The sequence below is a fragment of the Pezoporus flaviventris genome, unplaced genomic scaffold, assembly GCF_033815535.1.
Source record: "Pezoporus flaviventris isolate CSIRO_AGI_PZ_B2104156 unplaced genomic scaffold, CSIRO_AGI_Pfla_v1 ptg000036l, whole genome shotgun sequence".
In the NCBI taxonomy this organism is placed as follows: Eukaryota; Metazoa; Chordata; class Aves; order Psittaciformes; family Psittacidae; genus Pezoporus; species Pezoporus flaviventris.
In genome coordinates, this window is record NW_026892584.1 from 27111392 (window position 1) to 27183480 (window position 72089).

Genomic DNA, 72089 nt, shown 5'->3' on the forward strand with positions numbered 1-72089 from the left:
TGGCTTTCTCATGAAATTGTACAAACTGGAATATGAACGCAAAGGAAAGGAGAACTCTTACCAGCAGCCTGGTATGACTCTCTCCTATGTCTTGGGGGATTCTGAGCCAAAACCACAGCTGTTCTTGGCTATCAGAGCTGATGGTATCCCAGAGCAATGGGGTTTCCAGCACAGAAGGTCACCTCGGAGTCAGAGGGTGCAGGTGAGGTCACAGAAGTGTAGTAGTGGCACAACGGGGCAGGGCAGTGTGACTGCAGGCTCAATAGGGCTTTCTCATGACACCCGGCAAGCAGGGAATGGGATTTTCAGCACTATAAATCAAGAACACAGATCTTATAAGTGGCACTGTTCCTCCTGGAGATGTTTTAATCATAGCCAAGTGGCTATGCTTTTGTATGTAGGTGTAAAGAACTTACAGGTCTAGGAGATGGCTGTGAACTCTTCATTTACAGGAGAGGAAAAGCAAATGGACCTGCCGCTCACTGGTGGTGACATGGAAAATGAGCCTGAGAAGAATGAAGGTATGGTGTTTAGTTACTAGAAAACTCACTTGAGAAATAGTCAGAAATGGACAAATTAAAATCACCAGCACCCACGAGGGGCTGCTGTTGCAGCAGGCTGATCACCAGGTGGGAAGCTTTCCCTTCCCCAGGCCAGGCAGCAATGAAGAGAAAGGTGGCAAACAGGGATCCAGGATGCCAGTGCCCAGAGATGGGAGCTGCCACCTGGGAGCAGCTTCAAGAAATCAAAATGCACCAGAAGAGGGCTTGCCAGCACCAGATTTCAGGCAATAAAGGAGTTTCCAGACCCATCACTTTCCATTGCATTGGTTTTAATACCAATAATTGCTTTTCAGATTTCTGCTTGAATGACAATATTATTATCTGTACCAGTGCCAATTTCTACAGCATCACAGGTGTGCAGGGACCACTCCTGGATCTGCCTCAGAAGGCTCAGTCTGCACACTGCAGGAGGCCTGGCTGACATACTGAACACAGGACAGCCATGTTATCAGGGGATGATTCAGTCTGGATGGGTTTTGTTTAGCATAGGTAGTCTGTTCCCCAGAACAGGAAGTTTAAAAACTCTGTTGCACTAAAGTAATGCAAGTAAACCCATTATTTGAACAAATAAAGTCTGGCAGAAGGGAAAGGTCTTAATGAAGGATCTGCAGCTGCATGGCTGTACGAAATAGAGTGATGTGGATGCCAGATGACCAGCATTTCCCTCACATAGGACTGAATGAACAGCCAAACTGCAAGCTCCATGTCACACATCAATGCTAAGTTACACCGAAGAAGAGTACAAAATTACAGGTCCATAGCTTGGAGCTCTAAAGGGAAATAAGGAGTAAGGGAAAAAGGTAAAACAGTGATAGGGAATGAAAATTAAGACTTAGAGTAGGAAAAAAATATGTATTGTGCTATTAGCCAGAAATTATTTTGGCAAAATTACTTTTTTTTTTAAATGCATTTATTCCTCTTAAAAAGGAATTTTCCAAATTCTCCTCTCTAGCTATAAAATAAATTATGACCTGTAGGCAAGAGAAGCTGTATCACTTCCAGTTGGTCTGGTTACACTCAGTCCCAATATACAATTAGCATTCAAATGCTTTCTCTTCTGCCATGCTTGAAGAGTGCTACAAAGCATTCCCAGTCTGATCACAAAGTCAGCCAGCAATGTCCTGCCTGTTCTTGGGGAAGTGTGAGTCAGTTCAAGAGAGCAAGGAGGACCTGGCAAGGTTTGGCTTGTAGGCTTATGAGGAAATGGGATAGAGAGGGGAAATTTGCTTTGCTGGAAGGCTCAGAAATTGAGAAAGGGGAGAAAGGCAGCTCATGAGGGAAAGAAGACCTAGTGTGAGAGAGCTGTGAGTCCCCCACACATGGGCTGCAGAATCTGGGGAGGGCTCTGTCCAAAAGGTGCCAAGTCATGGCCAGTCTGCAGATCTGCAGCCCCAGAGTGAGCCCATCCCTACACTAGGGCCGGCACCACAGGCATACAATGCACAGGGAGCAGTGAGCACGAAGCAGGGCTGGGGAAGGAATGCATCCGCAGCGTGTTGAAGAGGGGCACAGGCTTCAGTGACAGCAGTGAAGTGGGAGATCTATCACATTCAGAGAGTCACACCTCTGGCAAAATGAATCTGTTTGGTTTCATGGCAGACCAGAATGAAGTGACATCTGAAATCAGTGAGTCTCCAGAGTCTGTGTCCCTGGGTGACGCCTCAGCAGAGAAGGCCACAGAAGGCTCTGACACCGACCTAGAGGTTGAAGGTGAATGTTTTCTGACCCTCTGCCTTCACTAACCGTTCTCTTTCCCTACAGTCAGAGCTGTACCTCCCTGCAGAACTGGTATGTATCTGAAATGGAGACCAAGGACACAACCCTGCCAGGGTCCTGAAAACCACATGTAATCAGGCAACTGATAAAGATCAAAGGGAATGAATTTCCCTCTAAGAGCTCTCCCTTTGCTGTCAAGCATCTTCCTTCAGTTGCTTTTTATACACCAGGGCTATTCCTTTGTTCCTTTTTCTCTCCTCTGGTCCTTAACTAACATGACCAGCCTAGCCCACTCCTGGGCAGCAGGAGCAGCTAACTGAAACTAGGGATGGGACTGAAACTCTGTGTGTTCCTGATGGAACACTGCATAGCAATTGAGGTCTGTGTACCATAGGTTTGCCACAACTGGCTCAGACTTTCCTGGTGACTCTCCTTTTATCTTCTGCCTCACAAAGTCACTCCTTTAGCTAAACAAGTCTTGCACTCATTTTTGTAACAGTAAGATTTGCCCATAATTTAGGATGAGAACTTCTTAGCTTGTTATAAATGGAAGGAAAATCAAAACCTGTAAGAATGCAAGAACAATACCGTTTTGTTAGAGGCCTCAGACTGAACTGGAAAATGGCTTTGATGAGAGGGGAATTTGTCTTGAGGTCAGACCACTGAATGCACATAACAACATGGAGAAATATGAGCTCTAAGTACGGGGGTTGATGAAGGAATTCTAAATGACAGGTTTTTGTGGAAATACAGCTGCCAGCTGGACTGATATGTCTCACTGCAGCTGTGTCAACAACACCCAATGGCCAAGATGCAAATGCTAGGATTCTTTCTGCTGGTTGTGAGCCAAAATGTTCTGAGCTGCCCTGGCTCTGATGGCAACATCAGCTGTGTGCTTCAGTTAAGAGCAGGAAAAAAAAAAAGATAAAAATGTTTTTGCCTGATGTCAAGGATTCTCAATTACACCAAGAAAGGTTTAGTCACATTGCAGACTGGTGAGAAGCTGCAGCAAGTCGCTGGATGCCAAGTGGAGAAGCAAGTAGGATACATTAACTCTTGGAGGTCTGGAATAAAGGGATTGGGAGAACCAGGGGAAAATGATCCTTTAAGAGTAAAACCCTACTGTTGTTGCATAGTCTTACTTAATTCTACTGAGTACTTAATTACTTAATAAGTAATTCAGTTACTTATTTTCTTTAAAAGAAGGCACCACTCATCAAATACTTTTTCTCCATAGATCCTCAGAAAGCCTTTGTGGGTACTACAGGCACACAGCTGTACTTGGAAGCATGCAAGCTGATGGAGGTGGTGCCTGTCTCGTACTTTATTCAGAACATGGCCAAGTCTTATATAAACCTGAACCACTACGGTTTAGGACCCAAAGGTGTCAAAGCCATTGCTATTTCTCTCATGGTAAGTAGTCATCAAGAGTGAGCCCACTGTTCTCAAGAACAATAGGCATTTTAGGCCTCTCTCAGGCCTGGAAGCCATCACTGAGTACACACTGTGGGAGAAAAAGTCATGTATCTTCCCCACAGGAGCTCTGAGCATCCCTAATATTTCTAATCCCCTGCACAGGAAAGTCTTGTGTGGCAACTGCTGGCCTTTGCTGGAGTTAGTTACTCCCGAAAGCAAACTACTGCTTTTCCATGGGACACAAGTCCCCAGTGCTCCTAACCCCTACAGGGCTAGAGGTAGGGCTGTAGGGACTGGTATCCCCCACTATGGGTTCTGCTACACTCACCAATGGACAAGTCCAAGATGCCTGAATTGGAGCTTGGATCTGAACCTGGGTCTTCAGGCTGGCAAAAAGCAATGGAAAGTCCTACCCACTCAAAACTTCTCCAGGAAAGCATCTTTTTTGTATGTCAATTCCTACTGCCATATCTCTGTCACATCCCCTCATCACTGTCCTGCCCAGGGCCTGCAATGCTTTCTGAGGTTTGGAGGAAATGTCCAGTGCCTGTTGAACTAAAAGAACTATCCCCTTCCTTAACTTTTCAGCAATTTTGTGTGTGTCTTTGTTTACTTTTGTGTTTTCCCAGTCCAGTGAAACTGTCACCCATCTAGAGTTGGAAGACAACTGCATGCTGGCAGAAGGAGCCATATGCATTGCAGAGATGCTATGAGAGAATTCCACTCTTCAAGAACTGGTACCCAATCTGACATAGTTTGAGTCCAAAATTATTGCTCACTAAGTTCAATCATCTGAAAGAAAACAGATTAATTTCTTTACAATTTTAACCAAATGACCTTTGTTCTCATGCAAAAACATTCACATTCTGAACGTTTTATGATATTTTATGCTGCTCTATTTTTAAAAAGTACAAGTTTCTGAAAAGCAGGAGTATGCATGTGATGACAGCCTAGTGAGTCTGGAACTGTTCTCTTCATTAGCAGACGTGACAATAATTACCATAATGACCATAGTTCAGGCTTAGCCAACAGAAAGTATGTTTTGGTCAGGAACTTTCATTCTCCAATATGACATGGGAAACTTTTCTAACTAGATTAAGGGAATAATGCAAAACTTTCAGATATGAACTGGTAGGAATGTTCCTTCGATCTGAAACAGGGGTATACAAAATGCATTTTGATAGACCATGGAATATGTGTTACACTGGAAGAAAAATTATTGGCCACACGCCTCTTGGTTCACTGAAGACAAAGATGCATGTGTAAACCGATGGCTCTAGGGCTTTATTCCTGTTAGGAAGCATGCAGGATTAAACACACCTATAACACACATGTTAATTACTGGCTGCCTGGCATTTCCCATATGTTTGTCTTCTTCACTTGATATCTTGGGCAATAAGACAATAAAGATCACTCATTCTTTGGACTCATCCTTCTTATCTTCCTTTCTTCCCTTCCAGAATATCTCAAATAACCACCTAGACACAGCAGGAGCTAAAGCCATTGCCAATTTGCTTTTGGACAATGTGTCCTTCTTCCACACTATTCTGCTCTCAGGTAGGCTGTATGTACCCAAAAAGTGATGGCAGGGAAAGTGAAATAACATCTTTTAATTCCAGTCTCTCATCTTACAAATATCAGTCAGACTATGGGCAAAATCAATATCTCAGCTATTACTCTGATGGAAACACAGAGTAATAATGGAAGTTTAGATTTATAGTGATGTGAATAAATGGCCTGCTCAACCTCCAGCACCTCTGAAAAGAAACTAAGATAATTGCTGGAATGTCTCCCACAACTTGGTATTATTCTACTCTATGTAATGAAGTGGAATAGTGACAAACTTCTGTATTGGGTCTGGCTGCAATGGAGTTCATTTTTCCCATAGCATCCCTCATAGTGCTGTGCTTTGTACTGGTAGCGAGAAGGGTGTGGGTAACACACCAGTGTTTTGGCTACTGCTGAGAAATGCTTGCACAGGATCAAGGCTCTCTCCAGCATTCCACCCATCTCACCCCGTGGGCTGGGGGTGGGCAGATGTTGGGAGGGGACACAACCAGGACATCTGACCCAAGCTGACCAAAGTTATATTCCATACCATATGATATCTGCTCAGCAATAAAAGCTAAGAGAATGGAGGAGGAAGGGGGGCATTTGTTATTATGATGTTTGCTTCTGGAACAACCACTACATGTACTGAAGCCCTAATTCCTGGGAAGTAGCCGGACATCACCTGCTAAATAGGAAGTAGAGAATAAATTTTTTGTTTTCCTTTGCTTCCACACATGGCCTTTGCTTTTGCTTTATAAACTGCCTTTATCTTGACCTATGAGTTCTTTTCCATTTCACTTTCTCCCCCTTCCTCCCAATCCTGCTGAGGAGGGAAGTGATAGAGCGACTTAGTGGGCACCTGGCGTTCAGACAAGGTCAACCCATTACAACTCCTTACAGCCCGACATGGGCTATGATTAACTGGAGGGTCCACCTAAAAGCAAAGTTTCCTGCAGACCCTGGCACAGCACCAAGGGATAGATCAGAACAATGCTAACATACTTTTCTTCCCCAGGAAACAACTTTGGAGAGGAGAGTGCACTGTACTTTTCTGAGGCATTAATGGTGAGTTACCTGAAATCCAAGGTCATGTGCAGCCTTGGCTGTGTAACAGATTCTCCTCATCTTGAAGCTGCTACTTACCTGGCATGATTTCACTTGGCAGTGCCCACATGATTTCCTGGCATAATTCTGCTAAGTGCTTCATGCTTACTTCAGAAATGAGAGAAGCTGGGAGGACACAGAGCAGGATAAACTATGTTAACATTTTCTCAGGAACGCTGTGTGAGTCCAGCTGAGAAACAAATCATCAGGACTCTGTAACACAAGAACAAAACAACACCTGGGTGGCAAAAATAATTCAAGAAGCATAAGAAACACAACTTCATCTCAGTTTGCAATTCTCCAGTAGAAATAAGATGCTTGATTAGGTCCTGTCTGAAAGCCTCTGCATGATTTGGCACCACCATAAGCTGCCCTGAAGCAAAGCCTTGACTTGTATCAGAAAGTACTCTTGGTCAGGATCCAATGATGCAAGTGAAACAGGCAGAACAGAATTGCAGGGCGTGTTGCAGGCCAGACATGAGCTGTGTGAAGAAAGTTCGCACAACACAAAGTCCCATTGCTTTTGCTGCTTTGGGAAGAGAATCACTGTGATGTTATATGCCTGACAAAGGTTTGATTTGAGGCACAGTGCCGTGCTGATTATCTCCCATGCACTGAAGATTTCAGTGTGTCTGATATCCCTCTGTTTCATCCTTATGTGAAAGTCTTGGGGTGGTATCTGGTTGCAGCTGGCTGGAAGATCTCACTGTCTCTGCACATTTGTCTCTCTGCAGAAAAATTTCCAAGTAAAGGAGCTGGACCTCAGCCACAATGAGTTCTCTGAGAAGGGAGGACAGCTCCTGGGACAGATGCTCGGTAATTTATTACTCCTGGAGTACAGGCACTGGGGCACTTGCTGGTGTCAGCACAGCACATTTATTTCTTTCTCCAGCAAACATGCCCCATGACATCTGGGTAGTACAAAAGACAGGGTGCCCAGATTTAAAGCTTCCTGCCTGCTCCAGAGTCTCACTCTCATCACCACAGGTGACTCTAGCAACTATGACTAATATATCAGAACACAAATGCAGGATGAGGAACTACTAACAGAAGAGTCTGTGCCTGAGAGAAGGGAGCTGAAAGAGAAGCCCCTCAGGGAGTACAAAGCAGAAAACTGCATTTTACTAAAATCAAATAGGATCAGAACTGTTGTTGTTTTAACCTTTTGATTACAAAGTTTAGGAGTTATTTCCATTTTTCTTAAATAGCCCAAACTCTAATGGTCTGAGCCATTGCACAGCAAACAGTAAGAGAAACAGATTAGTAAGAAATAAAATTAATCTGCCTAATTCATCTGTTCAGGCAAAGTGAGATACAGAGTGTGCTAGTAGCCCTAGAAAGGGAAAGCGAACAAAACAGTTACAGTCTTTCAGTAATCTCAGGTGATATTAGTGCACTGGGAAAGATTTGCATGAACATCTGATGCTCTTCTTCACTCAGTATGTCCAACACGTCTGCCACCATGACCTCAAGAGTATACTATGAGCATCCATCTCATTCCTTGAGCATCTGGGTACAGATAACCTTCAGTTTAATTAAATAATTCCTTCTTCTGCTTCAGTACTTCCCCTGATATGTACTTCTTTCTAATTACAGTCCATGTCTTTAAAAGATGGATCAATTAAAACTGCAGTGAGGACAAGGCACTCTGTCCCCTGGCTTGGACAAGCCTGCAGGCGACACAGAGATCAGTACTAAAACTTGCAACTGTCCTAATCCAGAAAAAAGCCACTCCAAAATTAAAGGTGTTAAAGCTCTTCTCTCCTTCCAGCTCACTTGAGGCAGGAACAGCAGAGATTACTGCAGAATCTGCTACTTTTCTGTTTTGTTTCTCAAAAGAGTATTTTTAAGTCAGCTAAACTCACCATCTGCCTCCATACAACCTCCCATCCATGGAAAATCTGGATGAGAAATTCTCTTTGAGAAGAAAAAGCAAGTGTTGGTGGCAAGTCCTACCCTTCCCAGTGTCACAGTAGACACAAATGAATTCACACATACCCTTCTCTAAGTAGAACTTACATTGTGAGGTGTGCTATGCATGTGAATTTGCACTGGCACATACACAGCTGAGCATAGCTATCATATGAAGCTGAAGTCCCCTCTTCTGCTAATCAAACATATGCAGAGTGAGTCTTGATATTTTAGCTGTGGCAAGGAGAATCCAGCATTTTTCTTGAGTAGGAAAAACAGATAGTGTCTATTAATATAAGAAATCCTCCCTCTATCTTCCTCCTTCACAACTTATTCTTCGATTAAGCCAGAAAAAAAAAAACGTATTCCCTTTCTGCTGCTGATCAACAGCCCATTCTCTGTTCTTTGGGTGCTGTGGACAGCAAAGACTCTGTAGGTACATGTTCCTGCAGTCAATGAAGGTGTGATTTAAACCCAGACGGTAACTCAGCACCACACAGCTGCTCACTCACATCCCTTCCTCCCCCACAGCATGGGATAGGGAGGAGAATCGAAAGAATGTAAATCCCATGGGTTGAGATAAGAACAGTACAATAACTAAAGTACAATATAAAACTCATACTAGTACTACTACTAATAATAATGATAATGGAAATAGCAAGGGGAGAGAGTACAAAAACCAAAAGGGGAAAGGGAAAAAGCAAACAATAAACAACAGGGATGCACTATACAGAAAATTAACTCTATCCCAGATGAAACCAGGACAGAAAGCTGTTGCTGAGCCCCCAGCAAATTTTCTTTTAGTCCCTAAGTGATTCAGCAGCTGTGTCGAGACCACTCTTCACAAGCTAACATCTCAGTTTCTCTCTCTTCTAGGCAGCAACTCAAAACTGGAGATTCTGGACCTGAGCTGGAATTACTTGAGAAGGAAGGGGGCAGTAGCACTGGGAAAAGGTCTCAGGGTAGGAATGCCCCTTCACAGTGATTATTACCAGGAACTGGTTGAAACACTGGTTGGGCACTTGCATCCCTGAAGTCTGAGCAGGATTCAGTAGCTCTAGCAAGGCTCTTCCTACTGAACATGGCAGTCAGCTCCACAAGTAAGACTAAGCCAGTCAGTAGGGCTGGTGACTTACGTACTGGATGGACACCCTGCTGACATTGCAGAAACGCTGGATCCACTGGGAGCTGTCTGGGTGTGACTTGAGGGTGCTCATGTCTCCGCCAAGCAAGAAAGGGTAGAGTGATACGGAAGATGGGCATGCAGTACCTAAGATCCCTCTTCTCTCCTTGAAGGGCAATGGTGCACTGAAAATACTCAACCTCTCTTGGAATGGCATTGGCAACGAGGGAGCAAATGCCCTAGCAGATGTTCTCAAAGTCAGTGACGTGCTGGTTCACCTGGACATCAGCAACAATCAGATCAACAATGAGGGAGCCAAGAAGCTCTGCAGGACCCTTGAAGCCAATAAAAAACTCAGAATCCTGAAGGTAAAATAAAGCTCAGACAGAGCTCAAGGAATAAGCAGAGAGAGTAGAAAGATCTGAGACAGGAGGGACAGAAGACAGAGGTGACTGAGCTAGAACTGGAAGAAATGAGTATTGCTCTGGGTTGAATGTGAGCAGAGCAGAAGGAAATACTATCTCATTTATTTCTTCTCAGGCAACTAAACTGCACTGTTTCCTCAAAAAATCCCCCATAACCCCACACCCATTATCACCCCTAAGTGTTTGACATGTCTAGTCTCAGTCAAGTGAGAACCTAGGCATTCAACATGTCTACCAGAAAACCTGATCTGCATTCAGATCATGCATATGTACAGTAAATGTAGTTGTGAAAGTACATATGTACATGTAACATGAATTTCAACCTAAGGCAAAGGTTCACACTGAAGTTTGTAGGTGGGCAAGAGTGTGCCTTTCTCAGTGTGTTCTTTGCTAAAAATTTATTCAAACACAGGATAAACTGTCATTGCTATGTCAGAGCAATGCCATCGCACTACCTAAAGGAGAGGAGTACTATCAAGTCCTGGAAAAGCAAAGCCAAAACTGCCTTCTAGTAAGCTATGGATAAATGATCATCAAAAGGCAAAACTGAATGAGCACTCAAGATGGCTTCAGAGATTAAGGTCTTCTCAAGCTAAGGTAATTCTCCAGAAATTCAGTTTAGAAAAGTCAGCTTGCTTATGATTCTCACCTAGATTTAATTCCACCATCTTGAGAGCATGCAAATGACAGTATGCATGTTTAAAGCTGTAGGCCTGTCTTTGGACACCCCTGTCGTTGTAATTCACTGCAAACACACCAGTCTTTGGGACTGCTGGTTTAGATTATGTAAATAAATGTCTCTGTCTGCTTTGCTCTTAACCTGGCTTGAGGCAGGGTCACTAGCTCACACCAAGGCATTACTCTCTCTATGTAGCTGCACAGATTGGCTTAGGAGCTAACAACACAAAGGACATAAAGAAGGACATGTCCTCAGCTAGCCAGTGTTACTCAAGAAGGTTTTCTTTCAAATAGCGGGATTGGGGACTGCACATGAAGTCCAAGGCAGGTGAGAGGTGATGTTCACACACCAAGAGATGCCCATGGCAATGCCAACCCCGTAACACCAGATAGCTAGACCTTATAGGCCAGATGCAGCTTATCAGCTTGGGTTTTGATCTGCTGTGCTGCCAAAAGGAGCCAAGGTATGGGAATGTCCTGAGAGGCATACCCTCATCCAGAGGGACCCTACTAGCAAGCACATATTCAAATGCAGCCCACTGCCTCAGCCTCTCCCCTCATACGACTAAACATCACATACCCCTGTGTGACAGAAGTAAGAGACCTGATATGTGGAACTTTGCACAAGGAGACAGAAGCACGGGGAAGTTGCACTCCAAAGTTTTGTGGGACAGATATGAGTTGGTGAGATAACAGACAAACCCATCTAAGAGGACCACAGTTATGCTACAGCCCTGCTGAAGAATAGGAAGAAGGGGTCATCCTTGAGGTTACAGCATGCCTTCTGCCACGCAGAAGCTTTCATTAGTAATATGTCTGAATCTCTGTCCCTTCTTCCACAGATGGCTGGTAATACCCTGACCATGGAAGGTGCTACTGCGCTAGTCTTATTTATCAGAAAGAACTCCAAATCCATCATGGAGGAGATCAACATTTCAGTAAGAGCTTATGTGCTGGAAAGCCTCCAAGACTATACATTCTTAGGAACTGGGTGGATCACAGACCTGCCCCCTTCCAAAACTGTTTGGAGACTTGCTGTTCGTTTCATTTAGACACAGCTATTAAAAAAAAAGGGGCTAATATTTGACAGCCCTTCTAGGGAGCCATGTGGAAATTACAGGGCTTTGGTACAGCTCTGGAAAGAGGTGCTTATTGTATCACCACATTTCACTGCCTTCTGTTTTGCAATAGTAGAACAAGGAATGAATTCCCACTGGAGGATGAGTTCTCTTCATCCCCTGATCTGTTTCCCCCCCAGGGTAGCCTAACATGCTAGATACTGTGAAGTGCTTTGATACCCTGTCAGTATGTATGAGGAATAGAAGAAAATGGATGCTTCAAGGCATTGAAAGCAAAGCAATTTTATTAAAAGAAATAAAGCAAACACCAAAAAAAACCCGAATTGAAACAAAACAAAACAAACCCAAACACATTAAAAGGCAGGTGTGGAAAAAAAAAAAAGTAAAAAAGTCAAAGAGGCCAAATCTTAATATACTATTCCATTGCAAGTCAGGAACACGACATGTACTGTTGTAACCTCAAGTGCTGCTTCTAAAATGGGATACCCAGAAATGCTTCTGAGCTCCTAAGTGAGAATGAGAGTTGCACTGCAGACCAACACTGGGGAGAGACCTGGGCACACCTCAGGCCACTCCTGGCCCTCCCATCCATTCATTGGTGCCTCATGGGAGCAGTTACAGAAGGTACTGGGGGCTTCAGGACCCTCCATCCACCTTTGAGAACACCGTGACTAAAGGAAAGAGCGTTTGCACAAAGATTGGGTTTAGGACTCACAACATAAATAATACATTAACGCTTGAAACAAGCTAAAAAAAACAAGTTCATGGGCAGTTTTGATGACTCACATAATGGGTTGTTTCTTTGTCCTGTAGTAACTGCATTAAAGAAAGAAACCAAAGCAGAATCCATAATATTCATCTGTGATCCTTCCTGAGAGTATCGAGAGCCTTCAACAGAGATCATCTGAAGAACAGGCGTCCCTCTAGGGCAGACAATATTTCCTGCATAAATTAAGATCAAAGGGAATTACTTGCCAAGTCTGCAAGGAGGCAGGCCTCATTCTGCAAAGGAAAAATAAAACAGGCTGTGTGCGGGTATAGGACTTCATTGCAGTATACGTGGTTATGCTAGTTTTACTACTAATAACATCAACAGTTCATGAAGAGTAACAGATTTTAGCTAAATTCTGATAAATTAATTACTGAAATGCATTTATTTAAAAGGAGACAAATTTGAGAAATTTTGAGGCAAGGAGTTAATTAACATTAGGAATCTCCAATCCAAACTAAATCTCACTATGAATTTCAGCTTTTTAGGGTTATAAGATGCTCTCTTCACCATACCCTTCAAAAAGTCTAGATTACCTGGCATTTCACAAGATAAATGGTCAATGGCATAAATTTGCAATGACATTTCAGTATCCCAATCAAATGCTTCTAAGCAAATGCTTAATCTGTCTGACAGACTTCATTTCACCTCTAATGTAGGCAGTCTTGCATTTCAATTCAGAGCATTTGCAAATATACAGCTCCAAAGATCTTATGATGTCTTAAACCTTTAAGAAATTAGTAAAGGTTTTAATATTTTATAGGAAACTTAAGTGAAGACAAACAAAAGCCTCTTCTGCACCTTTCCCAGTGCTAAATGCTTATTTTGACTTTTAAGGAATGAATAATTCTGTATTAGTACAGTGTGTCTGTAAGAGGAATTTGAAACAAGGATCATATCTAGAAAACCTTGCATGGGTTTGACAGCACTAGCAAAGGCAACACAATAGAAAACCACATTTTTTACAGCAGTTTATTGCTTCTAACAACATTTCTAAGCATGACTGTCCCCCACATAATCTACTCTCTATAGGTTTCAACTTGCAGATGCTATCAAACATTTTATAGAAGCCAGAACAGCCAGCACATGCCCATCTTCACCATCACAGTACAAAAGAGAAAGTTGTCTCTTTTCAGCTGCCCACAGGCTGTTTTTCTGGCCTGTGGCCTGGCTGTGTCAAACATGCTGGAATGCACAAGCTGGCTCCCCCCTGGTGCCACCCAACCCCAGCACGGGTTGTTAGGCCACAGTGCTTTGGCTGTGCTGCTTCTAAGGCCATGCTGGCAGTCCATTGGCTTTCTCATGGGGTCAAGCCCAGGCTGGCAAGCCTTGGGGAGAGCTGGCAGCTAGCAGGGCCATCTTGGGCTCTCTTAGGCTGCGTTCCCAGGACTAGGATACTCTGCTAGTGCGCACAGTGCAAGGATGTCTGAATGGCTCCTTCAGAGAGTCACTGCATAAAGCTGTTGGTGCTGAATGAAAGCTAGTAAAGCCAGCCAGACCCAGATTCATTTAAGACTGTCTTTGAGTAGTAACAATCAAGAGCTCACTGCACAGTAGATCATCAGCTTCTAGATAGATCTTAAGAACCGTGGATCTTTAGCTCCTAAAAAGAAGCTGTAAGAATGCATTGGGAGACTTTGTAAATAAACTTTGGGAAAAATAATAACAGCGCTTGATGCCTTGAGAACCTCCTGCAATGACAGAAAACAGAAGCTTTCATGAATTTCCTGAGCTTGAAATTTCCACCAATTAAGTATATAACTAATACAATACAGGAAAAATTCCTCTGTCATAAGGAGTATGAACTGACCATAATCATGTTTTTAAAAGATAAGGCAAAGGCAAATTTATCAGAACTGAAATTTAGAAGAATAAATTACACTGACATCAATAATATTTGCATTGATAGCTTACTTTGTAATATCCCATAACCCTAAATCAGGACACTGTGCTGCTGGCCATTCTGGAAGTGCTAAACCAGAAAACTCACAGTGGAAGTTCTGAAATGCTGAGCTGTCACTACCCCGCTTGAAATTCTTTGGGAAAAAAACAAACTTCAGGTCTTGTACTGCTGATGGGAGCTTCCTATTAGGGTTACAAAATGAAACAGAGCTTTACCAAAAGTTGTTCTTATCTGGAGACACTCGGACCCTTCCCAGATAGGTGCACCTTTCTTCTCTGGACTATAAAGCTACATTGCTGGAGGTACTAATCCTTCTAACGATTGGATGGTTGGGGTCATCTTAACCAAATGGAGAAGAGATCTATCTAGAACTGTCTCAGAGATAAACATGAATCACTTGAATCACCTAATATGTAGACATTTACCTGATCAACATCTACCTAACATTAAGCTAATTTCTACATAAATCGGTAGACCCTTTTCTGTCTCAGACATGGGAAAAGAGAAAGAAGAACTCTAATTTATGGCCAGACCTTCACAGTATCACAGTATCACAGTATGCTAGAGATTGGAAGGGACCTCAAAAGATCATCTAGTCCAATCCCCCTGCCGGAGCAGGAACACCTAGATAATGTTACACAGGAATGTGTCCAGGCGGGTTTTGAATGTCTCCAGGGAAGGAGACTCCACAACCTCCCTGGGCAGCCTGTTCCAGTGTTCCGTCACCCTCACTGAGAAGAAGTTTCTTCTCAAGTTTAAGTGGAACCTCTTGTGTTCCAGTTTGTACCCATTACCCCTTGTCCTATCATTGTTTGCCACTGAGTAGAGCCTGGCTCCATCCTCGTGACACTCCCCCTTTATATATTTATAGACACTAATAAGGTCACCCCTCAGTCTCCTCTTCTCTAAACTATAGAGACCCAGCTCCCTCAGTCTTTCCTCATAAGGGAGATGCTCCACTCCCTTAATCATCTTCGTTGCCCTGCGCTGGACTCTCTCCAGCAGGTCCCTGTCCTTCTTGAACTGAGGGGCCCAGAACTGGACACAGTATTCCAGATGGGGTCTCACCAGGGCAGAGTAGAGGGGAAGGAGGACCTCTCTCGACCTACTAACCACCCCCCTTCAAATACACCCCAGGATGCCATTGGCCTTCTTGGCCACAAGGGCACAGTGTTGGCTCATGGTCATCCTGTCGTCCACTAGGACCCCCAGGTCCCTCTCCCCTACACTGCTCTCTAACAGGTCGTTCCCCAACCTATACTGGAACCTGGGGTTGTTCCTGCCCAGATGCAGGACTCTACACTTTCCCTTGTTATATTTCAACAAGTTATTCCCTGCCCAACTCTCCAGCCTGTCCAGGTCTCGCTGGATGGCAGCACAGCCTTCTGGCGTGTCAGCCACTCCTCCCAGCTTAGTGTCATCAGCAAACTTGCTGATAGTACACTCAATTCCCTCGTCTAAATCATTGATGAATATATTAAATAATACTGGTCCCAGTACTGACCCTTGAGGCACTCCACTAGTTACAGGCCTCCAACTAGACTCCGCCCCATAGACCACAACTCTCTGGCTTCTCTCCTTCAGCCAGTTCGCAGTCCACCTCACTACCTGATCATCCAGACCACACTTCCTCATTTTAGCTGTGAGGATGCTGTGGGAGACTGTGTCAAATGCTTTGCTGAAGTCAAGGTAGACCACATCCACTGCTCTGCCATCATCCATCCACCGTGTTATTTCCTCATAAAAGGCTAAGAGATTGGTCAAGCATGATTTCCCCCTGGTGAAGCCATGTTGACTGCCCCTCATAACCTTCTTATCCTTGATATGCCTTAAGATGGCACCAAGGATAAGGTGTTCCATCACTTTCCCAGGGATGGAGGTGAGGCTGACCGGTCTATAGTTACCCGGGTCCTCCTTCTTGCCCTTTTTGAAGACTGGAGTGACATTTGCTTTCCTCCAGTCCTCAGGCACCTCTCCCATTTGCCAAGACTTGGTAAAGATGATGGAGAGTGGTCTAGCAACAGCTTCCGCTAGTTCCCTCAGCACCCGTGGGTGCATCCCATCTGGACCCATGGATTTATGGATGTCCAGATTGCTCAACTGGTCTCTAACCCATTCCTCATCGACTAAGGCAAACCGCTCCGTTGACCTGACTTCATCTAAGGTCTCAGGGGTACAGGGCTCTTCAGGACTGCCTGCAGCAGAGTAGACAGAGACAAAGAAGGCATTCAGTAACTCTGCCATCTCTGTATCTTCTGTCATCAGGGCACCCATCCCGTTCATCAGTGGGCGTACATTGCCTCTGGTGTTAGTTTTGTCTGCCATGTATTTGCAAAAGCTCTTTTTGCTGTCCTTGACCCTTCTCGCCAGGTTTAATTCTAAGGAGGCCTTAGTCATCCTAGCTGCCTTCCTACATCCTCTAGCAGCAGCATTATATTCCTCCCAAGTGGCCAGCCCCTCCTTCCATGACCTGCAAACTCTCCTCTTCCACTTGAGCATAACCAGCAATTCCCTATTTAGCCACGCAGGTCTCCTGGCCCTCTTCCTACGTGTCGGGATGCTCTGATCTTGAGCTCGGAAAAAGCAATCCTTGAATGCCAATCAACTATCTTGGGCCCCTTTACCTTCAAACAGCCTTGCCCATGGGATTTCCCCTAGCCTTCATGGGATTCCTGCAAGTGAAGAGTGGAAATAGGATAAGGTACCACCCTTAGGAGAGAATGATTAACGTTGAGATTAGATGGATTTCCTGAATGCAAACAAGTCTTTGTTGTTCTTTGGGTGTCCACACTGACTGCACTTTCCTTCCTCCTATGTACCAGAATGTGTTGGTGAACAAAACTTTCATCAGATTGCTGGATTTGATGTATCAAATACGTCCTGAACTAAATGTCATCTATGGAGAGGTCGAAGGCTGTATCATCACAGCAGCATCCAAATCCCATGAAAATTATTCAGGTGGGCTACTGAATGTGGGTCCATAGCTCCTCTGTTCACAGTACACATGATCCAAGCACTTGGAGGGATGGAGGTTGCAAGTGGCAAGCTTTCTTCCAAGCGGGAAATTCAGCCAAGTTCACTCAAAAAAGTATATTCACAAAGACTGCCACAGTATCCACATATCCCAGTCCACACAAACCTATTAAGCAAACCCTTTGATTTTCAGGAGAATCTAATGCCTTGGGACCTGATACCACTGGGGGGAAAAAAAAGAATCTGAATAGATGTTTGCTTGCTCTGTAAAAAAACCTGATTGGTCCAAATGATCTAAATGAATGTCTACCCTCATCACAAGCTCACCATAATAGCTGACTTTCCTAGAACTCTTCACTGACAGTTGTGCTTTAGCATCAAAATTAATGTGCTTCATATAAGTAGGAAATGGCATTACAAGCAAATAGTGTCCTAAACAGAAATTACTTAGCTTTTCAAAGTCTGTAATTTCTATGGATAGCAGCAGATGGTGCTGTCCTCCTTGGCGGAAGGTAACACAAGCACTTGAGCACTGCGAGTCGAATAACACTTTTGCACTACCAGCTTCACTGTATTTCTTAGCAGCTGTGCAGATTTTCAGCTAATTGAATGAGACTTTGCTATAGATATGGATTTGGACGAGCTTAAGTAAAATCTTGGGCTACTGGCTCACATCAGACAGTACTGCTGTGCTTCACAGCTAGTGATGCTCACTGTAGCATGCTCTGAAGTTTTTAACAGCCGTTATGGCTGTGTCCTCATTCAAACAGACAGGAATTCAGAGAAGAGCAACTAAACTAAACTGATTGCCATGATTTCTCAAATATGATGGACAGTGGCTTAGCAACTTCATTCGTCAGCTCCTGACGGATGGATTTCATCAGGTCCCATGGACTTGTGCATGTTCAGGTTCTTAAGATGGTCTCGAACCAGATCCTCTCCTACAGTGGGCGCAAGGTCTTCATTCTCACAGTCCCTGTGTCTGCCTTCCAAGACTTGGGTGGTGCGGTCAGAGCCTTTGCCAGGGAAGACTGAGGCAAAGAAGTCATTCAGAACCTCAGCTTTCTCCAAATCCTGTGTAGCCAGTTCTCCCGAGAGCTTCCTGAGGGGACCTATGTTGTCCATAGTCTGTTTTTTTATTTGCTATGTACCTATAGAATCCCTTCCTGTTATCTTTAACATCCCTAGCCAAGTTTAATTCTAACTGGGCCTTAGCTTTACTAACCTGGTCCCTAGCTTCCCGAACAACATCCCTGTATTCTTCCCAGGTCGCCTGTCCTTGCTTTCACTTTTTATAAGCCTCCTTTTTCATTTGAATTTTCCTCAGGAGCTCCTTATCCATCCAAGGAGGTCTCCTGGCCCTCCTGCTGCACTTCCTTCTAGTTGGGATGCAACACTCCTGAGCTTGTAGCAGGAGATCCTTGAATATCAACCAAGAGTCTTGGGCCTCCCCTGCCCTCTAGGGCTATATCGCATGGAACCTTACTAAGAAGGTTCCTGAAGAGGCCAAAGTTGCTCTTTTGAAGTCCAGGGCAGTGAGCTTGCTGCATGCTCTTCTCACTGTCCTGAGGATCTCAAATTCAACCATCTTTGTGATCACTGCATCAAGGCTGCCCTGGAGCTTCACATTTCCAACAAGCCCTTCCCTGTTGGTGAGCACGAGGTCAAGCATGGCACCTCTCCTTGTCAGCTCCTCTGTTACTTGCAGAAGGAAGTTGTCTTCCACATAATCGAGGAACCTCCTGGATTGCTTGTGCTGGGCCGTACCATCATTCCAACAGATGTCAGGGTGGTTGAAGTCACCCATGAGAACAAGGGCCTGTGAGCGTGAGGCTTTTCCTATCTGTCTGTAGAGTGCTTAAACAAACCTGAACAAAAGGATTTTGTTCTGACAATAGAGTGGCTGCACAAGGAGTGAAGGACTCGTATATCTCAGTGGCAGGATGAGTAAAGGCAAGGTGACAGATGGAAGAATAAGGGGAGAGTGGAAGCAGGTATTTGCAGCTGCTTCTTGGTTATGCCCATGTTTTATCCTTGCTTCTCTTAGAACTACTTGAAAGAACACAACCTACCACTTTGGGACTTTTTTGGGAAGATTGAAGAGGAAGGAAACATGAAGATCCCTGTGGCTGCCTTCCGGAGAGCAATGATGCAGGTATGTCTCTGAAAGCACTGCCAGAATGCTCTTCTGGAACAGCATGACTCTAGGGACACCTCTCTGCTGCAGCCTTGCTGCTGACATTGTTCAGGCTAAAAGGCTAAATTCAACCACCATAAAAGTAGAGTCCTGAATGAGAGCAACAGAAATGCTGTGACACCAAATAAATACTGCAGATGGCATCAGTGATAATGGATCAACTTCAGAATATCATAGAGCCCCACTGTTTTTACAGGACATACAGGATCTTGATAGATACTTAGTCTTACTGCTATGGGAAAGTGAAAAAGAGGCACCTAAACCCTTCAGTCTATGCACTGAGGAGATAGTTCTCTTCCTATTAAAACCACCAATGTACTTGGGGTGAGTAGCAATAGTCAGCCAGCCATGATGCTCTTTTACAAGAAATGGAGAACAAAAAAAAAATCCAGTTTTAATCCTAAAAGAGTGAAACCGCCTCACCACCACCACTCTGGAATTTTTCCATTCCTTCCTCCATGAATCAAGCTATCTGATCACTATTAAAAGATGGCCAGGCCCCATCCTGATATGGAGGATTTTTCTGCTTAGAAATACTCAGGTTTGCTAACATTTCTCCTCTTAGCATCCAAGCATCCCAATGGATTGCATCCAAATTGGGGAAATAGTGAACAAGCTAGACCGGAATCGGACAGGGGTTGTGGACTACAGGTGAGTGAGTGACTCCACTTACTGTCCTACTTGTCTTTCAATTTGGTTTAGCACCAAATAAACACAACCTTATTCACATTAGGAGGTGCAGGGATATATGTTTTGGGCCAGTAGATGGTAGACGAAAAAATACCTTGTGAGCTTAGAAGCTCTGTTGAGCCAAACTAGAAGTCAGTCTTATTCTGTTTGATAAACTTGCTGTGAGAGTTCAGGGATCTCAGAGCTAAATGGTGTTTTCATTCATTCTTATAACCCTTTGAGGGAAGAATCAGCTCAACTGTCCTCCCTGGAAGCCAGGGTTAAGATCTGCAAAGACAGCACATGTGCGTTCAGACTTTTTCCTCCAACCTCAGGGACTTCTGGGTTTTTTCCTTCTCTCTGATCCTTCTTCTTAGGAGACCTAGTTTTCCCTGGAAACCCACCTTCAAGCTACAGAACTTTTCATTCTCTTGAAAGTGCCTCTTCTTTAGTGCCTGTAGCAATCACGTCCAAGTTCTGAGAGCCTGAGCAGTCAGCAGCAAACTCCTCAGAGGTTGTCAGTTGCTGCAGGCTAAATTGCTTGTCATTGGACTGAAATTCCCCCTGGATTTTCAGTCAGTTCTGACATGTGACTCATCAGCTGAAAGTCCTATTCATCGTGCCCAAATATTCCTATCCCTCAGCACGTACTGATGGGTTTAAATATACGCTGTAGTCTAGTTTTAACGCTAGAAGCAATAGGTCAGTTTTGTAAATCTCTCCCCCTCTTAGCCTCCTAATGTTTTCAAAAAGAAGCAAGTTACTTTGTTAGGTCCAATCTTTATTCCTTCACATATACTGGTGCCATACTAAAAGCATCCATGCTCAAATGCTAGAGCAGCCTTAGCCTGGTTAATCTTGAATCAGAGGTTACATGGAGTTCCCAAGTACTTTAGGCACAGATTACAGAACTGTGGTTAAGTAGTAAGCAGATTATGAACTGTTGAAACTGAATGGCTAGCAAATACTTCATTTGGTGCCATTAATATGCTGAGTTGACACGTGAGGAAAAAAATAGAGATATCTACTCCATATCTAGCTTCATAATGCATTTTAGGACTGTAACATGTTTCGTAGTGGTAATACTCACCTTGTAGACAAAAATCAAAAGAGTTGTGACTTTTGCTGTCCTTACTGTTCCCACTCAGGCTGTTCCCTCAAGGGCCCCTCAGCAACTTAAGATACCTGACAGGGAAGGTTAATTTTACTAGACTAACACTTGTTCACCTCCTTTTCAATCAGTCACTTCAAAGAGCAGAAGCCTGTGGAAGGGGAATAGAAGAAAGAGCTGTAAGAGTGAAGCCAGGAGGCAGGTCAGGCAATGAAATATTGTATGAGAAACACTGGAAAAAAGCTCAGAGTCACCCTGTGCTTGGGGATGCCTAACACTGTGGAATTCTGATAGTCCAAGTTATTGCATGTAGAAATAAAGTTTAGGTTCTAATACATAGCAAGTGCCTAGTCAGTCTGGTCCTTTTGGTTAAGATTGGTCCTTTGGACCTCGTTACCAAATATGTCTTGCTCTGTATGCTGACAATGCTGAATCTGTTGGCAAAGATGGAAACAAAACGTGGGAACTGGGAAATTAAGACATTCATGTATTGTTGTTATCCCCTTTTGAGGGACAGCACATGGACAAAGACTGAAGCAAGTGCCCTGTAGACACCCCCTACCAGACTCAGCGTTCTGATACAGGGACCTTTGCAAGAGGAGAAAAAATTAATTAATTAATGGGAAACTACAGCTCATGTTGCTTGAAAAGTTATGGGTAAGAGGAATTTTATTTAATATCTCCATTGGAAAAAATTATGCTAGAAGGATGGAAGCCATAAAAGATTTTAAATAGCTTAGATACTGAACAGCTTTTTTAAAAACAGCATTAAAAATAAAGGTCTCTATTTCAACAACTCCTAAGAAGGAATGAAAGGTTTGCATAAATTCATAGTTATAAATAAACAGAATTTAGAAAATGCAAATATGGACAAGCAGATCCACAGCTAGTACATTTTGCCGTGTGAGCAACTGCCAACATAGACTATATACCAAGAACCTTTGAGAACTCGAAAATGTTGGCCACTTTGGGAAGACCAGCCATCTGTGGAAAGGAAAAGAAGAAGGTTGTTACCATTTGGTAAGTCTCTCTTTCCCAGCGGAATTCCCACATGGAAAAAAAAAGAAACCTTTGAATTAGAGTTCAGGTGACTCCAGTGGCCCATCAGAAAGTCAGCATGGCTGTTGACATGATAGCATTGGTATGATTGCTCAGTAGTCATGTTAGTAGGCTTCAACTCATTAAGCCAGCAGGTCTACATCCTCTAATGCTTGGGCCTCTTCCAGACTTTACTTGTGACTGTGGTCAGTGCCCCTTCACCCATGGAATATGTGGGGTTTGAGATGAAGAATCAGAGCAGCAGAGAGCATCTGAGCTGTGGGTACTTTGCAAATGCAGGGGTATTTTGCTGTGGGGTTTTCTGTTCCTTTCTTAATCCTTACACGTAATTTTAGGAATTTTAGCGTTTCTTGACTGTTCCTCATAGAAGCGCATACCAAACCTTTTCTGCTGAGCGCCATGCCCATCACCTTGAAATTCGAGCTCATTTACTCCTAGGAGGGACATGCTTTTAACTCCAGCGCTACTCCGACCACCGTGCGGTGCCATGGCCGGCCGCTAGGTGTCAGGCCAGCACCGGTAGTGGCGGGAGAGCGCGCCGGCCCCGCCCCGCCCCGCCCCTGAGGGGTCAGACCCCCTGTTGACCAAGTGCTGGCCAGGCACCGGCAATGTCCGTCTCTCCCCGTCAGCCAAATGGATCCCGTTTTACATCTTCTTTCTCATCTTAACAGGCATACAGTGGAAATACCAACATGTGCAGGCTGGGCACTGAGGCCGGGGAGATGGGAATAACGAATTACTTTATATTTACACCAAAAAAAAAAAAATTAGAGGCTTTTGGAGTTTGGTTTTTTCTTTGCTTGACTGGCAACTAGTGTTACTGACAGAGAGAGATTTACAGCTCACATATGTTCCTCAAAAATGAGACTCTTGTCTTAGCAGCAGGCAGATGCTCTATGGTCAGTTAAGCTGGATCAGAGATGAGAAGTTTCTCACTTGTTTCCAGACTGGAAAACATGGAAGGGAGAACAGTGGGACCCCGGGCACCTGACGGAAGAGCACGAAGGTCGTGCTTTGCTGTCATTGCACTGCTGTGTGTGTTCTGCAGGCAAGGGTGCACTTTTGAAGCGGAGAAGTAGCTCTGTTAAACATCTTTGTCATGTCTTCCCACAGTGCGTTGGGTTTATGTTGCATATGTTACACATGCATCTTTATCTCATGCCGAGTGCTGTTGTGCATTAGTCATGCATTACTATTCCGCTTAGGTTTGCACAGAATCAGCTACCCAACTAAACTGATCTGTCCAATTTTCACCCTTAAAATTCTAGATTAGCTACAGTCATCAAAAATCTTCTGAGAGAAAACAACATAATCAAATAGAGATGGGTACCAGCTGTGGCAGGTGAGGGTTTTATTTATTTGAGTGCACTGAAACCCCAGACTCACCAATGACATGGCAGCCAGATTGCACCTGCAAACCAGGAAAAATCTACAGGGAGATTGGATGGTTTCTTCCAGCTGAAGAGTTTGAGCCCAAATTTCCACTCCAGAAGGGCTTGATGAATAAAAATTATCTACTTTGCCAAATACGAAATGAAGGGACTGCATCTCTGGGAGGGAACCAGATGCAGCCGTACTGTGGAGCCTGGTGCAGCTAAAACACTAGCAAAAAGCTGGGGGTGTTAGTGAAAATTTGAATTCTCCAAATTCACATGCAAGCAGCGTGGTGGAGGGGTGTAGCTGCAGTTTGTGTTGTTGCAGAGTTTCTCTGAGCACCACTCTCAGATCAATAAAGCTTTTTTAAGCTTGGTGGCAGCATTTGTCCCCTCGCTGGGAATTCAGGGATGAACTGTGGTAGATACTGAGCAGGGGCAGTCGGGGAGTGGAACATGAATTACTCTGCTGATCCTGCACCTGTGAAATGGTGCAGAAGGAAACAGTTTGGCCAGCATAAATTAAGGCAGCTCTGAGACTCATCTAACATACCTCAGGAATCCAGCCTGCCAGCACAAAATTAGACAGTGCAGAAAGCTGGTTAAACATAATCTCTGTATCTTCCACGGCTTGTGAGAGTGACACAGCCAAGTGACATTGTCAGATCTCCTCAATATTACAAAGAAAATAACACTCTTTAAGTAACATGTTTTGCAAGCACAGCATGCACACCAGAGTATTTAATGTGTCAGCTAGTTCAGACAAACCTTTGGATCTCTTACAGGGGAAATCATCTTTCTGTTGTGGATCTCATCCAGCAGAATGAGACCCAATTCAGACTGATTTCCTAGGCACTACTGCAACACTTAGCACAACATACCATTACATAAAAAAGACATCGTTAGTCAGAATCTCTGGAAATCTCAGAGCAAGTATAAAGACTAACATTATATGCCAAACCATCTCTGCTTGTTCATGTTGAAGATCTTTGATCTGTCTAGCTGAACTGGCCTAAAGGTTTTTGGCTTTACTTTCAAAGGAGAAATCTCATGGGCTGCCGAAGTGGGTACACTGATACTAATCTTCATCTTTCAAACTTACTATCAGTAGTTCTTTGTTCCAGTGGCCTCCCATCCATATATAATGAGTATATCAAAAGGTGTTCAGTGTATATCAGTGGACATACACCTTATGCCAAGGGATACCCTGCAGCTATGCATGAAACCCAGCATCATGGGACTGGGAGCATGCCAAGCACAATGTATTGAGATGCTTAAGTCCCCTGTCCATTCATGCACTGAGTAAAACCTCACCTGGATCTGTCACATCAACGTTGAAAAATCTATAGAAATGACTGAGTGAAAGTTTGCAAGGACAAAATGTAACTTTTTTAGCATGATGCAGCAGATTTGGGTCAATTGACTGATGCTGATGGCTTTAACAAGATACTGAAAAGGTATGGACATCTCAGTTCTCAAACATGTTATAATTGTTTTCTTCTCATGTGGGTGACTCCTTATCTATCCACAATACTGAAGCTATTTCATAGTTTCTTAATGCAGAGAGCTCAGCTAAAGGATTGCATTTTGAATTTGGCTAGAAGAATACAATCAACACAGAGTTCATTCCTTGCCATCCTCTTTCTTGCAGGCTGCTGAGATGGCAGCCAGACACACACTACAGGCTGGATAGACTGCTTGGGTGCCCTTCTCTGTTCCAGACACTTCATGAGGACCTTGTTTCCTCTACTGACATGCTATTAGCTGTCACAGGCTTACGGGAAGGGGGTATCTAGTCATGCCACAGAAGGACCAGGAAATAATGTCCAGCCATATAACTCTATTCACAGGATCCTCCTCCCAGGAAATTAAGTATGTGCATTCCCTGATGGTCTATGTTTGCATTTGGGGTCGTAGGATAAAGCAGTTACATGATGGAGCAGGTATCTAGGATATGGTCCTCCATAACGGACTGAGACCAGATCCTGTCATGATCTCCCAAGCCATTTCATAAGTCCTCTTTGCCAGTGGTTTCTCTGTATATCTTTGTGGAGTTGATATGGGAGCCAGTCACAGTGGGTACACGTGCTGAGGAGCCCAAGAAGGGCAGTTAGAATCCGCTGCACAACAGCCTTACCGCTGTTGTGCAACTCACAGCGTGGCTACCAGCCTCCCCTCGAGTCACCGCTCACTGGCTTACCTCAGCGTTCAAGTGTCTATGGAGGACCTACGCCTTAGCAGCAGCTGCAAGAAACTTGCCTCTCCGCCCTACAGCGACCCCTTTGCTTGCCCTTCCTCCCTTCCCACCGAGCAGAGGGCGCTCCGCTCTCACAAGTGGCTCCTCCCCACGTTCCTGGGATGGAGCTTCGCCAGTGGAAGGGAAAACTGCGCACACACACATACACACAGACAAGGAGACAAAAACCCCAAGCACAAAACTAAGAAGGGCCTGCGCGCTGGGAAGAGGCTAGTGGAGACCCCCGAGGACCCAGCCGGGCGCCGCACGGCTCCGGAGGGCACCGGCTCGCCCCGGGCCCGGTGCCACGGTATCGTGCGGCGCAGTGGAAAAGCCACAATGCGAGCTGCTCTCTAGGGGGGGTGGAGACAGACACAGGCGGAGCCAGGGCTCGAATTCTTGAACCTTTCACATCCTTTCTGTAATTTGAAACATACTTGTTCCCATTCCAGAACCCTTGTTGGTTTTGTTGGTTTTTTTTTAATTCCTTCCTTGAGGCTGTGGAAATACGCTCAGAAGAAAAGGGGGGGGGGGGGAGGGGAAGGAAAAAGCGAGCCCACTACTTTATCAGAGGCTCCAAAACAAAACAGAGAAATGTGAGAGCGCAGCCCTCCCCAGCACAACTGCTTGCGAACTCAGATTTCCCTTCAGAGGGGTCATGGCTGCTGCAGTCACGGGTTTGGAACGCAGCTGGTCCTGCCTGCAACAAGGCAAAAAAATCCTCCTCTTCTCCAAATGGCATTTACCTCCTTTCACTTCACAAGCTCTTGGTGTTCAGTGCAGAGGAAGCCATCTGCAGAAAGCTCAGGATGTTGGTTTGTGCCGTTACAGACCCTGGGCAGAGGCCAGTTCCCACTCCCCACTCCTAAACCCTTCCAGCCACCCTTCCAGCTGGCCTGGAGGGTGAATAGACACCTCTCCTGTACAGTCCCACACCTACAAGCACTCCCAATTTACCTCCTTCCACAAGGCTGTCAGGTAGACAGTTCCCATGTTTAGTGTGGGATGTACTCACATGGGAGAGGAAAACTGGCTGATGTTCACTCTGAAAGATTCTGAATGTCCCTGACCACCCCAAAAAGCACACAGCAGCATGGATCCTGCTTGCATCAGCTAGGCCATCGCTGCCAGCTCCTTTCCCCCTGAGTAAACCACAGCAGGTGACTGTGCTGGTGCAGCAGGAATTTTTGTTTGCTGTGTAAGGAAGTAACAATTACCAGTGACACTGAATGCCACCGCGGGTCAGGAGTGACATGAAGCTCTTGGGTTGCATACAAGCAGTTGCAGTGCAGCTGCCTTGCCAGTGCTGGAGCAGGGCTGCCAAGTTGTCAGGAGCAGCACCAATCCCTCTCCCATGCACTCAGGGACTCACACCCTGCTCTTTCAAACCAGAAAAACGAGGAGGAGGAGAGAAGCTTTTATATTTCATTGCCATTATCATAGGTCTCAACTGTGTTAATGTGGTATCATGCTGTTTACATCTGTATGTATACAGATGGGTGTGAGCAACCCTTAACGAAGGCGTGTGGTTTTCCAGGAGAGAGTCAAGTGGGCACATGTTTATCACCTGAAGCAGTTGGATGACTGCCCCATCAGAGTCACCTCTGTGCATGGGGAAGAAGTCATCTAGAGGGAAGGGCAGTCCATTGGCACAGGGTATATGCCTTACATGCTATACTCCTCCCATCACAGCCATTGCTCTGCACAGCTGGGTCAAGGTGTGGAGCTTGCAGAGATCTGTTTGCTCAGGTGTATAGCTAGAGGAGGAGCAGGAGCAGGACTCTCTGGAAGACAGAGATGGAGCGGATACACTTGGAAGAGACAGTGTGACATTTTGGGTTTCCCCATAGAGAGTCATGTGGTTCAGGCTCGTGCCCTGTGTAGGCCGGCAGCTAGATTAAGCCCACCAGGGAACTCCTCTCCTTAACCCAGCTCCTGGCACTACAAGTCACCATGCTGATACTTTTCAGATTGGCAGGAAACACCACAAAGCCCATGTGTGCTTAAATATTTCATATCACACAGCACATGTTATTCTGGCTGCCTGCAACACTGCAGCATTTGGGCTCCCTCCCTCCAAGGAGATAAAGCTTCCTGATAGCTTAGCTGTGCTTAGCCAGACACCCTCAAGACAGTCTTTGTCTCTGAAGCTGGACATGTGGAGCTTACAGCACCTGAATGTTACCCCCAGGTGGGAGCCATCCTGCCCAGGGTAACCCCAGCACCTCTCTGTGCCCAACCTTTGCCCTCAGCCCGAATCCATGCTTTTCAACCAATACAACTCTAGCATGCTTACCACATTTCTACTACTTTCTGCAAATAAGCCTTAGCTACAAAGAACAAATCATGCTCTGCTGATTTTTTCTTAGGCAACTTAGTTCCTAAAGGGTTATTAGTGCTCTATTCAGGCCCATATTGGCATTCCCCACCCTTCTCTAGATTGTCATGCAAGCCTGGTTGGAGTTGCTATTAAATATGAGACAAGACCTCAGTTAAACATGTATTAAGTTAGTGACTTCTGGGGTGTTACCAGCTTTCTAGAGATACTACATGTGACTCACTGAACTAGATGACAGACTGAGTAATAAGTTATTTCACCTGGTCCTATTTATCACAGCAGGTTTATCCTGCCTTTTTTACAGGGATCCCTGTCTCACAGGTACTGAGCAGGCCAAATGAAATCTATTCCTATGTGCATTGCTCTCTACACTTTTTGTTTTTACTCTATTCCAGTCCCACATACTTAATTTATGCCCTGGTTAACTGAAACAAAGCAGTAAGGAACCCTCTGATTCAAAGATTTCTGGAGGAAGACACCTAGACTTTTTGGGGTCATTGTTCAATGGATAAACTCTGCAGATGGGACTCCCATCAGAATCCAAATGGTGTGTTAAAAAGTGATGGAGAAAAATCAGCACTTGCCAGTTTTCCAGAAAACAAGATGCCCTGGAGTATGCTCTTCCTCCCTGGCTCCTTCCCTGTACCCATCACAGCTCCTAGGCACCATCTGTGGACTTCTACAGAGCTCATGATCTAAAGCAAGCAGCATGCCAAAGGTAAGTGGGCCATAGCTTTAGCCAGCGGCTTGTCACTGTTGTAATATTGGGCACCTCTAAAGGGATATTAAGTCCTTCAAAGGCAGCTGAAAATTCTTGCAGAGGGAAATCTCTGAGATACTAGCCAAGGGAGGCATCCTACTCATGTGGCCATACTGCAGAGACAGGTGGCATTTGGGCCACAAGCCAAGAGGTGCGTAGCTGTTCAAACTGGGGACCTTCCTATTTTCAAGACTGAAGGAAAGCAAGAGAAGCTCTTAGCTGTCTTTGCCCCTGTATCAGATTCTGGTCTTACGGGATGTGGTTGGGATAGATATGCCAATAGCTGCAGGCAGATAGAAACCTGTTTTATGAATTCCAGCTTGTAACCCATTGCTCTTTACATACTAAGCTGGTTATTCATTGCTAAAGTGAGTTTGAGGAAGGGACTAGGACAGCAAGAGGGAACTGCTGACGGAGAGAGGCAGCAAAGAAGAGAAGACTAACACAACTGGGAGAGAGCTGAGGCTCCCCCTGCTGACAGAACTTTGCAGGGGCTCAGAGCAGACACATTGTAACAGGCTGGCTGGAGTCACAGCCGTGCTGGGTGATGGAGGGGTGGAAACGTGCAAACGTGCTCTCCAATGACTTCACTCTGCAAAGGAGTATGTGCTGCTTCACAAGGGTGAGTGCATGGGACTGCTTCAGTAGACTCATCGTCTCTGCTAACTGCTAGAAATTAGTTCCTTTGGAAGAGATAAGAGCATATAGGCAGACTTGAAATGAGGGGAAGAATCCTGAACTCGGCATGATTTCTAACCACTTGTCCCATGCACAGGCTGGGACTGCTCTAGCCTCTGGGAAGACCAAAGGAAAGTTTAGCTACACAGAAGGGATCCTCCCGCATCTCTGCACAGAACAGAAGTAAGGTAGTCTCTGGGACAGCAGGATGTAGGGAGGAAGGGATTCCTGAACATCAGTCTCCCCTTTGACACTGATTTCCAATGAAGCATTTTGTCTCGTAAGTCTATTTCTCCCTCTAATTTTGTCTTCCCTTTTAGAAAGTGGTGCAAATAAAGCTGAGCTGCCTCAGAGCTGGTGGATGTCTGTACTACGCTAAACAGCTCTCCAAGGAGAGGAGTAAAAAAGGGTAAAGAACTAATGAGTCTCTGCAAGGAGCTGTTTCTGTGCCAGGAAAGAGTGTGATGCAGAGCCCTGCTCCAGTTCCATTCCTCAGCCTGTTCCAGTCGGCTCTGACTTTTGTTAATCCCTGTCCTGGGGCTAGAAGAAAGCAAGACCAACAGTTCAGTTTGCTCTGACAGGACTCAGCCCTGCTTGAAAATACTAGGAAACCTCCTGAGTCAGCAGCTCACTTGCTCCTACTCTTGGAATAGCTGAGATTCCCGGACACAGTAACTTGACTCTGCTCCTGGCTCAGAGCAGCCACTAGCTGAAAGGCAAAATAAAATCCCCTCCTGGCCCATTAACGAGGCCTGCTCTGGGTTCAGGAGAAACCAGTCTGACTGATGAACTCCCCTGGCTCAGGGGCTCTGGCTGGGGCTGAGAGAGTTATTCTTTCCTTATTCAGCAGACAGGAGGATGTTAATGGAGAGCATATGGGAGGGGAGGGAGTACTGTGGATATTGCTGGAGGACAGCCAGACTGAATCAAAGCCCCAAGAAGCCTATTCTCCATCCGGGTAATACTAAAACAGGCCGTGGAGAGACGAGAAGTCCAGCTGTGATATGGGGGAGTTGGGAAAAAAGCCCTCTGCCTTCTCCAGCGTTTTTACTCCCACTCCAGATGGGACAATGGGGCAGTATTGTCACATAGTCCTGTAGGCATGGTATTCACAGTGGAAGCCTTTCTGGGGAAGAGCGTGTCTCAGCCAGGCACCCCATCCTGAGAGTCCTGCTATAGACTTCAGGGAAGCAAGAACTGCCTCTGTGCCTGTGAAGTGCCATCTAATTTATGGTGCTATAGAAATGATGAATTGCAACAGGCCTACAGTCTAGAGATGGAAAAGCCCTGTTAAATCCTCCAGCCCATCTCCCAGAACTGATGCAGTACTGCTGCTTCTCACACATTTCCTGTTTCTGTTTCTGTCTGAACATGTTTTAAACAAGCAAGCAGCTGAGGTTCATGTATTTTTCACTTTTTAATTCTACTTTAAAAACAAATCCTGATGTGATTAGTGTAGTATGGATTATGCAGCCACTTGGATAAGTTAAGTAGGATGGAATAGGTGCATCAAAGACACCCCACATCTGCATCACCTTAAAGATAAAATGGAGGACTGGCTAGTAAAGACACGATCAGAGCTTGAACTAAGAAGCTTCCAATTAAGTAAGAGAGCAGTTAGAATGAGCTCCGGTAAAAATTAGGTGTGTCCTTTTTGGCTCCTGATAATCTGTTAATGTAGCCCTGACTGAGGCAGATTTTGGGCATCCATGATGCTTGGCCTTGCATCATTCACCAAAGTTTAATTACCTAAGGAGCCTGGCTTGTTTAGCCTAGCAAAGGAGAATATAATTGCAGTCTATAAATAAATACTTCAGGGGGTGAACACATGGGGAGGTGGAAAGAGCTATTTAAAGATAAAGGACAATACTGGCACTAGAACAGATAGGTATAAACTAGCCATACATACATTTAGGCCAGGGATTGTCAGGTTTCTAATGTTGAGAGCGTTGGCTGTCTGTGAAGGCCTACCAATGGGTTTAGTAGGGCCAGGAAGCAAGCTGGTTTCAAGAGGCAGATACATTTACTCAACTGATTGTATGAAACGGCTGTGCAAGCAAGGAGCTGGACTTGAGAAGCCCAGAAGGAATGTCCTGAGGTTCTCTTGGCTGCAGTAAAAAATACAAGATGAATTTTGGCTAAGGAGCTGCAGGGCCCTGTGAGAGCAAGGTGGGGGAAAACTGGAAGACTAATAAAACCTGAAAAATTTAAACTGCACCGTCACTGTACAGCAGGCAGATTATCAGTCCAGGTAAAACTGGAACCTGAAACTGACTGCTCCCCAGTGACAAGGCTGGCTGGCTTGGTTTAGAGAGGTTTGTGGGGGCAGGAGGAAATTACCAACAACAGTCAGTAGTAACAAGTGTCTGTGATTAGTTTCTGTGAAAGCATAGGCAAGAGAAAAGAAGAAATAAGGATCGGTTTTCCTATGAGCAGGTTAAATTGGGAAGCCCAAAGTTCTGTTTTGCCATCTTCAGAGGCAGAAAGATCTCATGAACCAGAAAACCTTCAGCTACAAGAACATCTTGTGTTCTCCAGTGGGGTAACAGCTCAGCCTGACCTCAGGCTGAGACCAATACGTCGTGCCCCTGCATGCAGTAATCATTCTTTATGAAGTCATATGCCAAACAGACAGTGGGTGTCTTTCCCTGTGGTGATCCTGCAAAACAGGAGACTGTGACCCTTGACTAAGGCATGCTGGAGAGGCAAATGTCCAAATCTTAGCTGCCTTGTCCAACTGGAAGCTGTAACAATAAATCACATACTCCAGTTTACACCACCAGCACAAACAAGATAATGGCCCTTATACCAGAGAGAGATCTGTTGTAATATAGTACTTTGTTTCATCCTGTTCCTGCTGAGAGTAGAGGGGCAGCCAGCCGAGAAGAGACTGCTCTACAACTGGCACAGACCTCACTTGCATTGAGGGAATTTTCCTGTGGGAATCTCCTGCCTGTTTGAGTTCTCTCTATGCTCCATAACCAGTTCTAAGCAAATATAGCGGAGACCAGAGAATCCATCTTAAAATGCCTTAGGGGAGATAGAGAATACGGTATAAACGGAACTGCAGCAATGTCTCTTCTAATTCTTGTAATCTGTCATGTAGCTGTGGTGGTGATAGGTGCTTTAGAAATCCACAGACTAAGCATGATTTGATCACATTAATGGTGCCCCCCTGCATCAAAAGATTCAGAGGTTTCAAAAATAAAGATGGTTGTGCTTCCAGATCTCTCTTGTCTGGGAAGAGGGTATCTCCTAAAGCCGGCTTTACTCCTGACATTTCTTATTCTTTGCTTTTTCTCACAGACTAGAAATGAAACATGAAATGCCTTGTCTCGCTATTTTCATCATTCTGCAGTCAGTCTCAGTGAGAATCTGAGGCAATGAAGGTGGGAGGTGATGAGCTGAGTCAAGTCTGAAATATGGTTCCTTGCACTAGAAGGATGTAGATGTGGCTTCTGTTTAAATCACCACTTCAGGTCTTGATGCTGAAAGGTGATGGCTCTTAACACGCTTTCTTGAAATGAGGTACACGGTTTCCATCCAATTACTAGCTAACTTTACTCAGTAGTCTAGGAAGTTGAGAACTGCATGAACGAAAGCACCAACACGTTGGCTAGGGAACAGCACACAGGGGAAGCTTGTCCTGTCACTACTTGTTATTTTCCTTGCTGTGTGAAGCTTAGACATTTTTCATCCTCCAGATCTAAAGTTCTTGGCCTGGTAACCTTCATCTAGTTGAATCAACTTTAAAAACAGGAGCGAAGATAAGAGAAGAAACTGATTTTCCTTTGAGGGGGGGTTTTATTTGAGATGCAACCCAACAGATTTTTTTCCTTTGACCTCACAAAACCAAAGAGAATTTATTGGTCATTTTCACATTTTTAGCTGACATTCTAATTTTCTTCACAAAAACACTTCAAACATCAAGAACCTCAATAAATCTCTAAAGCACACAGTTAAAAGTGTTCACACAGGCCATAAAGTTGTAAGTCTGGATTTGTACAATTTATGCTTATGGTCAGCCATGTCACGCTTTAAAGAATCTACCACTTCAGCCATCTTGAAATGGCAGTAAATCTAGATTACACATTGAAAGTGCTTAGGGAGTCCGGGTATTTATACCAATGAAATGCCAAAATATTTTACTGACATGCTCCATTTTTTACATTCTTTTACTACCAGTTAATTTTTTTATGTGTATATATATCTTTTAATGCTGACAGTTACATTTTGGCTATTCTTAGTTTTGCAACTGGCTAGGCATCCTCCAGTCAAAACAGGAGTCTGAACAATTTCACACACATGGCACCCTGGGCAGGAGGCAGTGGAAACCTCAGAGTTATGTGCACTGCCTGGGCTGAATATAGAGCTACATCTCTGGAAGCTCTGCAAATGTCACATGCAGAATTTCTGGCTGGTTTTGTAGGAGTGATTCATTGGGGTGCTGCTGCTCAAGAGTCTGTGTCAGTGTGTCTGTGTATATCCCCATAGGCATGGAACTGTGGCACTGTAGAAGTGAAATGGGTGACTCAGTAGGAAATATTTCTTCTGCATCAGAAGCATTTAAACTACCTGAGGGATGTACACAGCCAAAAGTGTAAAATGAAACCTCTAAGAGGTGTCCACCACAGAGTGCTGTTACAAGATGTCCTGGTCAACTCTAGTACCCAAAGCAGTGCAGGCATCACGTTAACATAGCTCTCTCACTGGGTTCCTGACCCTCTCTTTTAAATGTATACACCTAAGATGGCTAAATTTCTTTCCTAACCCAAATTAGCTCTCCTATCTAATTTTGAGCACCTCTGTATGATACTGCTTGGTGCTGCACAGACACTCCCTACTGGAAGGGTCCAGGGAGCACATTTTCTTTGCAGATGGAAATCACTTGTAAGCAGTCGAATTCCTTCTGGATTGACAATGAAGTCACACAAAACTGGTGCATAAAATATGTAAACATAGTTCCCCCACCCTGCCCATGGCCCAGCGCCCCATCCACAGGGAGCCACCATCCCTTGCTGTCCCTTGGTGCCATTTCCTCTACACTCAGTAGCTGCTGCCTGGCTCTTTCCTACAGGTCAGGATGTTAAGAAGGAAGGACAAACTCCAAATATGACCAGCTAATGCCACTCCTACTACACTGTGAAGCAAAACCAATCTTAGGGTGATAACCATGGTTTCCTGCTCATACCCAGAGTCCAGAGTATGTACTCAAAGCCATAACTGAATATAAGATATATACCTAATTCCTGGCAGAAACAGCTGGACTTGAAAGTCCACTTACCCGCTCACCCTATGAGAAAGGTTTGGGTTTATTGTACTGTCCATTCACTCCTCTGAACATCTTTCACTTCCTGCTTTGTGTCCTTCTAGCAAGTATCAATATGCTGCTTTCTTGCTATGATGAGAACACTGTGAACCTGTCTTCCTTGAAACTGTTTCTTAGCTCACCTTTTGCTGTGATGACCCTGTGAATTAGGTGCCAACTCTAATGATTTAAAGATAGTGAACCCAGTATGTGTTGTTTTCCTTCCTATGTATTTACAAATAACTTGGCACAGTGAGACAAACAAATGACATTCCTAGATTTGTCTCTCTCCAGGTGTGATATGGTAGTTATGAATGACTTTATAGGTATCAGGCAGTTTTGGAAAACAAAAGAAAGAAAGAGAGAAAGAGAAAAATAGAGAAAAGAAAGGAAGGGAGGGAGGGAGGGAGGGAGGAAAGAAAGGAAAGGGAAAGGGAAGGAAAAAGGAAAGGAAAGGAAAGGAAAGGAAAGGAAAGGAAAGGAAAGGAAAGGAAAGGAAAGGAAAGGAAAGGAAAGGAAAGGAAAGGAAAGGAAAGGAGAAAGATGAAAGGAAGGGAAAGGAAAGGAAAGGAAAGGAAAGGAAAGGAAAGGAAAGGAAAGGAAAGGAAAGGAAAAAGGAAAGGAGAAATATGAAAGGAAAGGAAGGGAAAGGAAGAGAAAGGAGAAAGGAAAGGAAAGGAAAGGAAAGGAAAGGAAAGGAAAGGAAAGGAAAGGAAAGGAAAGGAAAGGAGAAAGATGAAAGGAAGGGAAAGGAAAGGAAAGGAAAGGAAGGGAAAGGAAAGGAAAGGAAAGGAAAGGAAAGGAAAGGAAAGGAAAGGAAAGGAAAGGAAAAAGGAAAGGAGAAATATGAAAGGAAAGGAAGGGAAAGGAAGAGAAAGGAGAAAGGAAAGGAAAGGAAAGGAAAGGAAAGGAAAGGAAAGGAAAGGAAAGGAAAGGAAAGGAGAAAGATGAAAGGAAGGGAAAGGAAAGGAAAGGAAAGGAAGGGAAAGGAAAGGAAAGGAAAGGAAAGGAAAGGAAAGGAAAGGAAAGGAAAGGAAAAAGGAAAGGAGAAATATGAAAGGAAAGGAAGGGAAAGGAAGAGAAAGGAGAAAGGAAAGGAAAGGAAAGGAAAGGAAAGGAAAGGAAAGGAAAGGAGAAAGATGAAAGGAAGGGAAAGGAAAGGAAAGGAAAGGAAAGGAAAGGAAAGGAAAGGAAAGGAAAGGAAAAAGGAAAGGAGAAATATGAAAGGAAAGGAAGGGAAAGGAAGAGAAAGGAGAAAGGAAAGGAAAGGAAAGGAAAGGAAAGGAAAGGAAAGGAAAGGAAAGGAGAAAGATGAAAGGAAGGGAAAGGAAAGGAAAGGAAAGGAAAAAGGAAAGGAGAAATATGAAAGGAAAGGAAGAGAAAGGGAGAAAGGGAGAAAGGAGAAAGGAAAGGAAAGGAAAGGAAAGGAAAGGAAAGGAAAGGAAAGGAAAGGAAAGGAAAGGAAAGGAAAGGAAAGGAGAAAAAGGAAAGGAAAGGAGAAAAAGGAAAGGAAAGGAGAAAAAGGAAAGGAAAGGGAAAGGAAAGGAAAGGAAAGGAAAGGAAAGGAAAGGGGAAAGGAAAAGGGAAGGGAAAAAGGAAAGGAAAAAGGAAAGGGGAAAGGGGAAAGGAAAAGGGAAAGGAAAAGGGAAAGGAAAAAGGAAAGGAAAGGAAAGGAAAGGAAAGGAAAGGAAAGGGGAAAGGAAAGGAAAGAGGAAAGGAAAGAGGAAAGGAAAAAGGAAAGGAAAAAGGAAAGGAGAGGAGAGGAAAGGAGAGGAGAGGAAAGGAAAGGAAAGGGGAAAGGAAAAGGGAAAGGAAAAAGGAAAGGAAAAAGGAAAGGAAAGGAAGGGTTCAGAGGTTAGAAACCATTAGAAAAGCCCACTTCTGCCAGGTTATTACACTAGCGGTTATCATGCAGTCAACCATTCCCTGCTCTTCCTACCTACCTGCTCACATAAATCCAAGAAGCTGAAATGAATCAGCAGACAAAATGACAGATCATGACTGAGGTGCTTTCTCCAGGCAAAGGAGACCCAGGCCAAGGCAGAAGCTGTACTGGTAAGGTTTAAGGGGAGGCTTCAGATTTGCCCTGAAGATCTTTCCATGCTGAGCTGTAAAAGATTATTTTATTTTCTCTTTGCCAGTCAAAAGATAGAGGGACATTATGCTCACCTAATGTTACATATCAAAACAGTGACACAGATGGGAGACAACCAACCTACAGTATTACAGAAATACACAGAAATGTTCAGTTAATGGAATCATGTGCTACTGACCCTGAGAAGAAGAAGGCTATTCTGGCAGCAGGAGAGCTACCAGCTCTCGGGTGCTGCAGTAACATCAACAGCAGCAGGCTCGCCCTGTATGGAGGCAGCCTTGTGTGCTTTCTCATGGCACTGCTGGGTGGTATTATAAATAAATCCATATTGTAGCAATGGTATGGAATACAAAGGTGCTTGTAAGGGATCTGGCTTTATATTTGGGCAATACCCGTACAATCTGGGCAAATATGGATAGCACATATAGCCATGTAGAAGATTTCATTCTTTCCAGCTGCTCCTCATTACCATTTGCTTTCAGTAATTTCAAGGACTACTCTAGCTGCCTTTTCCGAGTCTCTGCCAGACTTTCTTCCAGACAGAGGGATTCAGGTGGCTTTAGTTGTTCCATTTTTTTCTCAAAGAAATCTGACTTCTTCTAATACAGTGTAATAAGGGCACTGTGTCCTCACGAGGGACTAACTCTCATTTCCTGGCCCTAAAGCTGGAGATAGGTAAGTTACAGAAATACTTCTGCAATCTGTGGCTACTGTTGCGCACTGGAGCTGGCACACTTAGGAGAAGGTTTAGAAATGAATTGCCTATTTACAAAGGAAACCCAGCGCAGTCAGGGCTGGCTTGTTCCATAAGGAGTACAGCGGGACTCCCACAGCACTACTAAAATAACAGGAAGAGTAACAGGGGCTGCTACAGGAATGAGTCGTAGGCATCCAGAAAACTCAAAGGAGGCACCAATTCTGCCGGCTGCAGGAAGGCAGCAGTCACCTCCTCCCGTCAGCCATTCGGGAGCGGGCGGCAGCGATGCATAGCCAGCCATCTTGCTTCCAGTCAGACACAAACCCCCATGTTTGCCAAGTAAGCAGGAACAAAAATGTGTTGAGCAAAAGATTTCATTTCCCAGCATCTACAGGGAAATCAACAGACAATGGGAAGCAACATAAAAAACATATACATGAAAGACTGTTATTTAAAACCAGTTGACATAGTCATTTTCAGTGGAATCTGGCTGGCTGTAGCCGGTATTTAATTCAAAAATTCCTCAGGAATGAAGGTCTTTTGCAGGCCAGCTTTATTTGGCTGGGGTTGGGCTTCGCTTTTTCCCACATCCCGCCTGCTGAAGTTAGAGGTTGATGGCAGGGAGCCTGATTCCTCTGCCTCTTCCTGTGCCAGACACAGGCAGCCAGCATCACCTCTTTTTTACATTGTTTGCTAAAACTGCTGCATGCAACAGAAGCTGGAGTGGGGCAGGGAAGGAGTAGGATCATCTGCTCTCCCTTCTGAGAACATAGTAAAAGATTACCTGAAGAATGATCCATAAGGAATCAGAGAAGTCAAAGAAACTACATACAGTCCAGAACGGGCCATGTATAATCCTATGGTAGTAACAGTTTTCCTGCCTCATACCCCATAAACTGTTACATGCTGCAAAAAAAAAAAAGGCTTTCTCACACAGCAGACAACAGCAGCAACGTATTTGCTGTGAGCACTAGACATAGAAAATTAAAATAATGACATATCTAAATAACATTTCTAAAGCACTTACCAAAAAAAATGTCACGATTATTTTCTACCCCGAGACATGTGCAGTTGAACCAGGGGCACTTAGAAACTCTTGCATAGAAATGAGAGATACAAAAATTAGTCCTACTCAAATGTCCAGCAACACTTGTAGCAAGTAGACAATACACAGCAGGCTGGTGTGTTTGAGCTGCTCCCACATAAAGCCCCTCATACGACAGTAATAAGGTAACCAACCCAGACCCACCCTTAAATCAAGCATACACTGTACTACACCTCTCTGTCTTGCACACCTCACTCACTCTCATTCTGCCTCCTGGGATATTCAGCCCTAACCCTGCTAAACCCAAGGTATTGTCTCTTGTTGACTCTGGCAGGCCGGGGGTGGGGGGGCAGCCGGTACTGCAACTCCAGATGTGCTTTTCCTATTCTTTGAAACTGTTCATCAGAAAAACAAAAAGCCCTGCGTTGCTATGGAGACAGTATCTCTGGCACTGATGGACCCAGTGGGCGGCAGCAGCTTCCTGGCTGCAGAGACACCCAAGGCCTGGTACTTGTGCAAGCTACTTGCTGCTGGGCGTGCTCTGAAGCAGGGGGTTCAGATGGCAGGAGGCAGGGCTTTCTCCAGGTGGCCAAGAAAATCATAAAGTGGATCTGGGGATTTTACACTTGAAAAAAATATCAAAGTGAGACTGAGCTGAATCTGGAGGCAGGCAGAAGCTGTGCAAACCACTGAGGCAGTGCACAAAGAAAGCTGGTAGACTCTTTTGAGATGAAAACATTTTCAGCAGTTTGAATTATTGTATTTATAGAGACAATACTAGGAACAGTGGAGAAACTAAGCAAGATCTTTTTGTAGAAGGAGGGTTGGTTTTTTTTTCCAGGAAAGCAGTGGAAAGTCCATCTTTTGAATCATTTAGAATTTCTATCGGCACTTGCTAAAGGAAAAGATCCTGTTGATCCCCCAGAGACATGGGAAATGAGACCAATTAGGGCTTCTCCAGCTCTAAATATGGAGACTGTGCAAAGACATACTTTACCCTTATTATCTTTGAAAGTTAAAATGAATAGGGTGTGACCCAGCTGAATTAAAATCAGGGCTTGCATTATGTAAAAAGCCAGGGTAGATGATCTGTTCTGTCCTTAAAATCTCTGAAAACATGAGAAGAGAGTTACTGGATTGATTGGGAATATCTGTTTATGAAGGTCAGTCTTAACAGTTTCTACTTGATGAAGTCTCAGAGAACAATGAGAACAGCAGATAATCCGTCTGGCCATGAGTATATTGTGGTACGCAGTGAAAGACATTTCCTTGAACCAGGGGAATGATCCCTAAAACCTGAAACATCTATCTTGTTCTAAGTGTATATTGTATTTACTATATCTGACTACCGCTCCTTTCCTAGACAGGTACTGCTAGTGATCAGAGATTACCTAGACCATTTTACACCCCAGATCTAATAAATGGGCCACTTTCATGCCTGGCATAAAATGGTGCATCCTAATTGAACTCACAGAAGTTACTTGGATTGTAACATTACTTTGAGTCTTTGGCTCTGCAGTGGGCAGTAGGACAGAAATCAACAAAATGTATAGAGTAATCCCACTATAAAGATAAGGCCATGGAATTGCTAGAATTGTGTTGTGGGTTGTCCTATGGTGTAGACATAGATCTGACCTTTTGGATGTGCTCACAAGAACCCTGGGAAAGGCCTGGATTGTTGCCTGCTCTCGTCTATATATTTCCCCCCAAAGCAGTTTTGCTTCATTACTGTTCAAGAAACTGAGAACGGCTGTTGACAGGAAGAAGCCCTATTAGCACAGACACCCTCCTGGAGGTGGTAAGGAACAGACATTAGGCTGCTGTCTAAATCATGCAGCGGTCCAGCTGGCCAGAGCTTATTCCTCCTGACATCTGCTTTCAGAGGTACTGCCATCCATATTAGATTCCGTCAAAAGCCATTTTGCCACCAAGCTGAGTAGCTTCCTGGGATATGTGTCGCTGCAGGGGGCCCACCATGCCCCATCCGTTGTCTTGGAGAGATGACATCCACCCCAACAGCAGAGACTTGGGGGGTTACAACGCATTTATTCAGAAGCATTGGAGATCTTCCCCCATGGAGATACTCTGCATTTGGCTGGATAAAATGGAACAAACTCCTAATTTGGTATTGCAGAATTAGAAATGTAGACGTTTGTAACATCTGCTCTGAAACTATCTAACCCAGGGGAGTGGTCACATCAGGGCTCAGACACAGAGGTCTCTGCCCGGATGACATCTTCTCAGAGGAGTCCAAGGTAAATAGGTGCTATAAGATAGGATACCGAGAGTTCACAGGAGCTGATAAGTGGTCCCACAAACCAGTTCTGTGTTGGGCATCTGGTATAGCTAGAAGACTCATCTTGTTTTAAAAACTGATATTCCCTTCCTGGCACTGAAATAACACATAGCTCTGCTGGAGAATCATGGTGTTAACTGATATTTCAATTTGACCAATTTCATTTGCTTCCTAAATTTGCCGTATCATAGATGGTTGGATGCATCATCCTGCTACTTCAAATGTTGCATAGTGTTGCTATGCTCTGTTAAATAACTTCCTTGTTCCTTGCCAGGAATAGCTACATTTCAATAGCTAGTGAAGAGATCCTAGTATTTATAGTTTCTAGAGCTTCTAGTTAGGCTCACTGAGATGTATAAACATAAACCTATGGGTTGATTTTGCTGTCTGGAGAAGAAGCAGTTAGCAGGGAGGATCATCCAGTATGGTCAGCTTAGCCGCTCCATCAGAACCTGCCAGGTAAAGGACATTTCTCCTCAACCACTCTTTCCTCAACCCTTTCCACTGATGTTTGTATGCAAACGGCCTGAAGAACACAGGATACTTCACTAGCACTGTTGTAAGCTGTGGTTTAGACTTTGTGACAGAATATTGATTTGGTTTAGCCCTTCAGCCAGCTGATGATGCTCCCCTTCCTCAGGAGTCCACCCACTGGACAATAATGGAAGCAAAGGGACCAGTGAGAGTCGCTGTCAGGGCTACTGGGAGGGCAGTGCTGCTGGCAGGTGTCTGAGTGTGGGGGGGTGGATGTACTCTGTTCACTCACCAGAGAGCTGAGCTAGCCCAGAGGAGGTACATGAGACCTTGGCCCCTCTCCAGCTCTATCCTTCCCCCCTCTCTCAGGAATACTGGCATAGGTTAAAAGCAGGAGGACTGAAGAAAGCACAGCCTTACTTAACCACACACGGAAATAAAGAAATGTCTACAGCAATATGGGGAATCAAGGGAGAGGAGGTGAAAGGAAGGAGGGAGATAGGAAAAGAGGGAGGGAAAGAGAGGATGGCAGGGGATCCTTTCCAGCCCCCCTTACAAGGTGCTGGATAATTCATGGCTCTTGTTTACACTGGTCCAGACCACATCACAGACATTCCCAGTTAATGGCTTCCATCTGGAGGAGACATGTGCTGCCCAGCCTCCCCCTCACCATGCTGCCAGCAGAGGAGTGTCTCCCTCCAGACCTTCCCACCCTCCTGCCTCTCACATGCTGCTGTCACCAGGAGGACTGGTGCATGAGCCCTTTCTCCCTGCGACATTACTCTCAAGTTTCCATTACCCAGGATAAGGGGGCTGGGGTATACCTCAGACAGCAGAAAGCCCCATTAACGTGGGGCCCACAGGATGTGCTGGAAGTGTGATGCAGGGACACCCAGTCGTTCTGAACAAGCTCAGCCCAAGTCCAGCAGGGATTATTAGCTCTGGCTCTGCATCAGCCTTGCTGGACCTGGGCTGCTTCCCAACAGGGCCACTCAAGTGCCTCCACACTGCTCTTCCCAACACTTTGGATTTGGGAGGGCTTATTTGCTTGGGCACGATGCCAAACATGAGCTGCCTTTATACATCTATATAGTGCCTAAACCAAGAGAGCTTCACAGTGCTCAGAGCACAGTGGAAAGACACCTGCTTGGCTCTAGGGGAGCTCAGGTCTGGCCAGGTTGGTGCTAAGCCAGGCTTAACAGGCCCTGCTGGATCCCACAGGATTTGAGTGAACTCTCTCAGGTGCCTTTGCACTGTAGTTCCCAGCCCTGACAGCTCCAGCAGGGTGATGCTGAGCCCCGCTGGGTCTGCTCAGGGTGGTTTATCACGCTGCAGGAGGGGCAGAGCTGCTCAGAGATCTGAGCCAGTTCTGGAGGCAGCACACCACAGTCACACCGTGCAGCACAAAGCCTCCGTTTCCAAGTCCTGCCAGACCTGGCCCGGCTGAACTTTCTCTGCATCTGCAGCGAGGGCTGACGTGCAGAGGCAGAGCTGCATGTGGGCTCCAGGACCAGAACAGCGAGGATGCTGACGGACAAAGGTGCACAGTGGAAGTGGAATGGCCAGAGGAGACAGTAGCAAAGGGGGACTGCTGCAGATCCGAGTAAGCTGCATCCAGAAGATGCAGCCCTCCGCTGGCACAGAGGACAGCAAACAGGGCCTGAAAACTGAATTCAGATTGTCATAACATGCAGAAAATTCAGTAACGCTGGATTCAACCCCAGGCTACCAGGGTAGTTACCCCCAATTTATTTACTGAGTGTCCTACAAGGTCTTGTAGGTGTGGTCGTGGGTTAAAGGGAGAGACACTGGGAAAGAGCTTCTCGCTTTGCTTTGTTTCTGTCATGGTCTCTCTTGCACTCTCTCTCTCTGAGCTAAGCAATACATTCCCAGCATCTGTCAAGTCTGATCTGATCCAAGCTCCAATGAGAGGCAGGCGAGGAGCTAAGATGGGAATGAAACAGATTCCCGGTCCATGACGAGGCGCTGAGACTCCTCACCGCGCCCCATGCCGGTTGCCCTGTCATAAATCATCATTTGTCAGATTCAATAAGCATCTTTAACACAAAATGACGCTATCTCCTGGGAGCCCAAAGTGCCTGAAATTCTGCACAGATGTGGAGATACCAAAACATGAGGGAAGGGGGGAGGGGAGGGAGGGAGGAGGAAGTAGGACAGACTTTGCATGGCAGAAAGGGGATTCTTCTTCTATCTTCCGCCCCCTTCCCTTCCCCGCACCCCCCACACCACCACCACACATGCAGCCACGTATGCTGTCTTCCCAGGAACACTGCAGACCCAGCTCCCGCCACATGTTTTGCATCCTCTAAAAGGAAGAAGCAGGCTGTGTAGGCAATGTGGAAAACCCATCCACTTTGGGGGTCCCAAGCCTACCATAAAGAGCCCCCTGCTAGCCCAGGGACACAGGGACAACAGGAGGCCCCTGGGGAATGGCTTCCTGCTTTGGACAGAACAGGTCATGGGGTACATTTCATGAGAAATCACGCCACTGCTGTTTCCACTCCCCCACCAGCAACATGAGAGCTAAAGTCTCAGTTAGACACCCCTTCCCTTATTGTGCAACAACAGGAGACAGGAGAATAGGGTCACCTCAGGGGGTTCAGCTGTGAAATCTCACTCCTCGCTGGAATGCACTGCACTGCGGCCAGAGCCGGGAACGAGCACTGTTGTAAAGAAAAGGCTCAATGCCTGCTGCTGTGCGCACTGAAGCTGAAAGCAGGCTCCGTTTATGCGTGTACAGGTTGCACTGCACTGTATATTATCTATGCCTAAAATGCCACATATAAATAGGGATATATGCAAATACCCACAACAACCATTTTGCCTCCCCCTCGGGACTACAGTGCCTGTCTCGAAATTGTAAAGTTAGCCTCTAGAGCTGTGTGAGCTGAAGCAGCTGACAGAGCAGAGAGACCAGCGTCCTCTGCAGATCAGGCACCCAGGAGACACAGATCATGACATGCTGTCACGGCCAGCCAAAGCTCAGCCCAGCTGCTCAAGATGCGTCCCAGATGAGGTCCTGCTTATGTGACACCCACCAGCCTGGCTGACACCTGGGATAGCGGGGATAAAGCAGGCTTGGACAGCCACGCTCTGGGGCTTTTGTAAGTGGGATTTGCACACAGGGGGAGAGTGCAGTTTGCCCTGGTTGATGGCAGGCTAACAGGCAGGCTGAGCTGCATGGCTTTCTCAGCACCCGCTCACACACAGCCCTGTTGTCAATGAATCATTCAGGTCACTGCAGACAAATCTCTAACCACCTATCACCATTTATTCCTTCAGAGATATGTATGCTACAGAGCAGCCATTTTAGAAAGAGTGTGAAGCTTTATGAAACCTTTTACAGAGGCTATTTTAAATGCCTCTTCTTGCTGAGGCACACAGGTGCTCTGACACCACAAATGATTGCTGAAGCTGCAGAGGGGCAGTATAAAAACACATTAAAATTCCAAATAAGTATTAAGAAGATCTTTGGTAGACAAATATGCCTTGACTTTGAAGGTCAGAGTATTGATCCAACTGAAGGCTAGAAGCAAATACATTGTGCTGCACTTGTGATCCTCCCCTTGCTGTTATTATCATTATTGGCATTATTGTCACAGTAGCAACACCTCAAGGACCTATTCAGGATCCAGATGCCATTACACTGGGGACACTGAAATCAAATGAAGTAACATGTGATGAGCAGTCTGATACAAAGCAAAACAAAACCAAACCTATGCAAGACAAAGCAGGCACAGCAAACCCTTGTGAGTTGAGCTTGGTGCCACTGCAGATGGACTGCTCCCAGCACCCAAGCCAAGCCATAACAGGGGTTCTGTAAGCTCTCTGTTGTATATTGCAGTCCCCCCTGCTGATACACACAGGGACTGACTCCATTCTGTAAACAGCACATATGAACATACCACAGATCTGTGCACTTGAACTACCTTTTCGGCTGCTCTTCAATACATTCCCGATCTTCACCCAGACATTTTGCACAAATGGAAGGAGAGGAACACGGCCACTTGTCTGGCGGCAGCCCCCTCCCTGTTTCCACCGCAGCTCTGAGAACGTGCTGGATGCCAGGCGGTCCCAGGGGCAGGTGGAAGGCACATGCCTGAGTGCTCGCTGCCGGCACACACAGATGGAGGCCGTGCACCCCGAGCCGTCACCCTGTGCACTTACAGACGGTGAGTGCAGGCCTCGTGTGAGCGCTCAGCGCCTGGAAGGTGGTGCGAGCGTGGCCGGGCCCCGCCGCAGCGCCCTGCCTTCTGCCCCGGCAGCTGCAGGACTGGAACTGCAGCGCGGGAGAACATGTTTGTGCCTGAGAGAAGTGTGAGAGGCTTCATTTTAACCTAGTGCGCGTGGGTAGGAGCACCGGGGAGGCACAGCAGCGCGGGTCGCTGCACAGGCAGTGGGAATTCCTGGGAATGGGGTGGCTGTTGAGGCAGCTACCTACGGATCACATTTCTCCAGCAGCAGTGGGTTAACCTGAATTAACCCAAGGACAGCAAGCGTGGGTGTGCCTCTGTGCTCTGTAAATACACTCCACAAACCCAACTAGGAGAATGTGCCCAGAGAAAAAAAAACAGGAAAGACAGACTATGGTATTATATGGGTTATTATTTCAGACGTGGCAACTATTATCTGAAACAGGGATAGGGGGAGGTAATATTGAAGAAATAAGTCAGCTCTCCCCCACCATAATTTCTTGGCAATAGCTTTCCAGTAGGATAAAGCTTTTTTCGTTTGTTTGTTTCATCTTCTGCAGGGGGATTTCAGACTCAGACTGCTGGTGTTAGTGGTCTGGATCTTGCCTAACTTCAGTCTTACGCCAGGTAATTGTGCTTGTTGAGAGAAGTAAGTATTCTTCTTTAGACTACCTTCCCAAGGGAAGAAAGCTTATGGGAGTGTGCTGCCAACACCCCTCTCTCCTTTGTTATCTTTCTAACACTGTGATGAGTTGCAGTCCAATTCGGAGAATTCTCAGGCAATTAAATCCCAGGAAAAATCTCATGCAATGAGTTTCATGAGAAGTGGATAAAGTGCTGCAACACAAATTAGTGTCTCCACGGGGAAGAAAGGGGACGGAATCGAACTTGGATCTGGCAGCAGCCAGCTGACCTGTCAGCCTGCCTGTACTGGTGCCCAGTCAGCACACAGGCAACTCGTGTATGTAGTTTCCTACTCAAAAGGAAAAGATGTAGAGATGACATGACTACTGCACAATTTAGGGAGAAGGGTGCGAGTCTACAGGAGATGAAGCATCACTTGCATACGGAGGACTCTGTCAGCACTGCCACAGGCAATATCAGTGAGGACTAATCACTAAGCTCCTAAGTGTCCGTAACTCTGAAATTAATGCAGGAGGAGAAAGGAAAATATGTATGTAAATATTTTTAGCATATGGCTCCGCAATTAATGAACAAGATAGTTTTATCATATATACACCCATATATCTGCTCATATCCTTCCTTTCTCCTAAACCCCCAGGGTACCGGTGGTAGGAGTTCACAAACACAAAGCAAAGGTCATGATGCTGACAAGATACCTTTATTGCTAGACAACTCCCCAACCCACCCATGATAAATCAAGGTCCTTATACCTGCTTAACCCATAACCTTTGCAGCAGACCTGAAGGTCCGCCATTGCAAGTTTTCCAGCCTGGGAACAGGGGCAGGTATGAGATCCGCATTCAAAGGTCCCTTCTCTTCCTATCTGATGCACAGATCAGTTCACACAGCCTCAGCAGGACATTCACAGCCCCACACACACCACACACACACAGAGAATACTTGCACAAATGCACTGCAGCGGAGATAAAGCTAATAGCTTGCATGCAAACACACGCCTAGACATGTGTTTCTTCCTGGAGATGCCCCCTCCCCCTTGCGCTTTACACATTATATAAGAATTTTATTCTGTAGTATTCTCTGAGGAAGGCGGCGTTTTGCCAGATTTCAAAATGGCCTCATTTATCACCTAAATCCCCTATGAAAGCTAGGGAATAAGGTTTGTAAAACAGCCCAGATTAATGAGGCTGCATCTACATCTTAATAGCTTTTGTGTGTGCACAGTACTTCACTCTGCGCTTGTGAGTAGCGTGTATTTCTGTGGTTTATGGACTCTCTATCTTACCTGGTACATCTGCATGTGCTTGCATTTCTGTCTAATCCCTTGTCTGCACTGCCTGTACCCAGCACATAAAACCTCATTCTGTGACTGTAGCTGGTTATGCCACATGCAGGGGAAATGCTGCCTGTGAGCATCTCCTGGTTTGCCAATATGATCTGTATAGGAAACCTATTTATGTCAGGATTTTTATATCCGTCGGTACACTTCTGTGCGTGTTAAAGTCACCAGTGCCGGTTCCTTAGGCAACGGAGGCCTATATTTCTTCCCTGTGTTGAGGGAATTTCATTTTGCTGCTATATATAAGAATTCTGGTGAAGTAATTAACAGAAGCCTCCAGAGGCCTGGTTATGAAAACAAGGCTCCACGTGCCAGCTTCAGAGGAACCTTGTACTCCTTGCAAACTCCTCCAGGCAAGGAAGATATTGCAGCTGCAAAGGGAACATAACCCAGGGCAGGGAACAGCAAGCACTGAGGAGGTCTGTTTCTCAGTCCTTGAAAACAGCTTTAGCAGAAAGCTGGAAAATGCAGTAAATTAAAAAAGGGGGGTTCCAGATGGGATCACAAAAGGAAAGGGCACTGGTTCCATCAACAGTGAAGATTAGTTTTTTAATTACATACCAAAAAACCCGTCCAAAGGCATTTGACCCATGTCAATCTAGCGGCTCTGATCATGTCTTATGTGGGACAGAGGGAATACTTGGAAATTCCCCTTACAGAGTTTCCCCTGCGGCTCTTTCTTAGCTTCTCCCTGGATTGCTTTTGCCTTTTCCTTATCCATTTCTCCTTCCACCTCTCTGATGAGGAACTGCTGCTGCTGCTCTTTTCCTCCCCTCTCCCTCCCCTGGTCTGCTGTCAGCCATTTCACTTGGCTTTTTCTGCTCTCACATTCACCAGAGCTGAATTCAGTGACAGCCCCTTGGCAATTTCCCTTTGCTGGTGACTCAGGTAATTGGATCTGGTGCCTTGGGGAGCTGCCAGGCATGATGTCACAGCTCCGCAGAATAAAACACCCCATGTAATTGCCTGATACACCAGCTAATGTCTCATCCCGTGGAGGGAGGAACCCTGCGTTTGGGGGCTGCCGGGATCTCAGAGGCTCAGGACTCTGTGGTGGAGGTGAATCAAGAATTATCTTTAGTTTTTGTTTACACAAGCTCCTACTTGTTTACTATGTGCTCACAAACTGTTCCCTGAGCAGGGAGCCCGAATGTTCATAATGCATACTGCAGCCCCTTCAAGAAAAGGGAAGGATTGTGAACTTTTCATTAAACAAATGGGAACAAAATATCAATACAACATGAGAATGAACAGCTCTGCACAGAATGGTGTGACCCTGCATCAGGGCTTATTCTGCCCTTCAATATCATTTGCCTACAGCATTTAAATGCACTTGGATCCTTCAATTCTTCCAAGATTGAAGGAATACGTCTCTGTTTTCCTAGCTGCAAGCAATGGATCTGGAGGACAGCTGGGGATCAGAAGAGGTCAGCATTAGTCTCAGGGTAGACATTAAAATGTATCTGAAATCCATTAAGTGAGGCAGCAAGATGAGAATGAGCTAATGGGTGATTCTTGCTCACAGTAATAAAATGGAACTGAAGGTTTGTGGCTCTTCCCTGCACTGTCCCATCTTGTTTGGAAAAGAAACTCTAGGGAGTGTAGTGTTCAGAAGAATTTAACTGTTCCAAGTTCTGCTTTTCAGATGTTTTATGTTGATCTTCCTTCTTTTGTAGACTTAAGGAGTGCAGCCAGCAAGGATCTGGCAGGGTGAGATGTTTGGGCCTCAGCTCTCTTCCCACAGTTCATCTGCAAGGCTGAATCCATTGCTAGAGGTATTGAGTGCTTTGCCAAGAGAAGGGGATGAGAGTATGAGAATTCAGAAAGGAAATCTCTGATTGTCTTCACTGCAGGAAACATTTTCCCCAAGCAAAATGGGACCTGGATGTAGAAAAGAGCTTGTAAATGCCTCAGAAGACCTCACAGGAAAATTGAAGCCTCGTGTCTGATATGTCCTGCTCTGGAACTCCAAAGTGAACAGACAGGTTTGCTGCAAGTTCTGCTGAAGTAATGTTGAACAACCTAGAAAACTTAGCAAGTCCTGAGAAACAATCAGTCATTATTCGATAGGTCACACTCTCCAGTGAGAAGAAATCCGTCCTGACTTTCCACCATGCTCTATCCAATTCAGCAGATGATAATAACCATTCCATTGGGCTGGTTCTCACACAAGCACAAATATCATATTTCTCAGCTCTCTGTCATAGCTGTTTGTTCAGGCAGGTCACCAAGGGCTGGATTAAGGCTTTTGCCATGTTCTATAGCACACTTGTATTTCTAATTCTACCATCCCAGGCCACCTCCATGTGTCCTGTGGCTCTGATGAAGAGATGAAGTTTCCAACTTTGCTGCCTTAGTCCAAGGAGTTACTCACTAGTTTAGTTTCCTCTTCAGATGTTAGACCTGTGCAGCATTCAGGCTGTTCTGGTTGTCTTGGAAATGATTTTGACAAAGGCTGGAATCAAGGCAAGAAGGTTTCAGTTCCCATTTTTCCAGACTCTGACCTCCTCACACTCAGCCTCCTGATGGCACACTGGTATATGGGGATCTAGACAGTATCCCAGCTCCAGAAACCTTCCTAGCTGATGGCACCACCCCACTTCTGGAGAAAGTGTTAGAGGTCTTGCTGGAGAGAAGAAGCCACACCTGTCTCTGGCCTCTCTTTAGGACCTCAGATATCCACATTATTTTTAGGTGGCTTGTCCCAGTAACTGCACTCAGACACTGGCAGCACAGCTGGTGTCAGCAGGATACAGTTCAGCTACGTAGCAGCACCCTCTTCGACTGTTGAGGGACCAGTAGTGGCCTTAGAATGATTTTAAAAAGTGAAAAAAAGGGGGAGGGAAAGGCAAATAATCTGCCCATTCTCGCCGTGGCCAGTGTTTTCATCACTTCTATTATTAGAGGAATTTAACCACTAAGTGGAGAAGCAATTTGCTCTGGAGAAGTCATTTGCTCAGAGCATAAGGAATCTCCCTCTCTCCCTCAAGGATGCTCAGGGAACTCATGCAATCTTCACTGACATTTCCAGGACTGCACATACAACTTTCCCTGGTACTGCATCCCCCTCAAAAAAATGTGCAAGCATGTATGATTTGTGACATGAAACACAATCTATACTATTTTATCTTCTCAGATTTCCTCCTCGGATCACATGAGAGTTCAGGCTGGTCATCTGGAGATATTTATTGCTTCTGATTTTTCCCTTTGAAATCTCCCATCAACCAACAGAAGCTGTGTATAGATATAAGGACTTGGAAGTAACGAGTGACCCATGAATAATCCACATATTTATTATAAGTGTAGAAAACACTGCTGTATTATGACAAAACATCAGCACAGCAGAGAAGTTTGAACATCCTATTTGGGAGCTGGTGTGAGCACTGAGAAAGGTGAGCAGTAGAGCATACAAGGGAATACATGCTGTTCCCAATGGAAGGAGCAGATCCAAAGACAAGTCTGGCCAACTGCCCTCAAAACCATTTTAGGAGACTCCAGTCAGCCAGTCTGAAGGCAGGGTCAGCATATAGGAGGGGGCACCAAGATCAAACCACCAGACAGCCAAAAAAGCAACCTGACTACACAGTCAGCCCTAGGGCAGAGAACAATTGCAGCAGCTGACTGCCTCGGCAAGCCCAGAGATCAAAGAACAAAGCATTATTAATTACTGCCATTATAATCATTAGCATAGTAACCAGTAGTCCTGGTCATGGACCAGTACCCCACTGTGTTAGCCAGTGTGCAAACAGGGAGGAGAAAAATGGGATCTGCCCAGGAAACACACAGTTTAAATATCAAATGTGAGACAGCTACAATGGGAATGGAGGGTACAAAGAAGCCACAGTGTCACATGCAGAGGAAAGCTACTAGGAACCCAGACCAACATCTGCTGGCTGCCACCAGGGCAGCCTCTGAATTATCTGGCAACAAGCAGGTTTACTAAGGGTCTTTATGAGATACTCTTTTAATTCAGTGAGATGGTTCACACAGGTGCCAGATACCCTGTTTGTCTCTTGAAACACAGCTACTGAAAGCATGTTTATTCAAAATAGGAAGGGAAGCACGGATCTCCACCTGGAAAAAGTCTGGTTGAACTCTGCAGGTGCTCTGCAGCATCCTCACCACCTAACTCTGGAGCAGGCAGAGAGGGCAGAGATCATGGGCAACACCTCCCTGCCAAGCAGGGGGAATGCGTTATCTGTTCTCAGCATATTTCCCATGGTTCCCACCTTTCAAAAGCCACATCATACCTGGCACTTCTTCCTCTCAAAGGATAGGTCCAAAGCTAAATAAACTACTCATGTTCACATTGCTCCAGGATTTGTCTGAGGCACAGCTAGAGATGACAATTGTTTCTGTCCCTGCTTTATGGCAAAGAATACCAGATACCTCTCACCAATATTGAACTCTGCAGGGATCAGATGGGTGATATGGTCCTGCACCAGAACAACTGTCTGTGTAACTTCTCTGTCTTCCATCAATGACAATATTTTGTTTTTAAAATAACAGTCTCCATGTCCTTCCAAATTAGTCAATGCATGACTAACAAATGGTAGTATTTTTGATCTTTACTATATATGTACCCATGAAGACCTTAAAATATTTCAGACATCAGTTAATGTAATCTCCCTATCTCTAATCTCACATATCTCTGTCAGGGTCCCTGTTACCCCTGTGTTACCAAAGGAGAGAGCTGGTGCCTCATGCACATTGTGACTTACTCAGAGTCACGTGGCCAGTCAGTGGTGACACGGGAATCTGAAATCAGAAAAGACATGACTGTTCACCCTGGGTCTTCCAGCTCTGGGCAGAATGCTCCCACTCCCATGCAGTTCCCTTATAACCACATCTGTGAAAACGTCCTGGTTAAAGCTTTCTTTTAATCTTTCTTCTGATGTCTCCACATTCTTATTTTGCAATGGTCATGCTCACATTTTGCTCATTTTCCCAGGGCTCTAACAACCTCCTCAGATAGTGATTTTTTTCCCCCCTTTAAGAAGCAATTCCAGCCACTTCCTGGAAATCTCTTTATTTTTTGTATCTCTAGGTCAGATTATTGGATGGAGCTATTCCTCAGTGCCTGAACATCTCATAATCTTTAAAATATTTATAATGACAAAGGAGGCCAGTATTACTCTGCATTTTAAAGTTAAGAAGCGGAGGCACAGAGAGACTAACCATAGCCACTAGCTGGTGCCAAGCCTTCATACACCAAAAGTCAAGGGCTAAAATAACAAGACATTTTCGAATACTGACATTGCTGCTCATTTTCTAAGTCAGATTTCTGAAATTGTTAAGGGGTCAATCCTTCCATCTTTTATTTGCGGTCATAAGGATGTGCCCATGCAATGAATCTGGAAAGCACAGAATCTCATGACTCCAGGAACAACATCTTGAAGAACAACTGGACAAAAAGAGACTGTCCTGTGCTTTCCATATGTCCACAAGTAGATATCCAACACCAAGTAGGAGGGCAACTGCCTCAGGAGTTCCCTCACCAAGGTGGCCCACAAGATTTGGTTAATAAGGGTGACGCTGATTTGTATAACAACTCATTTTATCAAATACTCATGTGCTTTCCCTAAATACAGTGTCCAGTTGGCACTGTTGGAAGCAGAAAACTAAGCTAAGTGGACCATTAGTCTGAACAAGTAGAACATTTCCTATACTGTGATGTAGGTTTGGAAAGCTGTAAAACCCCTTTATGTTTTGCATCCACTGATACTGGGTTTGGTTAACATAGGGAAAATTAAACCCAAATAAAAGGACACGGTTTGTTTGGTTTTTTTTGATGTAGCATCCACGAAACCTCAACTTTTTTGTAAACATTCTTTATTCCTTTAGCTTTTGCTTTATACTGTACTGGAATAATTTTCACTGTGTCTCCTCCAACTTCCTTATGCTGCCTTAGGTAATGATGTAGAAACTTCATGTTGGCCCATGCCATGCAGTGTACATAGACACTGGTCTGCAGCCATTCTCTGTATGAATAATCCCAAGTGACGGGACATATAATCTCCTTCCTCAGTCAAAGGCTGCAGGCTCTGCCCCTGTGTGATCAATTGCCTTGCCTGGACATCAAAATACCTCAGCAGAGGTCTGTAATAAAGACATATCACTGTATCTGTGTTAGTTTATGGGATAAAAATGAAAAGCTAGTTGTCTAGCTAAGGAAGTATTTAGAGCCCACATGGTCTGGTCATATGAGTAAAATTGCATGTGTAAAAATGCGTGTCTGGGAACAAGGCTATTAAAAGAAGGAATGAGGAACTTTCTAAGGCTGGCAAGCATCTCAACTGAAGAGCTACTCAGAAGATGAAATAAACTGCTCACCTCTTGCATTTCATAGTCAAAGAAACAGAACGGCACCCCAAAGGACATTTCATCCTCTGGCATTCATCTCACCTACTCAGATATATGCCTTACCAACAGGCAAACTGCCCTCTTAGCACAGACTATGGAAAACGCCTTGGTGACTAATTTGCACAAGGTCCTAGGGTTTAGCAAGCTAATGTTAGGCGAAGTGTATGCCATCCTGAATCTCTAATTATGATTCCTGTTTAATAGACTTCAGAATACCAAGTCAGTTCTAGTGCATGGAGAAATTAACCTGATACATGCAATTTACAAAGCTAAATCGCATGCTGTGTGGCCTCTGGGCTCTTTAGCCTGGCATTAGATCTGTTAAACTGGGAAGCAGTCAGTGAAGTATAAAAAGAAGGTGGCATGATTGATACCAAACAACGCGACAATATGGACAGTCCTGTCCCACCAAAAACCTTAACATTGCTTTTGATGCATTTACACATTTGGTTGATAGAGTAACTAGTACTGATATATTTAGGTTTCTGTAAGGCAGCTGACTTTGTCTTTTCTGGTATTTGATAAAAAAATAGCACTACACATATCAATGTTGCCCATATTAAACAAATTCAATTCCCACTCAACTGATATAAAAAAACAACTGTAAATGGGGAGTCATCGTTATACGTGAGTTATTCTACTCAGCACCTAAGAAATCTGCTTTGGGAGCAAAACTACTCAGTATCTCCATCTGTTATCTAAAAGAAAAATAGAGAATCCATTTGTGTGACAGAAAAGTTGGCAGAGAAATAAATAATGCTGGGATGTGATAATTATAAAGGTCCATCTGGAGAGCTTGGTAAGGTGGGCTTATCTGAACAACACGTGTCTGACTACGGTCAAGCACAAAGCCATGTATCTAGCAAAAGAGCCTCCAAATGGGAGTGATTCCAGGACAGCAGGGACCTGGAAAAATATTTAGACATGATGAGAGGAAACCAAATACACACATCTGAAGAAAGGATGCTGATCAGCTGGGAAGTTAGGAAGCAAGATACAGGAATAATACTGGAACTGCAAAACATGTCCCTCCATGACAGACTGGGATACTTAATCTGTTTATTTAAGGTAGTTTGTTTACATTCTCTAGGTGGATATATAGGAAAAAGTTCTGTCAGTAATTGACTGTATTGTTTTTAGGAAAAGGGCATATCAATACTTGGTGGTTTGAATGAGGTACAAGGTAGGTTCAGATAAACACCAAAAAAGTTTAACAGTGAGACCAATTATCTTGTCTAGGATGCAGGAGAATTTCTGCTGTATGCATTCTTTAACTCATGAGAGCTTAAAAATATGCTTCCACTCAGCCCTGGGTCATCCCTTACATGGCTGATCCAAAAACACTTGAGGAGGATCTTTGGTTTGTGCTACATCTAGCACAAAATGACCTCCAGGATCCTTGTGTTCTTCCCCTGTCCCTTGTGGGACACGCACATCACCAGTCACTAAGCTGAACAAGAATTCTGAATGGAGGGGTACCAAAGTCAGGAGAACACAACAGAAAACAGACTGATCCCCTCTCCCCCCTTGGGCTTCATGGCATAGCCCAGCTCTAGCCTGATTAAGCCCTGCCTATCCTGAACCACCATCACAACCCAGCTGCCATGGATGTGATGGGGATGTGAAGCAGAGCCAGACCCAATCACTCCCTTACCTACCCTGGCTTATTGGAGTAGCCACTTATGTCCATCGGTAAAGTCATTCAGAGCAACCCTGTGTTTAGTAGCCAGAGAGAATTTTTACTAAGTATTTTTTTCTGAATCTTTTCATAGGAACCTCTGGAGTAAGAGAACAATGACTAAGGGCAGTGCATTAACCTCTTGTAGCCCTGTCCATGCCAAAGACAACTTCCCAGCTTTGTCAAGAAGCGTAAACACAAATTTAAGAACCTCATATCACAAATATTGATCATAGTTATCTGTGATATGGAATTTTCATACTTTAATAAATCAACAGCTATTTCAGTAGCAGAAGGCATGGCTCCCATCTACTTGAAGCATCTGTGTTAGAACCAGGCCCTGTGTGCCCATGACTGTGCACAATTTGGCTGGGGAAGAAGGTAGCAGAACTGCAAAGCAGACTTGTGGCTTTTTCACAGCCAGGACTTGTGCCCTTAATCACTGGAAAGATGACACAGTGACAGCTGCAGCCATGGAGGCACAGGGAAGATATCCAGGATGGAAAAGAATAGAATTGCTATATGGAAATGCATCAAACATTTGAAAGTAACGTGGGTGGGAGGTTTAAGGGTGTTAGCTGTTCTTTACTTGTATCCAGGGGATAATATTTGCATATACTTGGGTAAATCTCTTTCCTCTCTGAATACCTGATGAGTGTGTGACATGAAGTGTGTGTGCACTTGTGTGTACATGCAGAGATTTCTTCTCCTTCCTGCTTTATGGAACCTGACTGTGACAGTTGTGACTGCTGATTTGAAATGACCCCAAGTCAGACACTGTGCAGCCCGTTGAAATGAATTAATCTCTGCATCATTCTGATTCTGGGATTTGATATGGGCTTGGAGGTTTTTTTAGGTTTTTTTGCTGTTGCTGTCACAAGCTCCAGAGCACATACTTCAGTTTAGTATCCACTCTGTGTGGCACACGACACTCAAAGTGGTAAGTGTGTGGCTACAGGTTTTGCTGATGAGAATCTGGGACACACATCAAGGCAAGAATCAGTCTTTCATCCCTAAGACCGGCTGTGGAAGAAAACTCGAAGTTGCTCGTTCACGTGTACTGAATCCCTTCAGCCCTGAAAACATTCCTGACTCATCTTCCCTGCAACTGCCCAAACTCCCATCTCATGCTTGTGCTATACGCAAAGACAAGATTAAAAATCTAATGCCACAGACTAAAATAAACACACTATTCCAGAGATGTTATACTTGCATACCAAAATCAGTTCACATATATAATTTATCAAACATTTTCTTGGGCTAGGGACATGGAATTGGAAAGGCAAAGCTTAAGGCATAAGTTTCACCATAGCAGCTGCACAGAAACAGGATGCTCAGGAGTCTGGAAACCTGCACAGGCTCCATCCTGCCTGCATGCATCCAAAAGCATGAGTTACCTCCTGGTCAAACCAGGAGAGGGGCTATATCATTTTGAGAGACAAAACAACAACCTCAGCTTAACATGTTGATGTGCCCCTACTCTGAGGTTATGAGAAAAGTTATATAAGGCTGTTGAAAACAGCCTTACAAAACTGCTGTTTAAGAAAACCATCAAGCAAAAAAGTCTAGTTTCAGTCAAATAGTTCAGTAAATAGGAAGTAAAGACATGCAGGACCGGAAGGTCTCTCAGAGATCATCCTTGTTCTAAGGCAGTATTTCTTAACACATGCCCACAGAGCTCTTTCTAATCTATGCTGACACCAAGAAAGAAATGGTACTTGACTTTACTGAAGCAGGTTTTGGCCATTTCTCTGTTAACCAGAACCTTACAAATTCTGATCTTTGACTAGAGCCAGCACAGACCTGTATGGAGGCTCCTTTTTAAATGCAGGCCACCCGTTTGACAGCAAACTGCTTACCAAAAACTCTTCCTTTGAAATGTATCTCCACAAATTGTGCTCCTATTTCATGATGATTTAATTTACATAACATTTCTGCCACATGCTTAGACAAAGGTCAGATGAGACGTCGTTGAAATCCTTACTGAAATCCAGGCATAAATACCTATTATTTTGCCCTTCACTGTTAGGCAGTTACACTGTCAAAAAAGGATTTAGATTGCTTTGACATTATTTGTTCTTAACAAATGAACCCAAGTTGTCCTAAATTACCTTGATATCCTCTAGGTTCTTATGAATTGATTATTTGATAATTTATTCTGGTATACCTTCAGATATTGAAGCTAGCTGACTTGCTTACAATGTCAAAGTCTGCTTTTGCCCCTTTTTATACTAGGTGCTTCCCTGCCCTCTATTCATTCTCTTTAACCTCTCCGTACATGTATTAAAGCTGAACCAGTGATTAAGCACTCTGCTCAACAGTGATGCTGCAATCAACCAGTATCTCACTCAGCTTGTTAATACATTCCTGACTTAGAGCCTTGTGGTGTATTACTGAGCCCTGTGAGTTGCCATGACTGCAGAAACATCTTTTGCTTATTTATTTCAGAACAACAGTTAAGGTTTAGTTTCAAATTTCTCTCTAAATGTAGTGCAATATGGCCTGTAAACCTAGATCTTGCTAACATTAAAATTCACCAGATCATTTTGCAATTGAATCCTTGCTGAGGAATGGGGATGCACCATGATTTTGCAAGTGAACTACTTTATATAGGGAAGAAGGAAAGAAGCTTTAGGTGGATTGTAATATAGTACAGCAAAAATAAAAACAGATGGTCCTTCCATAGGTGAAATAAAAACTGCTGATAGCTCATGCAAAGAAAATCTGGGAAAGTATTGTATCTGTTGGTAAGGCTAAAGGGCTACAAAAAGCACTGTTAGGCAGGCTTGCACTGTGTCAGAAGAAGGCTGGACAAGGGGATGTAGCAGCCACTAAGCTACTATTAATTTAATGTTTGGCACTGTAAAATGCTGGTGGATATGTGTGTTTTATTTAGATTTTTATGTTTTAATCAATAGTGTGTTCTAGTATCACGAACCAATTAATGATTAACTACCCTTTTTAAAACCTTTATGACACTGATGCTAAAGCAGTGTCATGACACTTCCAAGAATTACAATCCAATTACAGTCCTATTAAGTCTCTTGACTAAAGGTTTGTGGGCCTGAAGAAGGATGCACACAGGAGTGGAGATATCTCTCCCCATACCAGCCCCCTTACACTGGCATTTAGTCTCACAGTGGCCCTGAGGTCTGCCCAGTATCTGTAGATATTGGAGTTGTTTAGTATCGGTACACTGACAGCTGTGGCATGACCTTGGAAAGAATATATCACTATAGTGTACTGGAGAAAACATACTTTTAAAGCTGCAGGATGGAAACACGAGAAAGGCTAAAAATTACACGATATAAAAGTATTTTGATTTGGGGTGCAATACCACTGCTGCCATCTAGTCAAATGCTGTTGTGAATGACATAAGAAAACAGCTAGGAACCCTGTGGCAGAGGACTTTATTTTGTTTCTGGGTTGGACTGAAAGTCTGCACAGAGCTAGACTGGCCTTGGCTGCATAAGCAGGGACATCACCCATATAAGCATCTGTACTGCATGGAATTCCTTTCTCTGTGTGCTCCTAAGCTCTCCCTCTAGAGTATCTGAGAGCAGAGCAATGCATGGCATCCCACTGGGCTGATTCTCTTTCCCATGTGTCAGGAAAACTAGAATCTTTTTTTTTTCCATTGTAACTGATTTGTCATTTTCAAGCTGCTTCTTTCCTCACTCCCTCTCTCTCACCGCGTTAGCTCTTTTCACTCATGTTTTCTTTTTGTCCCTTTTCTTTTCTTTCACCTTCTTGTTTTTTCTTTGCTGTTTTCAGACCTGTCTTCAGTAAAGCCAGAGAAAGGAGATTTATATCTTCAAACAGAGTGATCTGTAAAGCCATGACCCTTCTGTAGAGAATGCCTTGTCTTTCATTATGCCAGGGTTCAGAGGAACAGTGCTATCAACATGCAAAGAAAGAGGCTTTTCTAAGATATTCTTGGATAGTTTCACAGAAGGCCTTGGAAATAAATACCAAGACCTAGAATTGATGTAGAAAGTACTGGGGGAAAGCTGAAGCCTTCTGGAGCTCTTCACATGACTCCTCTGAAGACAGAGGAAGCAGCTATCCATGATGCTCTTATGCAAACAAGCATTCTTACAAACAGAAAGGATCCGTTTCACAGGCTCTCTAAATACCATTAGTGTCTGGGGTAAGAAGGCTTTGCTGAGGCTAGCCACAGCAAGCACTACAGGCAGACCCAGAAGGATGAATACAGAACTCCTCTCCTGTCTGTGGGTTTGAAGGGGGGTGTTTGTGCTGCCAGCACCCTCTGTCCCACAACCAAGCCTGAACCTCTGCTGAGAACTAAGATTTCAATGATGGATAGGTGCATGGGCAGCAACTCTTCACGGGCCACTCTACTATCTTGTTTGAGTATGGGAGGTTTTATGGGAAGTTTTACACCAATTAGTAGCTTGGAAAATCTGACTACCCCTGAGATGGTATCGTTAGGAGTGACTGAAAAACAGTATGGCTCAAAGCAAAGCAGAGCTTGACCTCTTCTTCAAAGGCAGCATCAACACTTCCTGTCAGCTGCAGCCTAAGCTGCTCCCAGGCATCCTTTACCAGCTGTCCCAGCCATAGCAGGCATGGGACTGAAATACAAATGGTGTCTCATGCTTTACAACACATCTAAGGGGTCTTGTGATACCAAAATGCCCTAAATTGAAGAATGGGGGATGTTGTGTAGCATCTTTAGTTCAGGGCGTACTTTTTTCATAGATTTTGTTGATGGTGAGCTTCTGCAAGCAATACCCAGCAAAGTTCCCTGTACTGTAAAGAGCAAGTCACTCTAGGGGTGTAGAACCACTCCTGGTTAACAAAAAAGCAGCATTCAGATGTTGTAACTGCAGAACATTTTAAGGACAGCATGCCTGTAGCTGCATGGAGTAGAGGGGATGAGCCTAACCATACATGGCTCTCACCATCCATGCAAGCACAGTCAGAGCCTTAATACAAGCCAAATGAAGCTTCCAAGTCTATGTATGCAAGTAATTAGAAACTTTGTGTGTGTAATGCTTTTTTCTTTTGTTTTCTACAATAACTAAAACACTGTATAAATTTAACTTAGAAAATTGTATCTGATCCCATTTGATTTGTCCCTTTACAGTCAGTACAGAGCTGGCTGCTTCCAGTGAAGACCCCAAGCACTAATCCTCTTGCTGTGTCCCTCAGGCTTTTCTTACATTTGGTGTGATGGAGATTATACACACCGACTTTGAGCAATTTGGAAATTACTTATTTCTATATTGGTATGTATAGGATTTCTTATCAGCTTTCTCAAAACACTTAACATGTAAGTTTACCCATGTCTGCATTTGGCTAATACCTACATTTGTCTACATAAACAGATTTCATATGCCAAGAGACTATTTCTGTGCTATTTGGCCAGAAGTGGATTTAAATGTGCTACTGACCTTATGCAATACTTAAAGCTCCAAAAAGGAGCTACTGAGCTGAAAATTGTCATTTTGAGGATCTCAGAGAAACCCTCCTTCCTGACCCAAATCTGCCCTAAAATCCAGTTGGTTTGTTTGTCTGTGAAGACAACCTCCTGCCATGCTGGCCAAAGCCAGTTCCCTGCCTGCTGGGCCTCCCCTGTCTATCTCTGCCCATTGCTTGTCTCTTAGACTGTGAAACACTTCGGTGCAGAGACCCTTTTTCAGCATTATGCGATACGGCGGTCATGGCCCCTGGTTAGGACTCTGAGGTGCTACAGGAAAACAGAACTGCAAAACTCAAGTGCTCTGAAACCTCATTTGTCACTTTCTAATTCCGAGCTCGGTGTCTCAACAGACACTGGATAAAGAGGGAGACTGGGCTCTGGAATTATTGGTTTTATTATTAAATGTTAGTATGATTAGTTATTCCTTTGCAATCAGTGATTTGTCCAACGTCAGAGAGAGAAAACAGATCCCATACCCTAAGGCTCTAATGACCCAGATGTGAGTGGAGAGATCTGAAAGCCTGAGTACATCTAGTTTGTTGAGTGTCAAATGTAGAGCAGGAAATAAGGGTAACTGCGGCATCTGAGGCAGGCAAGTACCTGAGGCAGGCAAGTACCTGAGGCAGATAAAAGGCAGGAGAATAAAAAGATTTAAAAGATTAAACTGGGTGAAGGAAAATGCAAGATGCACACGATGCAGGATGCCTTCCCTCCCTGCGCAATGTGTGAGGCTGCCGGATACTCTTAAACTTGACAGGGCTTCACGAGAAATGTCATTAATTTTAGTTATAGGCCTCAGAAATGTAAAGTACACACTTTATTTGCCTGCTGCTTGACCCTATGTATTTACTGTGTGAAGGGAATGACCCAACACTGGCCCTGCAAGGAATGCAACACAAATTTTAAACATGTTCCTCCTTCTTAACCTCTCTGGCTCTCTGATCTGAAACAAATGTGATGAAATGTGCAAGTACAAACACAAAACAAACTTTACGTAGAACCGCTGCCCGGACTGTCTGTCTTTTGAAACAACTCCATGAGTGGGGGACAGGAGAAGGCGCCTGTAGCCCTGCAGAAGGAGCCCGGCGTCGCACAGCAGCAGGGAAGCCTGGCCGCCCGCAGCCAGCAGGCTGTGTTCTCGCTCCGAGCTGGCCCCAGCTGCTGCTCCTCGCTCCCTTGACGTGTCTGTGTGTGTTACATGACTATAGAAGGAGCAGTCAGTCAGCTCCCAGGAATCTTAGCAACAGCCGCGTCCCCAGAAAAAGCTTGTAGCAGCTGGAGCAGTGTTGACTCAGCAGCATGGTCTCTCTGGCCTCTTGTTGATCCCTGGCACAGACTGCCGTCCAAGTTCTGGCTCCCTTGTTTGGGTCAGTGCTTTCTTGCTGGCACCAGTAGATGAATTCCTGGATCCTGCTGGCCTTGGCATTAGAAAGCAACCAAAAATGACCTGATCGCTGCTGCCAAGAAAGTTTTTGTTCTCTTTTTTCTTTAACGACAAATTTAAAACAAAACAAAACTGAACAGAACCTACGGAATCCTGTTAGTACGTTGTAACAGAGGAGACAAATGGCAGGGTTCATGGGTGGCAGGTGTGTATGGGAAGACGGTCGCAAGGCAGGAGACCCATATCCCTGCTGTCCCTTGAAGATTGAAGCATATTAGTGGGGTTGCGGCTGGGCTGGAGACTATACAAAACATCACTAGAAGGCTTGTTTATTTTATGTACCAAGAGTTTGGGAATGTGATGTTGAGTAACTGTCGACATTTCACCTAGTTTAAGTCACTAGTGCAAAGAGTCTGTTCGGTCTCAAGTTGTTTTCGCCTCCGAGGATATGTTTATGTCACAGCCTCCCCCACCCTCCTGCAGTAATTCCACAGACGAGCAAGAGGAGAGAGTGGGATTAAGGAGTCACGGGTCAGCACTGCGGCGTGCCTGCGCACGGCGGGAGGAACATCGCACTGGGGACAATGAGAGGACAGGGAGCGGGCTCCGGCGCGGGTGGGCAGACGGGCTGCAGCCTACAAGGTCAGCGCTGCAGCCGGGAGTGAGGCCCCTGAGGAGCGGGGAGGGGGAAGCAGGCAAGGAGGGGCCGCAGGGACCGCGGGAGGGGGAGCTGTAGGTCTGGGTTTTTTTGGCAAAAGGCTGTCGGGAAGCTCGCTGGTCCTGTGCCAGGCTCCAAGGAGCTCCGCTTAGTCCCTCCCTTTCACGAGCACTGAAAATTCACCCTGAAACAAAAACATCCGTGTGTATGTGCGTGTAACAATCTGCCTTCTCAGCAGCACCGCCGCCGCCCCGGCATCGCTGGCCTCATTACTGGGAGCAGGAAATGAGTAAAACATACATGACTCGGGAGGAGGCAGGCGGGGCTGCCCGGCCATGGCCGCCTCGCCTCTCCTCAGAGCAGCGGAGGGGGTTGCTGCCGGGCCTGGTGCAGATGCCGGGGACCTCAAATGTCTGCCGGAAATCTCAGCTCCGTCGGCGGGGGGAGCCGTGCGGTTCCCTGGCTGGGGAGCCCAGCGGGAGCCCCTCTCCCGCGTGACCCCCCTACCCCAAGCTGGGGCCGGCAGCCGCGGCCCTCGCCAGGCCCAGCTCGTTAATCAGCTAGACGGGAGAAAAATACACGTCGGAAAATGTTTCGGGGCAGGAAAAACCCAAACCCAAACACCGAGCCAGCTCTCACCCGGCGTCGTTGGCGGGACAGCCGGAGCCGGCTGGTGCGGGCCGGGCCCACTGCGCGCAGGCGAGGCGGCGGCGGCGGGGGCCTGGCGGGAAGAGGGAACGGGGCGCAGGTAAGCAGGGCCGGCCCGCCTGGGGTGTCATCCCGCCTTCCGGGACATCGTCTGGAGCGGTTCCAAAACACATGCCGCACGGCCTGTGCATCGTCTGGATCTCAGCACCACGGTGTGGCCCTGGCCTGGGCCTGGCCTCCTGCTTGGACCCTAAGAACTGCGACCGAGTGCAGGGAATGTGAGAAAGGATCCGTGTGTGCAGCGAAACGGGCTACACGAGGGTGTTGTAAGTGTAGAAAAGCGCAGGAGCGCTCCGATGCCCTGGGGAACGCCTTCCTGAATAGCAAGAGCAACACCTCCAATGCCTGGAACAGCAAAGAGCAGGGTGCCACATGGTGCGATTCCAGCATTACTCACCCCAAGGATCAGGCGCTTCCCCACCCAGTTACATATGACCAGGAAATTATAGCCTGCTCTGCTCCTCGCCTGGCTGTAGCACTGCCGTATCATATGATACACACCAGAGCGGCACGTCTGATGAAACAACAGAGCAATGTGTGCTTATTGAAACCTTAATGTTTTCCAGAATAGATGGGCTCAACTGGGTCAGGCTGTCCTTTGTTGTCCTGAATACATGCTCCTTCTTGCACATCTTGGCATTAATTAAGATTCTGGATAAAAATTAAATCCTAATCATCCTTTACACACGCTCATCACTGCTCTCCTTTTACTTATAGTTGACTCCACAGCCAGCCCGTGTGGCTTAGACATTACAATTCCTCTCTCTTATTCTGTCCATCCCATCTATAGGTAGACTTTAATTTTTCTTCACAGTATTCACAAGATCTTTCTCTTACAGCTGTCATATTGAGGGCTCTGCATCTCTTATCTTTATTACTATAACATTCACATCTCAGGCCCAGTGTGAACCTCTACACTCCACAGTACACGGCAAATGAAGCTACAAAGGTCATCTCTGCGCCACACTGTATCTGCTTGTTCCTGTCTTGAATTTATCCACTACTGACTGCTTAACATGGAGTGTGAGGAGCTTGTTATAACGAAAGTCACCTGCGCAAGACTGCACATCCATTTTTTCCAATATGTGTCTCCTCCACCAGTAATATGAGCTCTTGCCAGCCATGCCAGTCTCCTCACAGTCTTTCACACTCTCCAACACATTATCTCTTCCACCTTTTGTAGCAGCATCTATACCTATGTCACCTCCCTGCAGCTAAGGTAGTCTGATTTCCTGCAGGTTTGTGTGACTTCAAGCACCAATTAAAGCTTTTTCTTCTTACTGTTTTTAAGAGCTGCAGCCCATGTGAATTTTCTGAAGCCTGACAAAATACAAACTCCTATTGCAGCTGTCTTCTGGGCTGAAGAAAAGGGTTGTCTCTTCTCTTGGCTTTTTATTTTAATGAAATTAAGTATGTCTGAGCCAGCTTCTCACCCATCCAAATTTTAGTTGACCAATGCATCAAAAATTGTACATGCATCTGACAGACATATGATATCATACATGCTCCCCCTGCCAAATATTTTGTGATCACATAAACCATCTTTCTTTGCAAAACCAGACATACATTTTAACTGCAAAACCATGTGTTTCTTCTTATTACACCCCATCTATACTAATTGTTTTTCTTTCACCATTCCTCAGTGCTTGCCCTTTTAGAGCTTTTATTCCTGAGAGCAGGGACTGGGCTCTCTTCTGTGCCTGGAAAGTGTAAAGTGCCTTATGGGCATAACAACAAATTAATTAGTTAATAAGTAGTAACAATTTGCATTAGTATCATGCTTCCTGCCATTGCACATCAGGCCACTGCTCCAGCCAGTCAAATATACCCTCTTGCTCTTGGTACGCTGAATTAATCATCCCCAAGCGAGGCCAGGGCCTCACATGGGGTGGTGGTTGGGCATCCAACCCAGCCTCATTTTGCAGAGTCTGTCCAAGACTTGCTTGTTCTGAAGGAATCTATCGCCCTGACAATTTCAGATCCGAGCTCCTATATAAAAGAGACACTCCTAGCTAATTGAGCTTGGTAACATGTCTGACGGAGTAAGACTTGCCAAACTGTCCAGAGGAAGGCATGATGGCTCTGTAATACTCCCAGCATAGCACTGTTCTAGGATAAACAAAACAGAAGGATGAAGCAGGACTCGGCACTCACCCCACTCCTCTTGTGCCTCCCAGCACTGGGGGTCAAAACTTTCTTGCATCAAATTGCCAGTGCCTTTCTCTTCATTACAGATGTCTGTTTTCTCTTCAAAATACAGGTTTTGCTTCCCTAATATCACACAGTAGCAAATTCCACAGGTTATCGTGTGGCTTTCTGCTTCAAGGAAGGATAATCTGTACTTGATACCATCAAGTGATCTTTTACATCCTGGATCAATCATACTCAATTACAATGAAAACTGTGAGTCTCCTGAAAGGGTTTGATGGCTTTACTGTGGAAAGAATCAGGAATGTAAGGCCTAGGTGAAGAATTTCAATTAAATGGAATCCAGGAAGACCTTTGTGACAAAGTGGACACCTGTATTGTACTTTAAGAAGTATTTTTTTTTTTGTATATCTTATATTACATACCCCTGCACAAAGCTTTTTTGTTTTACAGCAGAGAATCCTACACTGAGACTCTGCAGATGGATGATTCAGCACACCAAATAAAACATTCAGGAGGGGGGAAATGGGGTACTCCTTAAACATTGTCATTTATCTACTGTTTGATCTTTGTAGCATGTCTGTCATCCTCCTGAAGAGCATGAAGGTGATGTCAGGCAGTGAAAGCAGTATGAGGAAAGAGATGGAATAAGACTGTGCTGGCACTTGGGGAGATTGTGGGGATGATGGAAAGCATTGTAGAACAGGGCAAAGCCAGGAACAGAACTGCTCAGCATATGCAGCTGGAAGCTATGGTGAACATACTGCAAAGGCCTTCTACTGGAAGGTGACCCCAGGCCTGCTCCATGGCTCCTTCCACAGCAGGTGACCCCCGCAGGACACAGTGCTCTCAACAGAAGTTACAAGTGTGACTGAAGATCTGAAAGAAAGTCTGGTGCACCCAATGGTTATGATATACCATCCCAGGGGTTGTGTGAGATTAACAGCTGGTAAATGATGGCATACCTGGAATAAGTTCTCTGTTGCCACACTAGGGCGATATATAAGAAGAAAATGTGGGTCTTAATACAGGCATACTTAAACCATATGAAGGAGAACTTGGAATGCCAGGTCCTTCTCCGTCGTGGAGCATGACTTAGTTGGTGACCAAGATATTTCTTGTTTATAGGCAATGATTCTTCACAAACAAATCAACTAAATGGACAAACTGGGTGATAAAGTAGAGCCAAGAACTGCCTTGTCCTCAGAGTCATAAAAACTCACCCCTTTTACAACTGCTGAGTGCTTTGCCAAGATCATGACAAGGTGAGAGTGGTGGGGGGAAGGGAAAGATACTGAAGAGGAAAATAAATGGGCCAGGTAAACAGTGCTGCTGCTGCTGCAGCAGCCGTAGTTGTCATGGTGACCGGGTGAAGAAGAGGAGGAGGAGGAGGAGGGAGGCGGATTGATCGATAGTCCTGTGCTGGCTCATCTGGCTTCCATCCACGAGCTGCTACACAGGGAGAGAAAATCAAAGAACCACACACAGGGCAGCCAGGGCTCCAATTCAATACATGGCAGCAGCTTGATCAATAGCTTGTTGGAAGATGGGTAATTGACTCCCCTTCCACCCAGGAGAAAGCAGTGCAGCAACAGAGATGTGTTCGTTAGCTACCGATTCTCAGCTCTCCTTTATCACCCAGTCTGTTCATTTAGTTGATTTGTTTGTTTGCTTGCTTGAGATCCCCATTTCTGTCTGATTTCTCCCTGTCCCTGTCAAAGATGACTTCCAGCTGCTGCAGCAGAGCCAGGGCTGCTCTCAGATTTCTGAGATGCTTTCCTGCTCCTCTCCTTTCTTTGGTCATTACTGGGGGTTTTACCTCACACTGGCAGAGGTTTTGACAGGAGAAGCTGGAAACAGGGACAGCTTTTTCTTGTGGGATTTCTAGAACTTCCTTTTCTGGCTGGGTCTGGAGGAACGTTAAGTATGGCTTACCTGAATACAAGGAGCACAGTAACACCACCACCACCACCACCCCACCACCCCCCCCCCCCAAATAAAATTGAATAGTTAAAAGTATATTTTTGCACTCCACAAACCAAGAGAGTTAGAGGGAGAGATTTACAACTGTTATTTTTGTAAGTCTGCAGTTCTCCAGAGGAGTTATCTGCAGAGGGTGACCAGGTGATGCTATTAGAAAAGTAAAAAGAAGAGAGGTGGCAGAGGAAAGGGCAGGAAATCAGGGCATGGGGAGAACAAAAAAAAAAGAGGAAGATGCAGAAAAAGAGACCTTTCCAAGGAAAGTACACCCTCCTGAAGCACTGAGATACTGAGGGCTCATTCTCCATTTCTACCTAGACCTGGGCAGGGTGCCCACTTGACCTTCAGGCAGGCTATGCTGCATTTAGTAAACAAGCCTGTACCATACAATCAAGTTCACCCTCATGCTGAATAAGCTTCTGCAGGCATTTTTCAACAAAATGTAGTGAAATTTGTGGCTAAACCAGAACTTATGTTTTACATCTTCTGTCAAAGCAAGCAGCACAAACCTCTGTGTCACCTCCCTGGGGCACTAAGAACCTAATTGACTTCAACAGGGAAAAAAACAATGCCACTCTGTGTGGTGCAACACGCATCAGCAAACTCGGAGCAGAAGATGGTAAATCTGGTCTCTGAGATGCTGTGGAAGGCAAGGACCATCTGTTTGCTCTATACTTGTCTATTGTCCAGCTTGCTGGAGTCCTGGTCTACAGTGAGCATTTAGGCATATAGCAATAATAAGAGCAGTAGCGTCCGTTGCTGGATAATTGATATTGCTTTGTGGAGCAACTAGCCCCTTAGGGTACAGCTAAGAAGATGCAAACACACCACAAGTATCACTTCCTTCAGTTCCCTGGATTTTTCTTGGAGCTATCCCATCCAAATGCACTGCAGTTCAATTTTATTTAGCTTTTGAATTAAAAATGAAAATTCATTTGCTTGGAATTCTGCTTCTCTTAAGTTAGTTGGCTGCAGTCCAGCTCTCGGGGCTTGTGCTTTTATGGTCTGATCCAAATCCCAGAGAAGTCACTGATTTTAATGAGTCAAATCACTCTGTGAGGAGCAAGCTATCATCTCTCAAGGCCTTTTTTTATTATTTCCTTTTCATGCTTTGAAGCACTAGCAGGTGTATCTCGCAGACGCTGGATGTAAATCACAGTAGGAAGAGGGGGCTGCGTGAGCACAACTACTCCCTGTTGCATAACCTAGAAGATACAGGTTATATCAGGCGATACTTAACAGGGTAGGGACTACAGCTCTTTTCACTCCCCAGTACGTCTGCCTCTGGAAATATTTACAAACCACCCAAAGATGCCTCTCTGCCCTGCAGAATATTTTCCTTCAGTTCCTCTGTGAGTGGGAAGATAAGAGCTTCCTAACCTCTGGGCATAATTTATGTCAGAAATAAATAGCAGGATGACAGAACAGCTCTAAGGTAAATTATTGAAAATAGTCACCTGCCACTTCTCCAGAGAAGGCAGGCAGGTGGGCGAGCCAGAACCAAGTCAGACTAAAAGCCTTAGAGGAATAGAGTAGTTTCTTCTAGTCATAAAGGAGCAAAAATTGTTTGCAGCACCTGCAGGCAGCTTCCTCTCTAAAAGGAAGCTGGAAGGTTGGACAAAATACCATCTAGACAATGGAACAGCCTGTAGTCAAATTTGCACTCAGGCAAAATAAATAAAAGAACATACAATATTCAGTGCTGCTATCAAGCTAAATGCCTGGACTACCTGCCAACAATAAGCATATCTGTTTGCTGAATCATTCTGCCTGACACAGATGGGGAAAGTAATGGGGTACATGGAAGACAGGGAAAAAGCAGGATGTCTTATGCATCAGTAGGGCTCCAGAGAATCAGCTCAGTGAGTCTTGCTGTTTAATGTGCAAATTCAAGGGCCTGGCTACTGAAATGTAGTCTAAAATCTGGGAAGAATGATGTAATCCAGATAGTCTGTGAGCATATGTGCAAGGGGATGATGTAATGCACAAACAGCCTATGTCTTTCTCAAAGGGGACCTTCCTTAAAGGTCTCTCTGAGGCTACATGGGAGCTCTGAAAGGGCATATCTCACCTGCTTCTGCATTAGTGCACTTTCTCAGCTGTATCAGGGGCCTTGAAGACAGTGTCAGGATAAAATTCTGGTCACTTACTCAAATTCCACTTTCTAGGAATTTGTGGAGGAGCCTTCCTGACAGGAGCCGACTGCTTCCCAAAGCAAGAGCTTAGGGCTAAGTCAAGCTTTGACAACTGTGAAGCACAGGATTATGATAACACAAAGGATCCAGTATCCTAAATAGTGAGAAAGACAACTGCAGTCCCACACTAGATGAAAGTTACCAGTGTGCTGTTCTATGATGCATGCATTAATGCTTACCTGAGGCCTCAAAACAAGATTCATAAAGCAAATCTGGGAGTGTCTAGCACTTAGTTATCTGACTGGGGGTCTGTGGGGGATCAGGCCTTGACATTTTCCTATGAATACCATCTTGGCAACCGAAAAACTAGGGAAGGGTGATTAAGGAAGCCCTTGAAGGCCATTTGTTAGTGCATTCCTGCAAACTGTAGCCACAGGCTCTGCAGTTGCTTTTGTGTCCAGCTAGGAGGGGGAGGATAGACTGGGAGGTTGCTTCTGACGGTGCCTGAAGGTCATTGCAGCATCCACAAGGCATGTGAGATAAACCAGTACTGACTTCGGGCCCTTCAGCACTGGAAAAACTGGACACCGTGGCAACACGCTGGCAAACTGTTCTAGGGAAAACACAGAGAACAAAGTGCACAGGAAGATAATCCGCTTTTGGAAGAGCAGCCAGCAGTATATGAAAGACTGAAATCCTGGACTCAGTAAGGACCTGCCACAACTGATAGAGATGAGGACGCTTCTTGGGAGGACCATTGCAGCACGCAGATCCCCTTCAAATCCAGGAAGTGTGACAGTGGCTTAGTTCCCTTTGCTTCAGCCCCAGAAGTGACTCATGACCTGGAGCATTCAGCACACTCAGCTGAAAGTCTGTTCCTGTGCCTGAACAAGCTGCCTCAACCCTGGGTGTCCTGTATTATATACGGAATGCACACTGAGCCTGAAGTATCTGGCTTGACCTTAGAGCACCCTCAACCTGAGGAGCTGGGCCAACACCCATCAGTAATGTAACTTGGATTCTGAGCTGTGGTGCTGCAGAGTTGCATTGTTGTATGATTAATGAATGCCATTAAACCAGGGAGCCTCTTCAACCAGCACTGAAAACTCAGGAGAAATACCAGACAGTCAGCCACCGTCAAGGGGGCTGGACCAGAAAGAAGAAAGAAATGCTTGCGGTTAAGAACACTGACTTTCAGTCTCCTGTCAAGACTGCTCCATTCTAAATTGTTAATCTGCATTGATCCGCTTTAAGAAAGTTGGTAGAGCTGCCTTGTGCCCGTGCAGCCTTCCAGGCAGGAGCAACAGTGTGAGTCCCAGAAAGGACACGGCATGACAGAGGAGCCAGTCAATCCTAGTGCTACCCAGACTCTTGCTCCTGGTGGGAAAACAAAGCCTGGATATTTTGCTGGCGCTACCTCAGGTTCTTTTAGATGTAACTGATCAAGCAGGAAGGTTGATACAAAGAAGAGGAAGGTAGCAGGCAGCCAGTACCAACTTCAGCTAATTCAGTACTCCTGCTGCACTGCTGATAGGAACCCCACACGTGCAAGGGATTGCAGTGAGACAAGCAAAGTTAGCTTCTACTTGCAATCAAAATGCATTTCAGTTAGCTCACCTGAAGCAAACACTGGTGATTATTTGGGGTTTTGCAGTGCAGATAACCTCATCACTGGTCACAGAAGCTTGAGTCAAGACTATACATGAATATAAACAAGAACTACTATACACACCTTTTGGGCACAGCACAGAGCAGAGTAAAAATTTTCCTCACTAAGCAATTAAACATCCAGTTACTTGTGAATTTGGACCCTTTTTACTGAGTTTGATGATTTCTAATTCTATGTG

At 45.0% G+C, this 72089-nt stretch overlaps 1 protein-coding gene and 1 long non-coding RNA gene across 2 annotated transcripts; both read left to right on the top strand.

Annotated features, from left to right (window-relative positions):
- The first annotated feature begins 389 nt into the window (after positions 1-389).
- LRRC74A (leucine rich repeat containing 74A) lies at positions 390-21525 on the top strand. Its single transcript, XM_061463639.1, is given in 15 exon segments — positions 390-521; positions 2163-2273; positions 3517-3692; positions 4325-4432; positions 5156-5252; positions 6262-6311; positions 7085-7166; positions 9138-9223; positions 9558-9752; positions 11330-11425; positions 17061-17158; positions 17160-17196; positions 19259-19366; positions 19974-20059; positions 21320-21525. Coding segments are annotated over 15 exon segments (1461 nt in total). The 5' UTR covers positions 390-427; the 3' UTR covers positions 21357-21525.
- An 8058-nt stretch (positions 21526-29583) lies between these two features.
- Positions 29584-34842, top strand: LOC133274445 (uncharacterized). Its single transcript, XR_009745149.1, has 3 exons — positions 29584-29912; positions 34510-34571; positions 34710-34842. It is a non-coding gene; the product is annotated as an uncharacterized LOC133274445 (long non-coding RNA).
- Positions 34843-72089: the final 37247 nt, after the last annotated feature.